The sequence below is a fragment of the Eumetopias jubatus genome, unplaced genomic scaffold (assembly GCF_037043125.1).
Source record: "Eumetopias jubatus isolate StellerSeaLion01/CBP00866 unplaced genomic scaffold, mEumJub1_p1.0 scaffold_1, whole genome shotgun sequence".
Classification (NCBI taxonomy): domain Eukaryota; kingdom Metazoa; phylum Chordata; class Mammalia; order Carnivora; family Otariidae; genus Eumetopias; species Eumetopias jubatus.
This window is the reverse complement of record NW_028274807.1, coordinates 216377562-216446455: the sequence shown is the minus strand read 5'-3', so window position 1 is coordinate 216446455 and position 68894 is coordinate 216377562. Positions and strand designations below refer to the sequence as shown.

The 68894-nt window shown below is 56.7% G+C and overlaps 2 protein-coding genes and 1 long non-coding RNA gene across 5 annotated transcripts; 1 reads left to right on the top strand and 2 right to left on the bottom strand.

Annotated features, from left to right (window-relative positions):
• Positions 1-9470: 9470 nt before the first annotated feature.
• LOC114226286 (uncharacterized) lies at positions 9471-13168 on the bottom strand. Its single transcript, XR_015768024.1, has 2 exons — positions 13116-13168; positions 9471-12142 (listed from the first exon to the last, which is right to left on the bottom strand). It is a non-coding gene; the product is annotated as an uncharacterized LOC114226286 (long non-coding RNA).
• Positions 13169-25487: 12319 nt separating this feature from the next.
• On the top strand, positions 25488-32564 carry TLE6 (TLE family member 6, subcortical maternal complex member). Its single transcript, XM_028126316.2, has 13 exons — positions 25488-25541; positions 28608-28670; positions 28747-29059; positions 29176-29198; positions 29441-29498; positions 29580-29686; positions 29783-29820; positions 30407-30659; positions 30749-30999; positions 31293-31434; positions 31828-31978; positions 32159-32235; positions 32395-32564. Exons 2-13 carry the CDS (start codon positions 28629-28631, stop codon positions 32497-32499), a joined length of 1560 nt encoding a protein of 519 aa, XP_027982117.1. The 5' UTR covers positions 25488-25541; positions 28608-28628; the 3' UTR covers positions 32500-32564.
• Positions 32565-34478: 1914 nt separating this feature from the next.
• TLE2 (TLE family member 2, transcriptional corepressor) lies at positions 34479-55735 on the bottom strand. 3 transcript variants are annotated; one of them, XM_088018256.1, is made up of 20 exons: positions 55657-55735; positions 55485-55582; positions 54969-55032; positions 54531-54575; positions 52093-52155; positions 49785-49859; positions 49363-49546; positions 48966-48985; positions 45791-45898; positions 44514-44558; positions 43810-43959; positions 42477-42615; positions 41461-41621; positions 40327-40403; positions 39271-39520; positions 38870-39117; positions 38618-38765; positions 36923-37073; positions 36272-36348; positions 34479-34792 (listed from the first exon to the last, which is right to left on the bottom strand). In XM_088018256.1, the coding sequence occupies exons 1-20, from the start codon at positions 55678-55680 to the stop codon at positions 34685-34687; spliced, it is 2235 nt and encodes a 744-aa protein (XP_087874382.1). In that variant the 5' UTR covers positions 55681-55735; the 3' UTR covers positions 34479-34684. The 3 variants fall into 3 exon arrangements, with proteins under 3 accessions (XP_087874382.1, XP_087874386.1, XP_087874390.1); XM_088018260.1 differs by having other exon boundaries at positions 49363-49543; XM_088018264.1 differs by lacking the exons at positions 34479-34792; positions 41461-41621.
• Between the last annotated feature and the right edge of the window lie 13159 nt (positions 55736-68894).

Genomic DNA, 68894 nt, shown 5'->3' with positions numbered 1-68894 from the left:
GCAACGATGCGGTCATGGGGGTGACAACCGGGCACGGGTGAGTTCATTAAATTTTCGTAATGAGCCAGTGCAATTAGTCGGCTCAGGCCACTAAAACAGAATACCACGGACAGAGCACCCTGAACAGCAGACACTTGCCGTCCTGGTTCTGGAGGCCAGGAGTCCGAGCCCAAGGGGTGGGCAGGGCTGGCTTTGTGGACGGCCCCTCCTGCGCCTCCGTGCACCTCTGCCCTGGGAGCCAGGGTGTCCCCTAACCTCTTTTTCTTCTAAGGACACCGGTCAGATTGGATGGGAGCCCACACTAACCTCATTTTACCATAATCACTCTTTAAAGACCCTTTCTCCAAATAAGGCCACACTCCGAGGTCCTGGGGGTCAGGGCTTCCACGCAGGAATTGTGCGGGACACAATTCAGCTCGTAAGCCATGCAAATGGGAGACTCTGATTTTGACTCAGGAATGAGAGGCGCTGGTCGGATGAGAAGCCGGCGTAGCCAGACGGGAGGCAAAAATCCAGGTCTGTCCAGACACAGGGCGCGGCTTTGCCTCCTGTGGCAGCTCCAGGTGCTCCTGGGGTGGGTGACTGGCACACAGACTTTCCCCATCTGAGAAGTGGGTCCTGTCTCAGCCCTCTCCAGCTGCCACCACAGAATACCACAGACCTGTCTCGTGGTTCTGGGGGCTGGAAGTCCAAGGTCAAGGCACTGGTGGACTCGGAGTCTGGTGAGGGCCCACTTCTGAGTTCCTAGACGCCCATCGCGGTGCGGGGGGAGGTGTGAGGGAGCTCTCCGGGATGGCTTAGGGGGTGTTAATCCCTCTTCTGGGGGCCCCACCCTCCTGACACCCCCACACTGGGGGGTCATCTTTCAACACAGGCATGTGGGAGGGACCCAAACCTTCAGACCACAGCAGATACTAAGCGTGGATGTGAAAGGATCAAAGCAATGAGAGTTTACAGCTGCACAAACTGCACTGAAAAGCCAGAGAGGAGAATAAATTTCATCCCGACCGCACGCGGGGTACAACGCAGCACAGCGAATCGGTGAGAATCCACACGGATGCACGCAATACGGGATTCGTAAGAAACGTGCCGTGGGGGCACCTGGGTGGCTCTGTCGGTGAAGCGTCTGCCTTTGGCTCAGGTCATGGTCCCCGGGTCCTGAGTTCAAGCCCCACGTCAGGTGTACAGAGGACTTAAATATATATTTAGGTGACCAAAACATATTCCTCATATATATGTGGTCTTGTCCGTGGCTTGTGGCCCACAGCTCCTAAAACCCTTGGAATTTCCTGGAAGGTTGATTATGTTGTCTTGTTATGCTAAGGAGGTGAGTTTTGGAAAGCCTTTATGTGACCTTAGGATGGGGATGGCTGCCAGGAGAACTTTCAGTCCCATCCCACCCCTGTCTCAACCTGGGGGGGCAGGGGCGGGGGTGGGAGTCGTGCTGGAGGCTGAGACAGCCAAAGCCTACCACTTAGTCAATCAGGGCGACGTCACGAAGCCTCCAAGAAAACCCGGGACAACAGGTTTTTGGCATTTTTATTGTGAGAGCTTTCTCCTGTGGGAGCCAGAACGTTCCCACGTGCTGCTGAGCAGGTCCCAAGCTGAGCTCCGCAGGGACAGAAGCTCCTTTGTTTGGGACCTCGCCCTATGCACCTCATCTCTTCACGTGGCTGATGATTCACAGCCTTGAGCAAATTGGGAAACATGCTTCTCTGAGTTCTGTGTAAATTAATGGAACCTGAGGAAGAGGCGGTGGACCCGGCTGGGGTCTGAGAGCTGCTCGGGGTTATGTGGGGACCACCCCTCCCCACGTGGGAATTGGGCCCAGGAACCCTAAATGAAATGTGGAAAAGTGTCCAGATGGGAAAACAAAGAGAGGAGACCTCTCTTTGGCCCCAGGAGGGCCTTCGACAGCCGCCCCCCGCCCTCCAGCCTCCATGCCGGAGACCCTTTCCTGCCTTAGGTCTTGGGCCGGTCTGCAAGGAGCACAAAGGCTGCCACCCCACACCCTCGGGGAGCAGGAGACCTGGTCCCAGCCGATCCCCGACGGCTCTCCCACCCTGCTTCTGCTGCTCTCCTCGGGGCAGCCTCTCCCAGCTGCTGTGAGCAACTTCCTGTCTGGCCTCCCCTCTCCCACTCCACTCCTCCCTCTGGCCCTGACCCCCAGCCTCAAACCTGCAACATCCAGGGTCCCACCGTCCCCGACAGGGAGGACCTGGCGCTCTGTCCTCCATGCCCACCCTGCCTCGTCATCACCTGCAAGGGTTTCCCCTCTGCTTTGTGAAACGGTAGGTTCAACAGCCAAGCCTCTGCTACCTGAGCCCACGACCTTCCTTGGAACCAGGGTCTCTGCAGAGGTCATTAGTTACAAGAACATCACACAGGAGAGCGCAAGCCTCTATCCAGTGCCTAGTGTCCTTGTCAGAGCCAGGATAGCCAGCGGCCAGGCGAAGTGAGGAAAGGCAGGAAGGACCCTCCCCAAGCCCAGAGCCTTCAGAGGGAGCGTGGCTCCGCGACACGTGGATCTGAGACCCACAGCCTCCAGAACTGGGACAGGCTGAGTTCCTTTGCTCCACACCATCCCGGTCAGTGGGCCTTCCCATGCCCAGACCATGCGTCTTCCTACCCAGAACCCCCAGCCGACACCCTTGTCCCCCAGCCATGCCCTCCCTTCCTGGCACACAGACCACCTGAAAGGCCCCGACTGCCAGCCGCCGGCTCACAAGTGGGATCCACACCCACCCCAGCAGCCTGGGCTCCACCACCTGCACCTGCCCCCATCCCCGGGGCCCCCAGGATCCAAGAGAGACAGACTTCACTCAAATCAAAACCTCTGGGTCTGTAGGACGGACGCTGAGAGAGGAAAGACAGGCTGGAGACTGGAGGATACGCTTGCGAACCATACGTATTGATAGAGGATGTGTACTGAAAACACACAAAGAATCCTTAAGGCTCAGCAACAAGAGAACAAGTGACTCCATCAACAACAGGCACAGGATCCGAACAGACTCCTCGCCAACGATGCATCGACGGCAAGGAGCACATGGAAAGATGCTCCCCCTCCCACGTCATCGGGGACACGGGAGTGAAAGCATCAGGGAGCCACCAGCCCCCGCCGGCCGGAATGCCCCACATCCGGACCCCGCCACCGTGCCCAAGGGCCAGCAAGGAGGTGGTACAGCAGCAAGGCTGGCCGGTCCCTCCTCAGTCACTCTGATGACTTCTGACACAACTGAACATGCTCTTACCCCACGATCCAGCCATCGTGCTCCTCGGCGTTTACCCGAAGGAGTTGAAAACACGTCTGCACAAAAACCTCGCACATGGATGCTTACAGCAGGTTTATGCATAATTGCCAAACTCTGGACCAGTCGAGATGTCCCTCGGTAGGTAAGTGGATGAATGAACTGTGGGACAGTTAGACGAGGGAATATTATTCAGCACTGAAAAGAAACAAACCACCAAGCCATGAAAAGACACGGCAGAATCTCAAATGCGTATGACTAAGTGAACGAAGCCAGTCTGGAAAGGTTAATACTATGACTCCAACTCTACGACATTCTGGAAAAGGCAAAACTGTGGAGACAGCACGGAACTTGGCGGTTGTGAGGGGTCAGCGGGAAGGAAGGGATGTGTGGGCAGGCAGAGGACGGGGACGTGGGGGGCACTGAAGCTGATACCTGTCAGTACACATCTGTCCAAACCCACGGAATACAGCGCTGTGGACCCTAACGTCCACAACGGACTTCAGTTAATAATCTATCAATATCGGCTCACCACCCATGGTAACAAATGTACCAGGAATGCAAGATGTTCATAACAGAGGAAAGGCAGGGTAGGGCCTATGAAGAAAACAGTACCTTCTGCTCAAATTTTCTCTAAATCTAAAACCACTCTAAAAATAAAGTCTACTGGGGCACCTGGGAGGCTCAGTTGTTAAGCGTCTGCCTTCGGCTCAGGTCATGATCCCGGGGCCCTGGGATCGAGCCCCGCATCGAACTCTCTGCTCAGCGGGGTGCCTGCTTCTCCCTCTGCCTCTGCCCCTCCCCCGGCTTGTGCTCTCTCTCACAAACAAATAAAATCTTTAAAAAAAAAAAAGTCTATTAATTTAAACAAAAATTTGAACACAATTAAGATGATATTAGAGGTGCCTAGGTCGCTCAGTTGGTTAAGCGTCCAACTTTTGAGTTCGGCTCAGGTCAGGATCTCAGGGTCGTGAGATCGAGCCCCGTGTCAGGCTCTGAGCTGAGTGTGGAGTTGGCTTGGGATTCTCTCTCTCCCTCTGCCCCTCCCCCCACCCACTTGCACTTGCACACTCTCTCTCTCTCAAAAAAAGAAAAAAACATTATACGTACTGCTCTGTAACATTTTTATTTAACAATACATTTTCGGGGCACCTGGGTGGCTCAGTCAGTGGAACATGAAACTCTTGATCTCGGAGTTATGAGTTCAAGCCCCATGTTGGGTGGAGATGACTTAAAAATAAAATCTTTAAACAATACATTTTCCTGTGTTGTCAGACAATCTACAATATAATTTTAATGACTAGTTCATAGTTTTAAAGGATAGCTGTATGAAGGACAATACCATTTGCCTTTAGGTAAGCTCTCCAAAACCACTCAAAAGCTCCATATGCGCGGTTCAAGGATGAGGGCACAAGGGGTAAAAGTAATGACATGAACTGGAAAAATACACTAGCATGATAAACCTGGGGAGCATACCCCTGGAGAGGAAGGAAGGGGTTCCAGAGAGAGCTTCAAACACAAACTTTACATTTCTATGCCTCAAAAATGCCCGGGTTACATTTTATTAAATCTGGGTGGCAAATATAGGAAATTTATTATACGAGCCTCTGAGCTGTCCTTTGTTTGAGCTACTTTACACAGAAACAAGAAATAACATGCAGATGGAAGGAAGTATTTTAAATGCCCTGAATACAAGATTCAAGAATTAAACTGGCATTTGCAAATGATTTTGTGATGAAAATTCACTACTGATAATGATGAGGATTTGCCATTTGTCAGGATTTGCTCTGTGCCCTTCTGCACGTGACAGATGACTGTAAACATCCCAGGGCACAGATAACAATGCCTGCCACAGGCGGAAACTGCCGGAAGTCCTTATGTATTAGCCACAATGCCTCCCGACAATGCCTCCCCGGGCAAAGCCCACCAGGAACACACCTGTGGCTCAGCACAGCGGTTTATCACCCCTGGCAGCCAGAGAAAACACACAACATTGCAAACCATGGGATGGTGCAGTAAGAGGGTGCTAGAAAGGACTTATCACAGGGTTTAGGCTTAGGTTTGGGAATACTGAGGCAGGCTTGAGAGCCAGGCTTTGCTTGGGATTTTGGGTGCTGCCTCGAAGCCTGAGTAATTCTGTGATGGCCTATCTCATCTACATGAATGGGAGGCTGTGAATGACAAAGCAGCAGCCCTCACTCCCAACCAGCCGGAGAGGGATGGGATGATCTTTGCTGTGATTCCAGGAGTCTGCCTTCTAATAAGGGGTTACAGAATGTTTTGTGTCCGTCCTGATCCATGGGGATCAAAGCGTGGCTTCTCCGGGTGTTGACAGCCTGTTAAGAGTGTTTATGCTCAAAAGGAGAACATTTCTGCCCAGCTGTGCCCAGGCGGGTTCCCCAATGTCAGAAGCTCCCTTTCTGCTTCTTACTCATTTAATCACCACCACGACCTAAGAGGCAGGTATTAGTTACCGTGAAGCCCATGGTACAGTTGAAACGCGGTCAGAGAGGTCAAGTCACTTGCCCAAAGTCACACGGCTAACAGGTGGCAGTGGTGGGGTTTGATTTCCATCAGCCTGGTTCCAAAATCCAGGTTCTCACCCACCCCGACAAGCTGCCCATCACTCAGCGTTTCAGGGTTTGGGTCTGAGCAGCACTCACCGCTGCCTGTCTCTTAGCCTCTGCTGGGTCTTGACCAAGACTTTAATCAGGCTTTTGTCATTCCCACAGGACCCTGAACTTGTCCCCAGCCCAGAGCAAGCACTAAAAAAGTGGACCCTAGGCCCGCTATCAGCTTCCCCTGGGCATCGGCGAACACAGCCAGACTTCACTGCCCACCGCCCCAGAAAAGGTTCTGCTCGTCTCTGCGTCCCCCGCCTTTTGAAGCTCTTTCTGTCTAATTCTGAGACGCCTGCAGATTTCTGAGATGTCTGCAATAACCTCTCTTCCGCATGAGGTCTCTCCCTGTGTCCGGACAGGTACACAACAGCAACAGGGATTCGCGAGGGCCAGCGCCTGCAGCACGCCGGCCCCGCAACGCCTCCGGGCCTCCCCGAGGGAGGGACAGCGACTCACCCGCCCTGGCGCAGGGCCCCCGGGGCCGGCGCGCCCGCGAAGCCCCGTCTGGAGGGAGCCTTGGGGGTCCCGGGCTCCTGGGACAGTCCCCGCGGCCCACTGGCCTCCGGAGCCTCCTCCGCGGGGTCGCACCGGGGCTCGCCGCCAAAAAGACCCGTCCTGCTGCCCCGAGAGCCCCGCCCCACCCTTCGATCGCCCTCTGCCCGTACCGCCGGGCCGAGCCCGCGGCCGCTGGACACCGGGACCACCAGCAGCCCCTGCCGCCCCGCGGACAGGAACTTCCGCTTCCGGCTCCGGGGCCGGAAGCGGTGAGGCTTTCCGGGATCGGGATAGGTGGAACCTCAGAGCTGGGAGGGGCGGGCCGCGTCTTCCAATCACCGGGCGGAAACACTCTAGTCCCCGCCTACCAGGGGGCACCTTTGGGCTCAAGCCCGAATCCGGACATCTAGGGCGTGTCTGGGGAGAAAAAACGGCCTACGGGCGTGGCTAGAACATGTTCTGTGGGCGTGGCTTGTGGCATGGCTCCTCCTCTGGGCGTGGTCTCTTGGTGTTATGTGATGGCCTTTAGAATTTTTTTTCTTTAAGATTTTATTTATTTATTTGACAGAGAGAGAGCACAAGCAGGGGGCGCAGCAGAGGGAGAGGGAGAAGCAGGCTCCCCGCTGAGCAGGGATCCCGACGTGGGGCTCGATCCCAAGACCCTGGGATCATGACCTGAGCTGCAGGCAGACGTTTAACCAACTGAGCCACCCAGGCGCCCCTTAGAATTTTTCCTATGGCCTTTTAATTTTCTTAAATGAAAGTGGGATCATTTCATACACACTATTTCTGCAATTAACTTTTCTTTTTTTTTTTAAGATTTTATTTATTTGAGAGAAAGAATGAGAGAGAGAGCACATGAGACGGGGGAAGGTTCAGAGGGAGAAGCAGACTCCCCGCCGAGCAGGGAGCCCGATGCGGGACTCGATCCCGGGACTCCGGGATCATGACCTGAGCCGAAGGCAGTTGCCCAACCAACTGAGCCACCCAGGCGCCCTGCAATTAACTTTTCTTAATAAAGAGTACAATATGATAATCTGTCCAAACCAACACAGAGGTATCCCTTTAGAGTTAATGGATTTTTTGTGGCAATCCATTGTCAATAAAAAGTCCCTCTCAGGGGCGCCTGGGTGGCTCAGTCCTTAAGCGTCTGCCTTCGGCTCAGGTTATGATCCCGGGGTCCTGGGATCGAGCCCCACATCGGGCTCCCTGCTCCGCGGGAAGCCTGCTTCTCCCTCTCCCACTCCCCCTGCTTGTGTTCCCTCTCTCACTGGGTCTCTCTCTGTCAAATAAATAAATAAAATCTTTAAAAAAAAAAAGTCCCTCTCAATGCAAATACCTGGTTCCCCAGAACCCTTCCTAAAGACACTATTACCAGCACTTCGTGTAACCTTCCAAAGATGTTCTGTGTATGAACAAGCAAAAATGAATATACTTATTCCCCTAAAAACACTTGGCCCTTGAGCAACATGGGGGTTAGGGGCTCTGATGTCCCACACAGTTGAAAATCTGTGTGTCACTTTTGACTCCCCCCAAATTTAACTAATAATCGCCCACTGTTGACCAGAAACCTTACTGTAACACAGAAGATTAACACGTATTTAGTATGCTATATGTATTATACACCATATTCTTACAATAAAGTAAGCTAGAGAAAAAATATTAAGAAATATCATAAGGAAAATACATTTACACTTTGGCACTGTGTTTATTTAAAAAATCTGCATATAAGTGGACCTGCACAGTTCAAGCCCATGTTGTTCAAGGGTCAACTGTGCTCATCAAGCATCTTCTATGACCCAGACTGTTCTCTGCACTGAAGGATAGAGTAAATGACCACAAAATCCCTGCCTTCATCCTTCTTAGACTCCCGTGGAGAGCAACAACAACAACAACAACAACAAAAAACCCATATTAATAAAAAGCATATGTAATAAATATAATAATATATCCAGGGGCGCCTGGGTGGCTCAGTCGTTAAGCGTCTGCCTTCGGCTCGGGTCATGATCCCGGGGTCCTGGGATCGAGCCCCGCATCGGGCTCCCTGCTCGGCGGGAAGCCTGCTTCTCCCTCTCCCTCTCCCACTCCCCCTTCTTGTGTTCCCTTTCTGTCTCTCTGTCAAATAAATAAATAAAATCTTTAAAAAAATAAATATAATAACATATCCCAATGTGAACGGGGAGTGACTGTGAGTGCCCGTCCCTTCTGCTGCCTCCCTCAAGCTCTGAACAGCTGTTAGAGTCCCATCACTCCCAGGGAAGCCCCTACCCTGTCCCCCTGCCCCTACACACTCCCAACACTCCCCACTTCCCCGTCTGGGGACCAGCCCCAGCCTCTTCCAGGTTCTAGGCAGGATGCTTCTGGTGCCAGGGGCTGGCCCAAGGTGCTGAAGGAGAGGCTGGGGCAGGCCTGGGGATATGCTTACATATTCAAGAAAGTGAAGACAATCCACAGCCTAGGAGAAAATATTTGCAAATTACATCCCTGACAAGGGAATTATATCTAGAATACATAAAGAACTCCCACAACTCAGTAAGAGGATAAGTCATCCAATAAAAACAGGCAAAGGATGTGAACATTTCTCCCAGGAAGATATCCAGAGGGCCAATTAGCACATGAAAAGATGCTGAACATCATCAGCCACCAGGAAAATGCAAATCAAAACCACAAGGAGGGGGCACCTGGGTGGCTCACTTGGTTGGGCCTCTGCCTTTGGCTCAGGTCATGATCTCTGGGTCCTGGGATCAAGCCCCGAGTCAGGTTCCCTGCTCAAAGGGGAGTTGGCTTCTCCCTCTCCCTCTGTGATCTCTCTCACTCTCTCAAATAAATAAAATATTAAAAACACACACACACACACACACACACACACACACAAGGAGATAACACTTTGCACTTGCTAGGATGGTTACAATCAAAAGGACAGACAGTAACAAGTGTCTACAATGATGTGGAAAATCAGAATCTTCATTCACTGCTATTGGGGATGTAAAATAGTATAGCTGCTGTGGGAAACAGTCTGGCGGCTCCTCACATGATGAAACATAGAGTTTCCATATGACCCAGCCATTCTACTCCCAGGATTGCTGGAAAACACAATTTATCTGAGTAAGTTTTAAAGATCTTATTGGCTTTATTTAATGACTCATGAATGGGGCAACATGTCATCTTAGCAAACAGAAAGGAGCTCCGGAGAGCTGTGCAAAATGGAAGGTTTTCATAGACAGAGGGAGAGAGACACAAGGAGGTCATTAGCAGAGTGGACTGGTTTCAGGCGAGGTCACCTTTCGGGGACACAAGGGGTCCATCAGCTGCCTGACGGAGCTTACATTCCTGGGAGAGGCTGAACTGCAGTTTGGTCAGCTGTTAATCCTCTGTTTGGTGACATGGGCTTGGCACAAGTGACTCCGTTTTAGTCCTACTGTCTCTTTAACAGCATCTAACAAAAGAACTGAAAAAGTTTCAAAAGGATACTTGTACACAAATGTTCACAGTAGCATTACTCACAATGGCCCAAATGTCCACTGGCAGCTGAATGTATGAACAAAATATGGCCCAACCACGCCCTGGAATATCCCCTGTCATTCAGTCTTAAAAAGATATAAAGCACTGGGCGCCTGGGTGGCTCAATTGGTTAAGCGACTGCCTTCGGCTCAGGTCATGATCCCGGAGTCCCGGGATGGAGTCCCACATCTGGCTCCCTGCTCAGCAGGGAGTCTGCTTCTCCCTCTGACCCTACCCACTCTTGTGCTCTCTCTCTCTCACTTTCTCTCAAATAAATAATTTTTTAAAAAAGAAAAAAAAAGATATAAAGCACTGATATACACTACTATGTGGATGAACCTTGAAAACTTCATGAAAAAAGCCCATCACAAGAGATCACATATTGTATGACTCTATTCATATGAAATCTCCCAAAGAGGGAAATCTCTAGACAGAAAATAGATGAGTGGTTGCTTAGGGCTGGGGGTGGGGGACAGGGAGACAGTATGGTGGTAGCTAAAGGGTACAGAGCTTCTTTTGGAAGTGATGAAAATATTCTAAAATTGTAGTCATGGTTGTACAATTCTGTGGATGCTAAAAGCCACCAAATTTTACACTTTATATTTCAGTAAAGCCATTAAAAAAAAACCACACAACACTGAACTCTAAAATACAATTTTTTGAAATGGCCTCATGTCGCTACCACGCGGGACAGCACACACTACTGAAAGAAACACCACAAAAATCACAGCTTGAGGGGAACAGAGAATTGCAAGAATGAATTCTGAGAAATAACTGGAAGAAAATAAATGTGCATAAAAATGACAGAAGAATCAAATCTTCTTGAGAAGGGAGTTCTGCAAAACCCAGCCAGGGAATCTTGCCATAGAAGGCAGCTTCAAAAGAGACAGGGGTTTCAGTGAATAATTTGAACAGCCACACGATTGACAACTGAGTCAACCCTTGCAGGTGACCATGAACTCCAGAGTTATGGTACTTCCACGTCTTGGCCAACATTGGGTAAAAACAGCTCTTCTCAGGCCCTGCAGGCTGCTCCAGGACAATCTTATTGCAATGAAATTTAAATTAAATTTCACTGCAATTTAAAATACCCACTAATTGTCTCCTTGGGCTTAAAGGACATAGGATTGTATGTGCGGAGCTCTGAAAATCCATACAAGCAATTGGAGGTTTTGGTGCCTTTTTAGGGGCTCGACTAAGTGACTAGGGACTGGTGTGGAAGGAGCCTTGCTTTTCACAGGCACCAACTGGGACCGTACTTTGCCCCGTTGTTCTCTAGGAGAATATGCTCACACAGCTGCACAAGTCATGTAAGTGTTCCAGAGAAATCGAGACTTGTAAACATGCAGCTCCCAAATACAGCAGCCAAACCGTGCAGTTCCTCCCCTGGACCCCTTCCACAGCTGCCCGCAGGATTCCGGAGCAAGGATGGGCGGTATGTGCAAAAGTAAAACACTGACAAAACAGACTAAACCACCACCACCAATAAAACTGTTAAATAAGTCACGGTATGTACAGGGCAGCGGTAAGGACGTAATCACACCTCCGTATAACGCTGGTACTCAACCAAGTGTGAGTTTGCCCCTCAGGGACATTGGCAACATCTGGAGACATTTCTGGTTGTCACCAGTGGGATGGCTCCTAGCATCTGGGCCAGGGAGGCAGTGAGTTTGACAAACCCTGATGTATAATCAACACTAAATCTGATGGACATTAAGGAGGGAGCCCGACGCAGGGCTCGATCCCAGGACCCTGGGACTAGCACCTGAGCCGAAGGCAGACGCCTAACGACTGAACCACCCCAGCGCCCCTATCAGTGCTGTTTTTAGTTTATTTTTTACGTACTGTTTTGTGTACTGTTTATCTGTACAAACATTTGTAGCAAATATGGGTACATGTTAAAATTATTTATCACCTCTGTACTTTTGTTTGAAAATTATTTCGTGAAAAAGAAACTAATAGTCTAGCTGCCTCGTTGAGATTAAGGAAATAACCTGGATCTGAGGAAATTAACCTGGATCTGGAAAACCATTTCTCCATGAAAATTCATCAGTAATAGAGTAATATTAGTAACAATGATATATGCCTGGTGAACGTCTGTCTACTCCATGCAAACGCAGCATCTCAGGGTGGGCACATTAAACACTGGGGGCGCCGTCCTGCTCACCGGAGGGTGCTGAGCTGCATCTCCAGCTTCCAACCACCCAAGGCGAGCAGCAATACCCCACTAACCCAGGTGTCACCACCACTGTATCTTCCAACATGGTCAAATGTTACCTGGGGATAAAAGCGTCCTCAGGGTGGGAATCCCTGGTCTCATTTTACCCATTATTTGGGTCAAAGCCCACGGTCATAGCCACTTGTCATTCTGCTACGTAGAGTCAGGGGTCTAAGACTTGAACGTGAGGATGCCCATGATGATGAGCTGACATTATTAACAATAACCAACACTCTACACAGCACTCGTTAACCTGCCCAGGGCAGGTACCGTTATGTACTTTCATTTCACAGATGTGGAATCTGAGGCTCTGAAGGGCTCGACAAATTGCGTAACATCATCGGCTTGGGGCCAGGACTGGAGCCCAAGGCTGGCGCCCAGCCGAGCACAACGTCTCAGTGCCATGGATACGAACGATAGGAAAAATCAGCTGAGAAAGGTTAAGTCCCTGCCCTGACATTCAGAGGCCGGAGAGGATAGAGGCAGTAAAGCCAGCTGCAAAATCAGCAGGAAACCTTTCTCCGGTTGGAGCCATCCCGCCCTTTCCAACTCGCCGGACACTCTGTCCGTTAAGAAGGAAGCGTCCGTCTCTTGCGGGGACGGTCTGATTCCCTTGGACACCGGGGAGCCGGGCTGCATTTCCCACCACGTGCGGAGGTCAGATCAGGGGTCTCCGGACACAACAACCCACATCTCTCCTGTCTTTGTGGTTCCCAAGGAAACGGGACCTGGGTCCACAGCGCAGCCCATTCGCGACGCTGCCCCTCTGCACGCGGCCCTGCTCTGCTCCGAGCCCACGGGCGCCAGGCTGCATTTACCCCGCAGCCACACCGGCCCTTCCTCCAGCCTGGGCTCGGCCGGGCCCCAGCGTCCCGGGGGTCGGGGGGCGCCCCGCCCCGCCCCAGGGGCCTCCACCCAGGCTGGACCCCGCCCTTTGACCCAGCCCCGGCGTCCAGCGGAGACGGGGCCGGGCCCCGCAGTAGACACTGAAACGCCCACCCCCAGGAAAGGCAAACGTCCGCAGAGACGTACCACCGCGCCGCCGCCGGCAGAAGCCGGATCGGCGCTTTCGCTTCCGGTTCCGGGGCTGCCGGGAGCGGAAAAGAAGGCAAGCCTGGGTCTCTGGATTGGTGGAGCCTCAACGATGGGAGGGGCGAGCCTCATTCTCCAATCGGCGAGCAGATAGATGCTAGTTCCCCCCGCCCTCTGGAGAGCGATTGGGTCCAGTCCCCGGATCCACCGCCTTGGGGCCTGTCTGAAGCCCGAATGGCACTATGGGCGTGGTTGAGACTGGAACCGCCCCTAGGGCGTGGCTAGAGGCCGAACGAGGCCCAGGGGTGCGGTTGGGGGCGTGGCCACTGAGCAAGCCCTGAGCCCCCCGTTACACTGGCAATAAGTGCTTATTTCCCCGACACTTTCCGCCTGCAAACACACTCCCGTGAAAACATATTCACATCATCGGAATGTTTCTCCCTGGAATGTCTTTTATTTCTTCCAGAAATGGGGTCATATTTTGTGCGGTTCTCTACATGCTGTTTTTCCTCCTCTAGTGGGTGTGGTATCCTGTCCTGGCCACTGGATGGCGACCTAGTTCACATTTTCACGTTCGTGCGTCTTCGGTTGCACCGGGTAGGTGAGGAAAAATGCCTGTGGATTCCTCCAATACATACTCAGGAGGCATCTTATATCCCAGGCTCGGTTCTCTGCCCTGGGGTATATGGCAGTAAATGAACACAGTAATTGCCCTCATCCCTCTTAGATTGCAGTTGGGAGGGACAAAAACATTAGCCATGTTAATAAATGGCTTATATAATAAATATAATATATCCCAGTGTGGACGGGGGAGTGACTGCTCCCTACCCCAGGCCCTGCACAGCTGTTTGAGTCCCATCACTCCCAGGGAAGCCCCCTCCCTACCCCACACACTCCCCACACCCCCCACTTCCCTGTCTGCGGACCGGCCCCACCCTTTGCAGGTTCCAGGCTGGATGCTTCTGCTGGGGGTGGGGGGCTGGCCCAGGGTGCCTGGGGACTCTGTGGGAAGCTCCTGGTTATGAGCTGACATCTCCGGCACCTGCAGAAGCTCAGATGTGCTACGAATGGGGGCTGGGATGTGCTGGGACAGCTGGTTACAATTACATTAAATCAACAGGCTCAATTTAAGGCTAATTGAAAATTCTTACAGATCTTTCTTTTAAGAACATGCCTGTCTATTCACAATCAGTGAGTTCATCATAATATAGTGTACGCAAATCAGTTTTGAGCCAATCGTAGACCTGAGAGTAGGAGCTGAAACTCTAAACATCTCGAAGAAAACCCAGGAGAAATATCTTTGTGACCTTGGGCCAGGCAAATATTTCTTAGTACGCAAAATGTGACAAATACAAAGAAACGATCAAGTGGGTCATTAAATATTATTTAAATATTATTTAAATATTTGCTCTTTGAAAGCTACTTTGACGCAAACAAGGAGGCAAGCGACAACAAGGAGAAAATATTTGCGAATATTGCGAAACATATCCTGACAAAGTGTTTCTAGAATATATAATTATTTCAAGGGAGAAAAAGCATGACCACAAGAGGGCGGCCCCTCATTCTCAAAAACCAGTTCGCTGAAGTATTTCAGGATAAAGGGGCACAGAATGCAATTTACTCTGAGTTAAGAGAAGGAATACACAATTTGTATGTGTGTATACACACACACATGCACACATGCACACATACACACGCGCGCACAGACGTGCGCATGCGCACACATGCGCACATGCACAGACACGTGCACATGCGCACACAGACACGTACACATATGCACACATACGCGCGCGCACACAGACACGTGCATATATGCACACATACGCACATGCACAGACACGTGCACATGCGCACACAGACACGTGCACATATGCACACATACGCGCCTGCAGACACGTGCACATGCGCACACATACGCACATGCACACAGACACGTGCACATGCGCACAGACACGTGCACATATGCACACATACGCACATGCACACACAGACACGTGCACATGAGCAGACACGTGCACATATGCACACATATGGGCGCGCACAGACACGTGCACATGCGCACACAGGCATGTACACATATGCACACATACGCGTGCGCACAGACACGTGCACTAATGCATACATACGCGCGCGCGCACAAACACGTGCACATGCGCACACATACGCACATGCACACAGACACGTGCACATGCGCACACAGACACGTGCACACATGCACACATACACGCGCGCACAGACACGTAAATATATGCACACATACGCACATGCGCAGACACATGCACATGCGCACACAGACACGTGCACGTGCACACACAGACATGTACACACACACACCACACACATACATGAGTTCTTAGTACTATTCTTGCATAAGTTTGAAATGATATCAAAATAAAAAGCTACCCAAAACTAGTCCCCTTGCTTGTACTATCAAATATGTAGATAGCCAGGGAATGATCAAAGAACAACGGGTGAGCGATTCTAATAGTCTGCAACCATTTCCTTTCATTCTTTTGCCTGTATCTTTGGCTTTATTGCTGTTTTTCAAGAACGTACCAGGTAAGATCATTCCTTCCAAGAATTTTATAATGGCTTCTTTGCAGTTGAAAACAGTGGGTCCCAAACGAAGCCATTTCCCTGAATCACCTGGACCCATTCCTTTTTGTTTTTCATCCCGAATTTTATCCTCACCTTTATTTCTGTAAAGCTGATTGGACAATAACAAGATCACTGCTTGGAAGCTGCAGCCCAAGGATTCTTCCATTTAGCCTCTCATATGTGTATTGGCACATCCACTGTGACGCTATTTTCCCATGTTCCTGTTAGTTTGCCTTTTTTTTTAATTGAAATTTTTACTGGGAGAATGGCGATTCACCTGCAGTTGTAAGAAAGTGCAGAGAGATCCCGGCTATATTTTGCTCACATTTTGCTAGTGGTAACATTTTGCAAAAGTAAAGTTCAATATCACAACCACAAGGATCTCCCATAATACCTTTTTATACTCACGCCCATCTCCCTCCTGGCTCTCAGGCCACCCTATCCCACCAGGAAGCTTTCTTAAAAGATGCTCACTCTCCGAAGAATCCCTAATTTCTGCTCCCCCACCTGCTGGGCTGGGGCTCAGAAATCTGCATGTTTACAAAGAAGATCCCAGGGCTGGGACAGGAGAGGAACAGGAGCCTGGACCATCCAGTTCTGCCTGCAAGCCAGGAGGCACTCGGAAGAATGCTGCAGCGTGTCAGAAAAGCAGAGAAGTCAGCTTGAAATCTGGCCAAATCTTAGACAATAGGACCATCCAAATAATGAAGGAGAATGATGAATTATAAGCCATTAAAAAAAATGGGACTCTATGTGTCCACACCAATAATAACTAGATTCACAGGAGAAAAGGGAAGGCTCTCATGTACAGCCAAATACCAAGGGCCCAGTGGCAAATGTGGGGGCGTGCTCGGGGTATAAAGACTGCTTCAGGCAAGAAACATCCACCATAATAGCTTCTGGAATGGTTTCCAATGATTCTTGCCTCCAAGTGTCTAAATTAATCTACTGTTGTCCAACAGTGAAATTGGTGTGAAAACAAGATAAGGGGACTATAAGGTGCCTCCTCAGGCAGAGGTAGGGTGCAGTTTCATGTGGGTGGGGGTCAGGGAAGGCCACTCTGAGGAGGTGACATTGAGCTAAAATAGGAAGTACTTGAGGGAGTGAGTCACAATGCAGTCAAGGAGAAGAGAGTTCTAGATGGGCAGACAGCCCATGCAAAGGTCCTGTGGTAGCCTGTGAGGAACAGCAGAAGGTCCATGTGAATGGAGTGAAGGGACTGTAACCCGGGATTAATCAGAAGGGTGGTAAAGACCCTGCAGGGCTTTCAAAAGCCCTCTGAAGACTTTGGTTCTGAGTCCAAGGCAGAGCTGTGGGAGGAGACTGGGCAGGGCAGGGGCAGGATTCCACTCAATGTTTAAAAGATTGTCCGGTGCTTTATTAGGAATATATTGTAAGGAGGGGCGCCTGGGTGGCTCAGTCAGTTAAGCGTCTGCCTTCAGCTCAGGTCATGGTCCCGGGGTCCTGGGATCGAGCCCCACATCGGGCTCCCTGCTCCGCGGGAAGCCTGCTTCTCCCTCTCCCACGCCCCCTGCTTGTGTTCCCTCTCTCGCTGTGTCTCTCTCCATCAAATAAACAAATAAAATATTTTTAAACTGTCAATAGAGAGTAATAATGGAAAGATGGATAAACAGAGAGACCCCCGAAGGGAGAGGTCCTCACCCACCACAAGGACCCACAGGGCTGGGGCATCCCAGACCCATCAGACTCTGAGCCTGGCGTCCAATCTGAGGATGGGCAGAAATGAAGCTCAAACTCAGGCTTGGAGCAGGAGAGGCTGGAGCCGGATGAGGGCCAGCTGGCCACCAGAAGACCCTTCTGAGAAGGAAGACGTTCCTGCCACAGGGAATCCCCTCATTTAGAGGTTTTCCCACTGAGCATGTGGAGCAACTCCGGACCTCAGACACAGCCGGTGGGAATGCAGGACGGTGTCCCCACTTTGGGAAAAAGCCTGGAACCTCCAGAAAAAGGTAGACAGGTTCTCATATCTCCCCAAGAGGAACGAGAGCACATGCCAACACACACACTTGTTCGTGGACGTTCACCGCAGCTGTGTTCACAACCACCCAAACTGCAAACAGCCAAACCTTCACCAAGGGCCCAGGAGAAACAAAGTGGGGTCCACCCACCCAAATGAAATACTCGCCTGCAGCAAACAGGAACCGAGCACCCATACACGCAAAAAACACAGATGAACCTCAAAAGATGACGTTCGGTGAAAGAAGCCAGACGCAAAAGACATGTATTTATTATAAGCCCATGTATATGACGTTTCTAGAAAAGGAGATACTCCCAGGGAGAGAAAGCTAGGGATGGGAGGGAGGGGTCGATTCACAACGGACCAGAGGGACACTTCCCGGTGATGCAAATGTTCCAAGATTCGGCTGTGGCGATGGTTGTGCAACTGGACAAATTTACCAAAGATCCTGGAACTGCGTAGGGTTTTGAAACGGGTTGACCTCACCGTAGGGAAAGGACACCGCGACGGCGCTGTAATAAATCATTTCGCCAGCAGAGGGCGCCAGAGACCACAAGTTCAACTCTGAACGGGCCTCGGGGTCAGGTCTAGCGGGGACCCACCTTCCCCTCTTCCCACTTCCTGGGGGCGAAGAACCGGACCCTCAGCCGGGCGTCCGTGGCCTCGCCCTGCCTTCGGGGTCTCATTAGGATGACTTCACTGGAAATAAGAATGGACCACCTGGGGGTGTGCTGGGAAGCCCGCGGCAGCCCGATGCGCCCAATGAACCAACCTTGGTCACTCTCGGTCCTACATGTACAGGAGCTGGCTGGTTGGGCAAGTCTCTTAACCCCGTGTCGGGAGGCGTTGATGCTGGGACCTCATCCAGGTCACATCTCCTCCCCAAGTCCCAGAGGAAGGCTCCTTTTGAGGCGAAGTGTAAATTGGGACAAAGGTGTACTTTGGGATGGACGTGACAAAGGGCTACTTTGGACCCCGCAACTAAGACACAGACATCTGGGGAAAATAAGCACGAAAAAGGCCCATGGATGGATGCATGTGTTACCCACTGAGCCATCCTATCATCCACGCCTGCACACATACACACACACACACACACACACACACACACACACACGACAAAGAAGAATTAAGTGAAACAACAACAAAGCACCAGGTGACGAGTAGGATTAGGGTCAACGGAGACAGAGTGACAAGACGGGGACTTGCTGAGGTTTTCAAATCGACTTCTGCATGGCACAACACATTCGCTGGGAAGGGAGACAGAGAAGCTGAAAGCTGGACAGCTGCTCATCAGCCCCCCTAAAAGTGATCCAGCAAAGCTACCTCCAGATTCCTGACCACCAGAACCTGTGTGAGATGATAAATGCTTATCGTCTAAGCCACTAACTTTGGGGACAATTTGTTACACAGCAGTAGCTAACTAATACGTCTGGGTTTCTTTAGAAGTGAGAGCCAGGTCCAGGAGCTCCAAAAGGCCACTTCTGGAATGGATGCATGTTCCTCCAAGCTCGGGTCCACAGAGGGTCCCACCTAATGCTGTGACATGGGCAGCTCAATGGCAGGAACCTAATTTAGATCTGGGCATTATGGTGTCAGGGTTACAAGGGTATATCCCACAGCAAGATGACCAGAGTTCAAATATCAGCTTAGCCACTCAGTCACTCTGTGACCCTGGGGACGTGAGTTAACCTCTCTGGATTCATGGCAGATTGAGTTGAGGTCATACTGGAGCAGAGTGGCCCTAAATCCAATGACTGGCGTCCTATAAGAAGAGGGGAATTTGGACACAGACACACACCAGGAGAAGCCCATGTAAGGACCAATACAAAGATTGGAGGGATGTGTCTAGAGGCCAAGGGACACCAAGGAATGGTGGCCCCCGCCCCGAAACAGGAAGGACGGGAGGGATCCTCCCCTGGAGCCTCCAGAGGGAGCACAGCCCTGCCGACACCTGGGTTTTGGACTTCCGGCCTCCAGAACACGATGGAATAAATTTCTGTTGTTTGAAGCCACTGGGCATGGGGTCATTTGTGACAGTAGCCCCGGAAATGAATACGAGCCTCTCTCCACCAGATGGCAGAAGGCAGACTTCGATCAATTCTGGGTAATTCAATAAATTCACTTTTCCTGGGGCTAGGTCTAAGTTCAAGGGCATTCCAGTGGCCTCTGAGGCAGGGCAGCTGAGGGGCATCCTACCCTTCAGCGTCTATCACCCAGCGCAGCCACAGTCTTTGGAAGGTCCCTGTCCTTTCGCCTCATCCACTGACTGGACACCAGTGTCCTTCTACCTACAGGCTTTCTGCAGCTGTTCCTTCCCCTCCTTCACCCTGCCACAGGGCCACTGGCATGTCCTGGGGCCGGGGGAGAGAATGGGGGCAGGGGACTGAAAGCGGTCACCCCCTCCCTGCTGCCACTTCCCCGTGGTCACGCCACAGCCCCCTCTGCACCCCAGGCTTTCCCTTGAGCCTTCTGCCTGGCCTACACCCAAACCAAGTAACCCTGGGCCTGGGGGGGGGGGGGCGGCCTGGGTCTGAGGTCACCAGGGCCTGCCAGGGAATTCCAAATCTTTGGAAATGCAAACCCCTTCTTCCAGACCTGGGGCTTCCAAAGTCAACCGCAACAACTCAAAAGCCAAGAAGGAAATCTTTGCTGCCTCCCCTCCGCTCTGCTGTGCGCTCAGCCCTCCCAGAGGGCTCAGGGACAGCTGCGTCCCTGCCAGCCAGACTGGGGGACATGGGGGACATTGAAAGGAAGGGCAGGGCCCGCCACCCGGGCTCCTACCCCACCCGCCTGCGGGCTTCCGAAGGAGAGAGTAGAATGGCTCCTTGTGAAATGCTTCTGACCTCTGCGTGGACCTAGACCTCAGACCTGTCCTGTCCACTGGAACTTCCCGCCAGGATGGGAATGTTCTCGATTTGCACTGTCCCATGGGGATGGTCATCCCCAGCCACGTGTGGCTGCTGAGCGATTGACATGCGGACAGTGAGCTGAGGAACTGAGTTTTTAATTCTATTTCATTTTCATGTGTTTTAATTTAAATAGCCACAGGTACCCAGTGGGTACCATGTGAGACAGACAGCCTTGGATAAACTGGTGTGCCCAGCAACCACGAGAGGAAGAGAGCCAAGCGCACAGACGGAGGCAAATTAGCAGGCTGGCCCATAAATAAAATACGCTTCAATTAAAGGCCAGTGGAGGGATCATGGGTGAAAACCTGGGTTTTTTTTTGCGGTGCACACGTGGCAGCCCTCACTTTCCCCTCCATACACCAGCCACAAAGCCCAAGTTGTGTGTTTACATTATAACCTCGGGGGACAGTGCATCCCAAGATCTGAACCCCCAAGTGTGCCCCTTCCCATACAAAGCACAGCAAGGGCCAGCAGAGTGTCCTCTCCCTTCTGTGGATGCCAAGCCGGCATACCTACCGGGGTAGGCCCTGTGGCCGGTACAAGAATGTCTGAGAACCCCATCAGCAGTACGTGAATTTTAAACACAGCAGAACTTACAGTCACTGAGGTTACAACAAGATTAGTGCCAATTCAAACCACGTTTGGAGAAAAATTAAATAAGGAAGGGAGAAGGGGGTGGTGGTGCTGGAAGTTCATTTTTAAAAGGGATGAGGGGAGGCCTGCGGAGGTGGGGAGCTCTGAGCAGACCGCGGAAGGAGGGAGCAAGCCAGTGGCTGTCAGGGGAGACTATTCCTGGTAGAGGAGGGAATGGTTAGTGCAAATGTCCTGGGGTGGGCAGGACCAGAGCACACCTCCAGTAGGCCTTGCAAACTGGGCCGGAGCACAGCTCTAGAATCCTACAACTCCTACAACCCCCACCCTTTATTCTTCTACCATCCCAGGCCTGGAATACCCACCACCCCTTCCTATCCTGGCCTCGAACCTGGACAAATTGTACCAGCTTCAAGGCCTCTGCAGTCCCTGCTTTTGGTTCTCAGATCCTGGGCTTGGGGGACAGTTGGGAAAATTCATCGACATAAATACAGAGCCCAGGGCTTGGTGCGGGATGAAAGGGAGCTGTTAAGTTTTCCCCGTTAAAGGGGCTTGAAGCTTAGTTTGAACTGCGTTATTAATATTGAGGAAAATGTTATTAGCCCCTATCTAAGGATTGGAATGAGTCTGCCCTCATTCCCAGCCCCACCCCTAGCCCTAAGCCACTCTGGGGCACGGCTTAAAATGATCAGGCTTTTCACTAAACAATGCAGCTACACGCCATCCAGCCCCTTCCCAGGTTGCACCCTCTGACCCCAAGCCCTTCTAAATATCCTTCCCCCACTTTGGACCCCAAACTGCCTGCGGCTCTGCACGCTGCCTTTCCTCACAGCGGTACCGCAAGGGTTAAGCGAAGGCGCCGGGCGTGCTGATTGACAGCCCGGCCGGCGGCTGTGGCGAGCTGGCCAATCAGCGATAGCGGCCGCGGCCCACGTGGGCAAGCGGCCTCACGATTGGCCAGTGCCTGCAGCGGCCGCCCGCGGAGTCCGAGCCCACGTGCAGCTGCTGCTCTTTCATTGATCGTCCTCGTGGTGCAGGTGGCGGCGGGGCGGGGCGGGGCCGGGGCGGGCAGGGGCGGGGCCGGGGCGGGCAGGGGCGGGGCCCGACGGGTCAAAGGGCCCCGGGAGGAGGGGAGATGAGGAGGGGTGTTCATTCAGGGCCTGAACTTGGTTGACCCTCCGCAGTTTCCTCCTTGCTGTCCTGGGACGCCATCCTAAGGGAGGTGAGTAGGCAGGCGGGTCTCCTGGAGGACCCCGGCGTCCCCCCGGGCTGGGGAGGAGGCTGGAAGGCCGTTGAGGGGCAGAAGCGAAGCAAAGAAGGGGCTTCGTGCCGCCGGAGGGACTGGGGTGGAGAGAGGTCCCTTTCCTCCCGTCTGAGACATTCCTGCTAATTCACCTGGCCAACTCTTACTCATCCTTCAAAACCCCTTCCCAATGATCTTCACCCATGCTTTAGGAAATTATCTCAAAACTAAGGTTGAATTTTAGCGTCCTTCCCTGGGGTCCCCCAGCGGTGACAGCTCCTGGCAGGGAGTGTGTAAGTGTTGGCACCATCTCCCCTCTACCTCCTGGAATGATGTCCCTGGGTGGAGCCCACTATTAGTTGGGGCAGCCGGAGGCACCAGAGTTTGACAAATGAACAGAGGATATAGGGAGTGCAGTAGGGGTGCTGGAAGTCAGGGAGGGGCCTGGGGATCCGGGACTGGGTCCTGGAGGGGAGGCCGGGGGTGGGGTGGGGTTGGCTCTGTCCCTGGTTGCTGGGCCTTCTGCCCTCAGGACCTGCCATCTCTCCTTATTATTTTAGCATCTCTGGATAAAGCCCTTGGGCCTCCTGCCTGAAAGGTGACCTCTTGGGGCCATCTCAGCCCCCAGAAGCGCCCTCCAAGGATGAGGAGGGCCCCAGAAACTTTGGTGAGGAGGGCATTAACGCCTGTGGGTAGAGGGAAGAGCCCGGAAGCTGGGCTCAGACCTCGCTGTGCTGCTCCTGTTGGAGGGACACGGGCAGGTGGCCAGGCCTTTTGGCTGGGGGCTCCAACCCATCAAACCTACCGACAGGTGCCAAGGCACTTTCTTTTTAAATTAAACTTGCTTCTCATCACCCAGGTGATAAAACACATGACTACATCATCCCTGGTTAACATTTTACAGGCAGAAGCCCCCGTCCTCCAGAGTTGACCCTTTCCAATAGTCGAGGCCGGGGTGGGCAAACTTTCTCTCTCAAGGGCTCTCCAGAGAGTCCGTATTTGAGACCTTAGGCCAGGAGGCAAATTGGAAGATACTCTGTGGGGACTTAAGTAATCAGAGAGAGCAAATTCCCTTCAGGTTTCAGGAGGTCCCAGCCCACCCCCTGGGGGGCTGATTGGAGACAGGGCCTGAGGGTGGGAGAGCGGGAGGCTGGGGTTATCTACAGTCTCCTGTGACTTTCCCAGGCTCCTTCTGAACTGAACTATCGGGGTGTCCTGGATCAGCTCCGGCAAGAGTTCCCCAGGTGAGGGCAACTCTCAGGGGCTGGAGGTCCCGCTGTGGCCCACGGAGGGAGGGAGAGCGTTCCCTCTGGTCTCTTGGGGGGCCCAGGAACCCCTGGCCCAGAAGATAGAACTAGGAATGAGGGAGCCTGAAGCAAAAGGAAAACCACTGGTACCAATCCTGGCCTTCATTTAAAATTTTCGAGTTGCCCTTGTTTAGCGTGAATTTACTTGCATCGATTATATGTTTAAAAACACTGCACTAAAATGGCATCTCTGACGCTGCCTTGGGGTGGCTCCTTGGAGTGGGGGGCCCTGGCCAGGTGGGGAGGGGGCTGGTTCTGGGGAGGGGTTTTGAGGGCTCTGTGCGGTTTCCTTCCCCTCAGGTTCCCCCCTCACCTGACGGCGCAGGTGGAGAGCGTGTACTCGGCGGTGAGCCACACCAGGCAGCCCTGGGCAGCCCCCAGACAGCCTGCAGGGGCTGTTGCCTTTGGCCTCAGGAGCTGGGTTTGGGGACACTTTCTCCTCCACTTGTTTCTGCTTCCTTTGGGCGAGCGAGGTCACCCGTGCAGGCCAGCTTCTTCAAGAGCATTCTTCCTCATGAGTACTAACCTTGCTGCAAAAGTTAGAAATTCCGTATTTACAGGAAGCGTTTCTGTGGCTGACAGCTCATTGTTGAGGGATGGGTAACAGGAGTCCCTGCTCGTGAGGAGCGTAGGTGCTAGTGCGGTGCTGTCTTCTAGAACTTTCTGCAGTGATGGGAATGTTCTATAGCAACAGTGCCCGATATGGTACCCGCCAGCCACATGTGGCTATTGAGAGCTTGTGAGGAAATGAATTTTTAACTTAATTAAATTTAAATAGCCACAGCTGACTAGTGGCTAGCTCCATGGACAGGGCACCCCTAGGGGGAAGAGAATGACGAGTAAGTAGAGAAATGGGATTCACAAAATGTGAACACTGTAAAGAAGACAGAAGATGGTGGGGTTGACATGAGTGAAGATTTTGCACTAAGATAGTCAGGAAAAGCTTCTTGGAAGAAGTGATGTTCACGGGGAGAAAGGGAAGATACGGAGGTTCTACCTTCCCTGAGAGAGCAAGGAAGGGCATTCTGGGCAGAGGGCACAGCCTGTGCAAAGGCCCTGGGGCAGGACTGGGCTTGGTGTGTTGGAGGAATGAGTGAGGAAGCCCTTGTGGTTGGAGCAGAGGGAGGAGAGGAGGGAATGGATGGGGGCGGGTGTGCAGGGCCTTGTGATGATGGGGAGGCTTTGAACTCCACATCAAGAATGAAATCCAAGGGCCTCCCTAATTAGCTTCCACTCTGTGTGGTAGGTGGTATCCCCTTTGAATGTAGTGACCAGAGAGGTCGAGCAGCTCGTCTGGGGCCACACAGCTGGGGAGAAGCATGCACAGCACTTGACTCCTCACTCTTGTCCACCTCGGTCAGCCACCTCCTAGTGTGACCCCTGCTGTTCTCTTGCAGCTCCAGAAGATCCGGCAGGGTCTCCAGGAACATCACAAGCGGGTGAGTGAGTAACCAGGAGCTGGGGTATGGCCGCCCCTCCTTGAAAGGCAGGAAAATACAGGGAGAGAGGCCATGACAGGGCCAGGTGGTGGTGGCCCTGTGGGGATGGGGCGGGGAGGGCTTTTATCTGAAGGAGGTGGGAGCCCTGGAGGGCTGTGGGCAGAGGGGGGCAGGACCTGACCTGGGATCTCCCAGCGATCAGTGGATCCGCCCCCCCCAACACACGCACACGCACACACGCACACGCACACCCCTTCCGGGTGCGTCTCCCACCCTCTCGGAGGCTCTTCCTTCCTGGCCCGCTCCCAGGTCCCTGCATGGCTCACATGAGGCCAGGGGCCTTTCCAGCACGTTGCAGGTCAGTTGCTTCCGCTGTGAAGGGCCTGTTATGTGCCAGGCGCACCCGGATTCCGGCCTTCCATGTGTCTGAGCGTTCTCGGGGGCCTGGATCACACGTGAGCGGGGGGGGGGGGCGGGGGGGCAGGTCTGCACAGGGGGCCCAGGCTCCCAGCACAGGGCGCCTTGCCCACGCTGAAGCATGTCTTCCACTCCCGCCACCTGGCCCCTTTCTCCTGGGTGCTGGCAGGATTCTCTGCCTGTACCAGATGTGAGTGGCAGAAGGCCAGGGCCGTGTCTGCAACTCAGCAGGGCCCAGGGTGGGCAGTGCGGGGAACTGGGAGAGACGGATCCAGAGTGAGGGGGGCCAGGAAGCAGCCAGAACACGGTTATTCATTCAACAGATATTTATCCATCACCTTCTTGCCAAGTGCTGTTGTAGGTGCCAGGGAAATCGCAAAGAAGGACACAGACAAATCTCTGCCCTTGGTGTGATGGGAGCTTAGTCAACAGAAGTGTCCAATGGTGAGGGCTGGGCAAGGTGCAGGGATGGATTAGAGCAGCCCAAGGGGACACGCGGGAAGGGGTGGGAGTGGCAAGGCTTGCTGAGAAGGTGACATTTGAGCAAACTCTTGAAGGAGATCGGAGAGGGAGTGCAGCTGTTCGGGGTGGGAGGAACAGAGGGCACAGCCCATGCAAAGGTCCTGGGGCAAGACCGTGCCTGGTGTGTTGGAGGGACAGAGAGGAGACCCCTGTGGTTGGAGCAGTGAGGAGGGGAGGGCAAGGAGGGGACATGGCAGGTCCTGTGGCATCTTGGGGGCCCTGGAGAGGACTTGGGCTGAAGTGGGAGCCCTGGAGGGCTGTGGGCAGAGGGAGGCGGAACCTGAGTTGTGCTCACGGGCGCCCTCTGGAGGAGAGACTCTGGGCGCAGGGCAGGAGAACAGGACCATCTGGGTGAGGTGTGGTGGGGAGAACTGATCAGATTGTGGATTCAGGGGTGATCCCAACATAAGGATGTGAGGGGGGGGTCTTGCCCCAGAGAGTTGCTGTTCACTCCAGGGGCCTTGCTGGCCCTGGAGTCCTGCCGAGACTCCCCGCTGTCCTCTCCCCTCTGGGCTCCCGGTTTTCCCAGCCTCCCTGCTGTGCATTGAAAATCCCCCGCAGTGGCCGCCGCCCCGCCAGCGCTGCGCTCTCCCCAGGGAGGGCCAGCTAGCAGGCGGGAGGGAGCAGCGCTTTTCATGCTGAGTGCATTCAAGTGCCAGTAAATTGCGCATTAACGAGCCGGGGCGAATTGGGGAAGGCTCCCCTGGGTCTGTGCTGCTGGGAGGCCCAGCTGGGGAACCCATCACCGGCTGCTGCAGGAGGTGTGGGCTCAGAGAGGGGGTCCCTGCTGCCCGACCCCTCCCTCGCCATTCTGCCTGCCTGACCCGGCGGCCTGCGGATGGAAGCAGGTAAACACTGCCTGGCCCCTGTTCCTCCTGATTTGGGGAAATTGGCTTTGCTTCTCTGGGCCTCTGTTTTCTCATCTGCAAAATGGAAATGCCAGGAGCTCCTGGGAGCTAGGACCGGCTGCAGTTGGCACGGACGCTACATTGCTTTATTCCTTCTTTCTTTGTGAGTCAGGATGTTTTTCCCAGGATTGGGGAGTTTGCGTTGGGCCAGAGCACTCTGGGGAGCTTCTTGGGGTCCACCACGGAGGGGCGTGCATCGATTACTGCTTGGGTCGCGCAGACCAAAGACCAGACCTGGGCTGTCTTCTCTGGTGGCTATGGGACACGTGTGGTTATTTAAACTGAAGTTGACCTTAAAACAAGTGGCACTAGCCACGTTTCAAGTGCTCAACAGCCACGTGAAGCTAGCAGCTACTGCATTATACAGGCAGGCCTAGAACATTCCTGCTGTCACTAAATATAGCTGCACATATGCACGTTCCCATAGAGCTCCTCATCAGCCCCAGAAGCTGGGTCTCCCCATTCTGAATTTCTGGGGACACTGGCCAGGAGGCTCCCGTCTCGCCGGGTCTACCCTCAGCCTGGACGCCGGGCACGCACTAGGGACCCCTGTTATTGGCACCTGTGCCATCCACGTTGGCGGCCACTAGCCCAATGTGGCTGTTGAGCACTTGAGTGGGACTGGAGAAATTGCATTTTTCACTGGACTTCGCTTTATATTTAATAGCCATCTGTGGCTGGTCGCTGTGTCTCGAGGAAGGGGTATGTGTCCTAAAAAGACAGGCAGACGCCTGTTGGTTAGGTAGAAGAAGGGAACTTCGATCTCTCAGGCCCTTCCAGGCCCATAGAAACTGTTCGCTTCGATTTGGAATTGCTGGTAGTCACGTGGCCTGGTTTTTAAGTATAAAATAAAGGATTGTGACCTTCCCACGGGGGTCCCGTGCTGTCCTGCTGCCTGCCCTCCTTCCTAAGAGGTGATCACTGGTTTCTGAGCACCCTCCCAACACTTAAGCAAACTCAGATGCCCCCACCCAGAGGAACAGAGGTACCCATGAATTTCCTTCTTGAAGCCGTTTTAAGCAGAGTGGTGTTGAGGCTTTAGTTTTCTTTCTTTTTTTTTAATTTTTTAAAAGATTTTATTTATTTGAGAGACAACACGAGCAGAGGGGAGGGGCAGAAGGAGAGGGAGAAGCAGACTCCCCGCTAAGCAGGGAGCCAGATGGGGGCTTGATCCCAGGACCCTGAGATCATGACCTGAGCCGAAGGCAGATGCTTAACGAACTGAGCCCCCCCAGGCGCCTGTGGCTCTAGTTTTCAAACCTCCTGAGAAAAGCAACTGGGAGGGGAACCCAGATTGGACCCTCCTTTCTACCACTTGATGCTGATGATCCGCCTTCAGGGTTGGGCTGCGGAGTTCTGGGTACGGAGAACTTGCTTTATGCTCTGTGTAGTGGGGAGGGCTCTGCATTATCACGAATCTACCCCCAAACCTTCAAAGCAGGCTGTGTATCCCCATTTCACACACTGGGAAGCCGGCTTGCGGGAGGAGGTCTGCACCCAGGCTGTCTGATGACAAAGGCTGAGCGGGGATGTGTCCTCTCCCCCCCCCCGCCCCCGCCCCCGCCCTCCCCGTCTAGGCAGAGAACTTCCTGCGGACCATGGAGACCTGGAGCCGACCGCTGGGCTTCCAGCCTGGGGAGGTGGGTGCCTGGGCCCTGGAGGAGGGAGGGGACCAGCTCAGAGCTGCCCCTCACACCCCTGGGCTTTGCAGTACAGATGAGCCTGGGCACCTCTGGGGAGCAGGCCGACCCGGACTCCTGGGGGCCGACCAGTCCCGAGGCTTCCCCGCACCCGGTGGCCGAGACCCCACAGCCCCCCGGGTTCCAGGGGCCACCCTTCGAAGATGTCCTGGCTGCAAGGTCCTCCGACTGGCTCCGGCAGCCCTGCAGAACCGACGCCGCCCCCATCTCCCAGCCGGACACACAGCCCACCTGGGACTCTGAGCCCCGGTTTTGGCAGGATGTTCTGACCGAGCAACTCTGGCAGATCTTTGCGGGGACCCACAAGAAGGACCAGCTGCAACGCAGGAGTGAGTCCCCCTGGGGGTGGGGGATGGGGGTGGCCTGGGGCTGTGTCCAGCGACAGCGCCCAGGAACAACACTGTTGAATCCTGTTGTTCTACTGGTTCCCCCTCGGTTGTACCAGTGACGGAGCGGGCGCCAGGCCTGGTGAGTCACTCCGCGGCACCTGGAGGGGTGGGCCCTCAGGCCCGGTTGTCCGGCTTCCTGTGGAGTCAGTCCATGGCTTCCGTCCTCAGCCCCAGATTCCCTTAGAGGACTCGGGCCTGGGGACTTGGGGCTGTTGACGAGTTTGTCTACACTGCCTGGGCCTCCCCAACATTTTCTGGGTCTAAGACCGACCCTGGGCAGGTCCTTTGGTCTGACCTGATCGCCCCGATTCCCGTGGGCAGGAGAGCCAGGACCCAGGACCACATGACTTGGGACTGGAACCAAGCAAAAACACTTCGGGTAATCCCGGTGAGGGGGCGGGGGGGGGAGCCCGCCCCGAGGAGCCCACACCTGCCACTCATCTGTCTCACCTCCAACCAGTGCCCAGCCCACCCGCGCCCTCCCCCAGCTCCCCCGAGGGCTCCCAAGAAGGGAGCGCAGAGCCAGGCCCGGACGCAGAGGGGATGCTCTCCCCCGATGTGGCCCAGGTGAGGCCCCATCCTCAGTGTCCGCCTCCATGAAGGCTGAGAGGGCTGGGGCAAAGGGAGCTGACATGGCTTCGCGTGGTCCCGGTCCCATCACAGGAACCTGCTGGGAGAGCCTATCCGTTCCTGAAGCCCATGTAAGTCTCTATGTTGTCCCTCTTGTCTGTACTTCTGTCCCTGGCAGAGAGGGGACTGGAGGTGCAGCTGTGTCTTCCCCTCCCCCACAACCCTGCTACTGTGCTCAATGCCCCCAGCTGAGGGGACTGGGTAGTTACCATCAGGCTAGCATCACTGTCCCTCCCCACATAACTAGCTCTGGGTTCCAGGGATTTGGGGAAAGAACTCCCATGGAGAGGTGTTAGAGCTAGATACAGACAGTCCCAAGCTTGTGGTCGGAGGCTGGGGGAGCCCAGAGGGGGACGAGAAGGCTTTCCCGGAGGGAAGGGGCATAATGGTTAGGATTTTGATGGATGAGTAGGAGTTTGCTAGGATGGGGCAAAGCATTCTAGGGGGAGGGGAGTGATGTTTGGTTCTAGGAGAGGGAGAATGTACTGGAAAGGGCATGGGCAGCCCCTCGGGGGGAGCCCGTGTAGTGGGGAAACCACGCCTGAGCGAGAACCCCCACATCTGAAGAAGAATGAAACTCCTCAGGCTTGAGGGGGGCCCCCTGCGGGCAGAGAGGCTCCCAGGTAGGCCGGTAACCCTGAGGCCTCCCCTCCCAAGAGGCTGGGACCCTGAGGACTTTGAAGACATGTGCAAGAGACCAGATGCCTTGCCCTGGCAATCCAAGAAGGCGGCCATCCCCCATGGAGCGGAGAAGGTGCGGACGCTAAAGCATGGGGAGCCGGTGCTGGCCACGGCCGTCAGCAGCTTCACGCGACACGCGTTCACCTGTGGCCGGGGCGGCGTCAAAGTGTGGAGCCTGGTGGGCCAGGGGCTAGAGGACCAGTATCCTGAGAGCCACCTGCGTGTACAGGTCGGGGAGGGGCTGGCTCTGGGGGCGGGGCTCGTGGGAGCAGAGCTCCTGCAGCGGAGGACGTTCAGCTGCATCTGCGCCCGCCCCAGACCCACCAGGCCTACCTGCGCACCTGCCTGCTGGCCCCGACCAGCACGACCCTGCTGACGGGCGGCCATAACCTGGCCAGTGTGAGCGTGTGGGACCTGACTGCGCCCTCCCTACGTGTGAGCGACGAGCTGCCCTGTGCAGGCCTCACCTGCCAGGCCCTGGCCTTCGGCCCCGAGGACACCCTGGCCTTCGCTGGCTTCACGGACGGCACAGTCAGGATCTGGGACCTGCGGGACCAGAGCGTTGTCAGGTGAGGCCCAGGGCTGGGTGGGCTCATCCTGAAAGCCCCTTCCCACCTCAGGCCCTGAGCAGGGATCCAGCAGTCCCAAGGCTAAGAGCCTCTTGGCTGCTTAAATTTGCATTTGAGAGTGTTGGGGGCCCGAGTTCAGATTCTGACTGGGTTTCTTCAAAGCCCAGTCATGGTACTTGTTGTCAGCCTCAGTTTCCCCATCTGTCACCTGGGTGTGATTGCATGGGTGGTATTCCTGGGGCTTGGGCTCAGAGTCTCAGCCCCAACCCCTTCCGCATACCCCTTCTGGTCAGGGACCTGCAGGGTGCCCCAAATGGAGCCAAGAGCATTGCTATCAAAGACCAGAACATCTGGGCGGGAGGCCTGGATACCTGCCTGCGGTGCTGGGACCTGAGGACCCCCGGGGAGCCCCTGGAATACCAATTCGAGTCTCAGGTGTGTGGGCTGGGATGGGCCTTGGGCTAGAGAAGGAGGTGGATGTTGCAGTGGTGGGGGAGGGGGTAGTAGGACCCCACATCTGATCAGTGCTGGCAGGAATAGGGTCATGAGAAATGTCCTCTCCCCCCACCCCACTGGGGCCCGGTAACATTGGACCCTCTCGTATTCTGTATCGGGTGCCCATGCCCCATTTAGTCCCTTAAGGTAAAGAGGACCAACCCACTTGACAGATGAGCAGACTGAGGTCCAGAGGTGTGAGGTTGCTTGTCAGGGCCTCGAAGCCAGGAAGCCGGAAGGAGGTCAGCCCCCAGGGTGGGTCCCTGTGCCGGTGACCACCTCTCAGGCCCGGCTGGGACCTGACTGGCCTCTCCCCTGCCACCCACTCCCCAGATAATGGGCCTATCCCCCAGTCCCCAGGAGGATTGGGTGCTGGTGGGCACAGCCAATGGCCAACAGTGGCTGCAGCCCACCCGAGGGGGCCAGAAGCACCCGGTGGGGTGTAAGGACAGCACCATCCTGGGTCTCAAGTTCTCCCCGCTCGGTGAGTGGCCAGGAGGGGGTGGGGCAGTCCCCTGTGGCCCCCAGCCTCCCCCATCGCCCTTCATCAGCAGAAACCTCTCAGTGATGGTGTCCGTGGGGGGCTACCTCTGTGCCCCAGGTCCCCACGGGCCCTGCCCTCAGCCGCCAGATTTCCCACCACCCGGTCTCCTCCCCATCCCAGGCCAGTGGTGGGTGAGTGTTGGGATGGACGACCTGGTCAGCATCTACGGCATGCCCGCGGGGACCATGGTGTTCCAGGTACCACTGCGGGCCAGGCGCGGGGTGGCGGGGGCAGTGCTCGGCCCCGGGTGCTGAGTGCAGGGGTCCTGAGAGGGACCAGGCTTGAACTGACAGGCAGAGGGCAGGGGTAGGGGTGGGTGAGCCCCCTCGGCTCATGCTGGCCTTCCACCTTCCCAGGTGCCTGAGACCTCCCCCATCCTGTGCTGTGATGTGTCCCCCAACAACCGCCTGGTCATCACAGGGTCCAAGGACCACGCCTCCGTGTACCAGATCACCTACTGAGGGGCTTGGCGTGGTCGTGCTGACTCAGGATCATTTTTTTCTTCTTCTTTGCCCTTTTCCCTCAACCAGGTGGAGGCTTTGTGGTGGGTGGGCCGGGTTTCTTTGCCATTGCACATGTAGTAAAGCAATTGGAAAAAAGCAGAGTGGGTGTGTCCTTTGCTGTCCGCCGCCTGTCTCGTAGAACTTGGACCAGCTGGGTCTCCCAGCCTGGAGTCCACAAGCCCTGAGAATCTCCTCAAAGCCACTGACCCCCTGTTGGGAGTGGGGGTGGATAGGGACGCCTTCCTCCTGTCCCTTCACCTCCCAGAGAGGGGGTTTCCCAGCCAGGGATGGGTTCCCCCACCCTTCCCAAGACACCCTGGTGCATCTCACCTGAGGATGAGCCCAACCCCCAGCGGGGCACATGACAACATCTGTGGACATTAGTGGTCATCATGACCTTGGGGGGGTATGCCTGGCGTCACGCGAGTGGGGCCAGGGATGTCACTCGGCCCCCCCCCCCCCCACTGCCCGGGACGCCCCCACAGAGAGTGATGGGTCCCAGTGCCTGGAGGGGAAAGGGTAGTCGACAGCAATCCCTCGTTGGCTGGCTTCTCATCCGCCCTCTTCGTGCCTGGGGGCTCTCACGACAGCTTCGCTCACCCTGTCCCTCCAGCATAAGCGTCCCAGAAGGTGCCGACCTGTCTGCTTTCCTTACCCAAAGAATTATCCTCGCCCCAAAAAGTGCCTCCAAAACTCCAGCTGGGTCTGACTTGTTTCCCCGAGGGGCCCCGCCATCTCCATCCAAGAGGTTCCCAGCAGCACCCCGGCTTCACCCCCAGCCCCTCCACAGCGGCCCCCGGGAGCTTACAGAACGCCGACCTGATTATACGGCCCCGCCCCCGGGCTGCCCCCCCCCCCCAGGCTGACTCCCCTCCCACCCCGCCCCCGGGTTTGCTCCACTCCCACCCCGTCCCCAGGCTGGCCCCGCCCCCGGGCTGGCCCACTTCCCGTAGGCTCTCTGCCGGCCTGGTTTCCACCTGGCCTCGCCCCTCACCTCCGAGTCTCTGCACATGCTGTTCCCTCTGTACCCACAGTCTTGCATCACACACGCGCGCGCGCGCGCGCTGTTTCTCCTTGTCAGCTCACACACACACACACACACACACACACACACACACACACGCTGTTTCTCCTTGTCAGCTCTCAGTTTACCGGCCTGGTTTCCACCCGGCCTCGCCCCTCACCTCCGAGTCTCTGCACATGCTGTTCCCTCTGTACCCACAGTCTTGCATCACACACACACACACACACACACACACACACACACACACACACACACACACACACACAGGCTGTTTCTCCTTGTCAGCTCTCAGTTTACCGTCCCCTCCTCTGGGACTGTGGTGTTTGCTCAGCACCTTAGGGTGGGCAATGTGTCGTCATGCACCAGGAATTATCCGTGGGTCAAAGGCAAGCACCCCAAAGAGCTATGTGCGCCACTATATTCCCCAACCCATTGTACGTGGGCAGCGTCTTGGGATGATTCTGTCCAAAGGGCTGGCAGTAAAAGAGACCCAGGCAGCTCTGGGGCCAGAGCACCAAGGGCCTGTGTGACTTCCTCGCCCCTGCGATGTTGGACCCTGAAGGTACATGTTGTGATGGCAGAAACTCCACCATCCTGGAGCCCCGAGTGTCTGCCGGGAGCCGAGCCCCACCAGGCAGGTGGACACAGGTGAGGGATCAGTGTCTGGTGTGTTCAGCCACTGAGGTCCGCGGGCGGCTGGTGACGTGGGTCACTTAAGCCATGCTGCCCTGTACCACACCTGCCGCTTGCGGCCAACCCGGCGCTAGTTCATGCAGGACGAACTCCGTCGTCGTCCAGAAAAGGCACAGGAGGCTGACAGAAGGAAAGCCACTTACCCACAGCTACACAGCCCTCCCGCAGTAACGGTGCCCAAGAAAAGCAACAGTCCTGGTTCTCCAGCCCAGGACAGAAAGGCAGTTGCAATAAATACATTTATTTCCCCAAAGTCCACCTGCCCGTCCAGCCCCATGTCCAGCAAGGGAAGATGGGAGGGAGTCAGCCAGAGGGCAGACGAGACTGAGCACTCACAGGTATGAACGGAGAGGGGGGTGTCGGGGTCTCTGTCCGGGATGCCCCTCCCCTAGGAGCCGGGCCAAGGGTGCAGGAAGATGGGGGTTCTCAGTAGACCACCTCGTACACGGTGGCCTTCTTGTCCCCTGAGCCTGTCACAATGTACTTATTATTTCCGGAGATGTCACAGCTCAGCACGGAGGATGATTCCTTGGACTATGGACGGGGATGGGGGGAGGGAGAGAAGGGGGAGGTGAGACAGGGCCTTGCACAACGTTCAGAGGGAAGAGGCAGGGCGACTGGGGGAGTGCCTGCCCCCAAGGATGAGCCTGTGATCAAGGCTGGGGCCGAGACAGGACTCGGGATAGGGGAGCACGCAGTGGGGGGCCAGGACTCTCCCAGTCGGGGGGCACATGATGGGGGGAAGGACGGTGACACACTTTTCCAGAGGAAGGTCTGCTGGAATCAAGCCTCTGGACAGTGACAGTGCCCCTGGGAAGGGCAGGACCTCTGTGCTCCTGACACCAAGAGGAACGGAACTGAAGCCCTGCCCTTTCGTAAGCAGCTCAGAGTGTGCCACAGGCATGAGGCCACACAGCACAGCGGAGGGCTGACTAAGGCTACCGCACAACGACCTACAGCAGCAAATCTTTCCTGTAAAGGGCCCAGCGAGAAGTTCTCCGGCTTTGCCAAAGGCCCAGATAAGTCTCGAGCCAACAAGTCCAGAGGCCAAATAAATCTATGTCACATGATTCTCCTTTTGTTTTCCTGCCCTTAAAAAACGTAGACATCCCCCCATGCCCACTAGGATGCCTATGACCAAAAAACACACAGTAAGAAGTGTCGGTGAGGATGGGGAGACTTTTGAACCCGCGTGCGCTGCTGGTGGGGTGGAGAATTGGGAAAACAGTCTGGTAGTTTGTCCCAAGGTTACACAGTTATCAGCAATTCCACTCCGAGACATCTGCCCAAGAGAGATGAACACGTGCCCACAGCAGCAGGATTCACAGCGGCCAAAACGTGGAAGCAACCCACGTTTCCATCGACAGGTAGATGGGTCAGCACAATGCAGCCCATCTACACTAGAGGACATGATCCAGCCTTAGAAAGGAAGGGACCCTGACACCCGCCACGACTCGGAGGGACCCCCGAGGACACCGGGCTCAGCGAGAGGAGCCAGACCCGGAAGGACACATCCTGCAGGAGGACCCCACTCCCAGGAGGTCCCCAGAGGAGTCCCGTCCACAGAAACAGAGAGGAGAGGGTGGGAGCCGGGGCTGGGGCAGGGGGTGGGGAGTCCTTGCTTCATGGGGACAGAGTCTCCATGTGGGGAGATGGGACGTTCTGGAGGCGGAGGGTGGGGGTGGTCGCAGGACAGGGTGAGTATGCCTCATGCCACTGAATGATATACTTAAAAATGGCTAAGATGGTAAATTTTATATGTCTTTAAAAAGTGAAATACACACACACACACACACACACACACACACACACACACACACACACACACACACAGAACCCAGGCTGCAGGCAGATACAGCCTTCGGGCCACAGTGTGCAGACCCTGCTTTTGTAGCTTGCTGGCTGGGGTGGGGGGGGCACTTGGAGGACCCCGGGGAAGTTCCACGATTTACCCACCAGTGCAGCCACCCTGGGGCCCCTGGACGCACGGCGTCCCGCCCTGCCCCGCCGTACCTGGAAAATGCTGGCTCCATACGGTGTCCTCCAGGCATTGAGCAGGTTGTCTTTCCCGGTGCTCACAAACCAGCGCCCTGGGGAAGGGGGGCGGGGGAGTTCTAGGAGGGAGGAACTGAAGATGGGGTGGGGGGGTGGCCTCTCCCTTCCTGGCACCTCTGCTCTCACAAGGGAAACACTGGGCCCGAGGGGGCTCCATCTGGACTTCGAGAAGGGGGAGTCCCCAGGAGAGGGCTGCCAGATAAAATCTGGGATGTCCGGTTACCTTTGAATCTCAGAAAAACCACAAGTCACTTTTAGTACAGATGCACCATGACTGTTTCATGATTTATTATTAATTTTTAGTATATGGGTGTGTCCCGTGCAATACTTGGGACATACTTATATTAAAAATTGTTGGGGTCTTTTTTTTTTTAAGTGTTAGTATATCTCATGCACTATTTGGGATATATTTGCATGAACAAATGAGTGGCTTTTAGTGTAAGTATGTCCCAATGCGATACTTGGGAAAAACTTACACTAACAAAGGATCTGCTAAGATTCAAATTCCACCGGGCATGCCGTATTCTGTCGTGTGGGTTGTTTGTGGTGTGCTGTGTTTTGGCAGCCCCATCCCAGCGCCCTGGAGCCCTGCCCAGCCCGAAGACCCACCGCAGGAGGCGAATTTGAGGGCGAGCACACAGCTCTCATGAAGGTGCAGCTGGTATTTCTCGGGCTTGCGGACGTGCAGAACCTCCACATTGCTGCTCTCCATGCCGACCGCCAGCCAGTCCTGGTTGGGGCAGTGGCCCAGGGAGAAGATCTGGGGGGTGCAGAGGGAAGAGGGGAGATCAGAACCCCGTTCAGAGGATGCTTGGCGGGGGGGGGGGTGGAGGGGAGAGGCCCAGCGTTCTCCCCGCGGCAGCCCCGCACGAAGAGGCAGCTGGCCCAGGGCCTGGAACACAGCAGGCAACTGCATGTCGAATCATTAATATTAATCAGAATTACACGGAACCCTGGGGCCTCACATCCATTATCCGCTCTGAACGCACAACAGCTCTGGGAGGGAGGGAAGCAGGGAGAGCGTGAAGCTGGGTGAGGACAGTCACACACACACACACACACACACACACACACACACACACACACACCCCGTGAGCAGATGGTGGAAGGCAAGCTGAGACCCTGGCTCACTCAAGGTCACGGATCCGTGAAGGATCGGGCCTTCGGACTCCCAGCGTGGAGCTCTCCCCGCTTGCCAACGCCTCCTCTGACTTTGATCTGAAAGGGCTCAGTGGCCTCAGCGTGCCGTGCCCCAGCCCGAGGGAGGCACAGTTCCACCCGAAACTTCCCAAAGTCTTACTGCCAGGACACGTGTGGAAAGAACCGTAAATTGAGAGCAGAGAGAAGACTGGGAGGTTTTACATGTTCTCCCCTTGGCCATACAGAAGTGTTCCCGTATAAAGACAGGGGGCCCAGCGGGATGGGAGATACTCACCATGGGATCCCCAGAGAAAAACCCATCTAAGTCTCAGGGACAAGGGACCGACAACTATATCCACCTGCACCCCTGACTTCCTTATCAAAGAAATTTTTAAGCTAAAGAGAAGGTAGAATAGAAAGAGCTTGGGAGTTAGCTACCCCCGGCTTCAAGGAAGGGGGCAAAATGGAGATGGGTTTTGAAGGATGAGTAGGTAGGAATTCGGCAATTTGGCAAAAGGAAGGGAAAAGCATGTCAGCTGGAGGGAACCATCAGTGGAGAGGTCTAGGGGTGTGGCAGGGCATGGTGTGTGTGAGAATAGAACACGGAGGCCTTAAATGTCAGGCCACAGAGCTCACACCCTGCCCCCAAAGCAGGGGGAAAGAGGATGTAGGTGACGCTGCTCAGCCCCAAGGAGCCCTCTGGTTCTGTACAGCCCCTTCACTACATCCTTCAGTCTGGACTCACACAGTGCCCTCAACAGAGACCTCTGTCCAACTCCCATGTCAACCTCTACCTGTCCCCCGAGATCACTGGCTCCCCTACGGTGGGTCCCAGGGGGTGGTCCGGAACTCTCAGTAGGGTCAAGAGATTGAAGGCCCGGAGGAGAAACGAAGGAACGGGGGAGTGGCTCAGCACAAGAATCTGGAAAAGCGATCCGAGGGTCTTAGTAGGCCACAGCTTACTATGAATCCGTTCCTTTGTGCTTCCCTATATCTGTCCCTGGAGAATTAAGGGGGGAAGGCCTGCGGACGGGTCCGAAGGACAGAAACGACCGGCAGACAGCAGGTACTTGGTCCCACTCAGCCCATGGAAGTGAGTGCCTTGGGTAGAGATTCCGGATTCCGGAACCTTCTATGGCTCTCCCAGCCGATCCACTGCCGCACCTGGGAGCTGAAGTCGTGCTGCTGCAGCTGGCGGCCCTCCCGCAGGTCCCAGCAGCGCACCGTGTTGTCCAGGCCCCCGGTCCAGAGCCGAGTGCCGTAGTCGGAAATGTCGATGCAGCTGGCACCGTCCGTGTGGCCCTGGAACTGCCTGCGGGGAGGAGGGCCCAGGCGACCGTCGCGGGGCGGGACTCTCCCACACACCACTCCTCCGCCCCCCGCAGCCTACGAGCCGAGGGGGCGGCGGCCGCCCACCTGACCATGGTCTGGTTCTGCAGGTCCCAGACCACGATGTTGCCGTCGCTGCAGCAGGAAAAGCAGACCTTGGCGTCGGGGCTGACGGCCAGGGCGTAGCAGGCGGGGGCCGAGGAGGTCAGCTCCGCCTTGATGCGCGGGGTGGGCGCCGCCAGGTCCCAGATGGACAAGGTGCTGGCCTCGCCGCCCACGATCAGACTCCGGCCGTCGGGCAGCAGCTTGCAGGAACGAATGTAGTTGTCGCGGTTCTGGGACGGAAGAGAAGCGAGGGCGTAGGGCCGGCCCTCCGGACCCGGCCCCCCAGCACCCGGCACCAGGTCGGGTCTCCGCGGCTGCGAGCCCCGCCCCCCGTCGGACAAGCCCCGCCCCCACCGGCCTCCAAGCCCCGCCCCCGCCCTCACCAGGCAGTCGAGCTGCGCCACCGGCGTCTTGGCGCCCGGCTGCCCCACGTCCCACACTTTCACGCAGCCCTTGCCGCCCGTGTACACATGCTGCGTGGAGCCGCTGATGGTGACCGCGCAGACCACCTCGCCGTGCGCCAGCGTGTGCAGCTGCCGCGCGTGCCGCGGGATGCCGGCGCCCACCAGCGCGTCCGAGGGGAAGGGCACCGGCTGCATCTGCCCGTCGGCAGACACGTGGAAGGAGTAGGCCCTGCGCCGGAGGAGCAGGAGGAGGGCCGTGACGCGCGGGGAGGGGACCGCCCTGGAGGTGGCGGCCCGCCCGCCGCGCCCTCGCCCCCTCTTCCCGGGGGGCAGGGAGGTGCCTTCCCCGGCCCGGTGCCCCCATGCGTTTGGGGAAGGAACCCCATGATCACAGGTGACCGGGCAGTCAGCGTGGTACAAAAGAGGAGGGGGGTCCTAGCCCTAGCGCGGCGCCCCGCCCGCTCCCTGGTAAGCAAGCCCTGAGTAAATGCTGAGTAGAGAGGATGCATCCAGGGAGATGCCATGCCGGGAGAGCTCCGGAGAATGGGACCCAGTAGTAACAGCAGCCACATGTGGCCGATTAAATTTAAACACATTTACAACTTCAGTTCCTCAGTGGCAAAAGCCACAGGCGGCCGATGGCGATGGCAATCCCTGGACAGCTGTAGGTCCAGAACATTCCCCATCGTGGCAGAAAATTCCTGGGTACTTGAGGCTGGGTCCATCTCTGGGTCCCTTGCACTGTAGGGTGTGCAGCAGTATCCCTGGCCCCCACCCACTAGGGGCCAGATGTGGGTGTGACAACCAAAAATATCACCAGACATGCCAAATGTCCTGGGGTGGGGGTGGGGAAGGCAAAATACCCCTCCTCCCCCCTCGTTGAGAAAGCAGTGGTCTACATTTTTGCTTGTTACACACCTCTCTCTCCAGAGAGCTCCTCAAAGAGACCTTCTGGAAAGGCAGCAGGGAACCCCAGCCCCCACCCCACAACGTAAGCACCTGACAGGAGGCAGGGAGCCCCGAGCCAATACTCACGGCTTTCCGCCAGGGATAGTGGGCAGGGAGGAGGAGATGGATGACCCTCGGAGATGAGGATGACACTCGAATGCCATCTGTCAAAAATGCCAGAGGGGGTGTCACAGGGCAGGTGACTCAAGCCCACCTGCGCCTTCCCCCAGGCACATCTGCCATATTTCTCTGTTTCTCAGAGGATCCCCGGTCTGTCCATCAGCCCCTCCCCAAGAGCCCGGAGATGCCCGGTCCTCCACCCACACTGCAGGTAGGAGAGCAGAGGTTTTCACTTGGGGGACCCCGAAGTCTCTGCCCAGGGAATCCTAGAATCCCAGAGTCGGAAGGACCCTGAACAGCCTTTCTGACTTGGTCTAGAGCAAGAGTTGGCAAACTATGGCCCCCTGCTCGTTTTTGTAAATAAAGTTTTATTAGTACCCAGCCACACCGGTTCATTTATATGTTGTCTATGCTGGCTTGGAGCTATGAAGGCAGAGGTCCAACTGGTCCAAAGCCAAAAGTAGTTACTGCCTGGCCTCCTGCAGAAAATATTTGCTGACCTCTTTTCTACAACGTCACTCACCAGTGCCCACCCAGCCTGGGGTCTGGCATGTCCCCAGTGACAGCATTTTCTTCCCTCTGGAGGCACCCTGGTCCACTTCAGGGCAGCTCACTCTATCAGCCATCTGTCCCCGCACTGCCCCTCTGGGGCCCACACAGCCCCTGTCTGCTCCCTCTGGCCCAGCTCAGGGGTCTCATGCCCCACTCCTTCACCTCCTTCTCATGAGACCTCACTTCCAGTCCTCTCCCTAGGCTAGTCCTTCGTCTGCAGTCTACTACAATCGTTGCAGTCCCTTAAAACTCAGGGCTACCAACTGGACGCCCTCTGCCGGGAGGCTGAATGGGACTCTCAGCCCCATGGCTGGGGCTCTCTGCTCCTTACAATGCAACAGACTCACTGTGTATGGCTTCTTCCAGTTATAGGTGCTTATTTGCATTATGCTTGTGGGCTACTGAGACCTTCAGATCATCTTCCCACAGGCACATGCACTTGCCGAGCCGGGTTCCCATCCCTTTCCCTTGTCTTTCCTTCTGTAAGTGGTTTCTCTTCCCGGCCCCCAGCCCCTGTGCCCTGCTGGTGCCCCCACGCCGAGGACTCACCATGGGGGACCGTCCATACACTACAGAGCCGCTGACCTGGGGGGACAGGTGGAGGCTAACGTAGGAGCTGGGCACAGAGAGGTCCCCATTAAGGGCGCTGTGGGAGCTCAGGCTGAAGGATGTGGTGAAGGGACTGGACAGTGTCAGGGGGCTCCTCAGGGCTGAGTGAGAAGAGACAAAGATAGGTCTTCAGACACCTTGGACCCAGATCCAGCCTTCCACGGCCTTGGCTGGTCATTGGTGCTGCTGTGGTCTGGTCCAGCATCCGCCACACCCTTTCAAGTTTCCAGATGTTTGAGAATAGTTCCCTCTGGCTGACACGGGTTCCCTTTCCTTCCTCAGCTGCTAAACTCCTACTCACCCTTCAAAACCTAGACCCAGTGTCCAGTAATATCTCAGGAACATCCCTGAGCCTCCTCACCACACCCCGAGCCTCTAACCTTACCCATTTTGGTTCCCTCCCTCTACCCTAGCCACGATCACACAGGGCTAGGAGTTTTGGGGTCTGGGTCTCCTTCCCCACCATCTGGGACCTCCTCAAGGGCAGGTTCCAAGGGCTGATTTCTTCTTGGGACCCCAGGACCAGCACAGGGGCCATAAGACAGAAAAGGAGAACATGTCATCTCCACATTAATGATGGGGAACCTGAAGCTCAGAAAGGTTGAGTCACTTGCCCAAGGTCACACAGCTGATGAGTATCCAAGGCTGGCCTCAACCCCAAGGCTGTCTGACTCCAAAGCCTGTCTGCTTCAGTGCCTGTCCCAGTGCACTAGGCTAAAGCTCTTGAGTAAATCATTTCTTCTCTGGGCCTCAGTTTCCCCACCTGTCAAGCCAAGACGGTGAGGAGACCAAAGCCCAGAGTGAGTCAGCACTGGGCTCAGAGTCATGGACAGGGCCAAGGCCATGACAGACCTGGATTCAAACCTCCTGCTTTCCCCACTCCCTACCATTTTCTAGCACCCACCCCCCCACCCCCACCAAGAGACCTGTTCTGACAGGCCCCAGCAGACACTCACCAACACTGTCCGTGCAAGGTGCTGGCTTGGCAGCAAGCTGGCGGAGGTGACCGGCTGAGCTGGGCCCAGGGGTGGACGCCTCCTGGGGCGGGGAGGAGTCGCAGGACTTGGGGGCAGGAGTGCTGGCGGGAAGGTCGCTCTGGGGAGAAACGTCAGGACTGATCACCCCCTGGCACCTGGCACCTGGCAGCCCATGAACTGGTGAGAAACTAGGTGGGAGAAGGGAGCAGGTACATCCATGCTAGGCCAGGGCTCGGGGGAGGTGCCCGCACACCAAGCAGCGCCCCTCTGCCGTTTCGGGGGCGTGCCCTCCCCCCCCCCCCCCGTGATCCCCTGAGCATGGGGACAGGCGAGGATCTGCACACGGGGAGGGCCAGGCGGGTGCCTGAGCAGGAGGGAGCACAGCAGGGCAGGACCGTGCGTGAGTACAGTAAGGCGCGCGGTGCCACGGGCCGGTAGACGGGCCTCGCGCAGGAGCACGCCTGCAGGGAGTGGGCTTGCAAGAGACCTGTCGGAAGTCGGGGGGTCGAGGAATGGGAAACTCGTGGGGGGGCAGAGCACGCGGTGCCCGCCACACGCGCACGCCCACGAGGGGGAGTGGGAGGCGACCACGTGGGACAGGGAGGCCTTGGGGGCGCTTCCCTGGGAGAACAGAGCTGCCCCTCCCCCTCTGGTCTCCTGAAGCGGTGGAGGTCACCAAGATGCCGCGGGAGCCCCAGCCTCTGCGGTTGCCATGGCAACCTGCTGGGAGGGGAGGCCTGGAAACCGACGCACTCTCCGAGTAAGTGCAGGGCAGGGGTCTGGGGAAGGTTTCGGGGAGGGAGGGGCGAGACCAACGGAGCTCAACTGTGAACGCCCCGGGGGGGGGGGGGGGCGGGACAAGCCCTTTGGGGGTCCCTACACCTGGCACTGAGAAAGTTGTTCCCATAGTAATCCTCTTGCCTTTCGGGGACAGGGATGACAGCACAGGTGGGGCTGGTGCATCCCCAGCGCCTCTCAAAGGCTTTAACACTTGCGGGGCTGGAGTGGGCCTGGCCTCGAGAGAGCCTGCATCCTACAGCTCCCTGTGTTCATCTCCAAGGGGCTTCCTGTTTCTTGCAAGAGATGCTTGGTTTCTCCACCAGATGGTGAGTGGTCTTTTCTTATGTATTTAGGTTCCCCAGAGCCAGTCCACTTGGGAAAAATGCTTGGATAGAGTAGAGGCGGTGTTTAGGAAGGTGGCAAAGAATCAGAGCCCGGCTGGTTTCCCCCACTCCACCCCTAATGTGGTTGCACCTGTTTCCGGGTCCCCAGGATGAATAAAGTGAGTTTCAAGGCCTCCCCTACTCCTTACCAGGACAAGCTCCTTGGCTCTGGGGAGTGGGGAGCCGAGGCTGGAGGCCAAGGAGGCCGGACTGTCCACAAGGTCCCGACGGGCAGGGACGCAGATGGGTGCCTTTCCACATGGCGTGGTAGCTGGGCTGGGGGGCTCTGAGGGTTGGTCCTGGGTTTGAGGAGGTGACATTAAGTGGAGATGAAGTGGGCGAAGAAGGAGAGCCTCTCTCTATACCCCTCCCAAACCCCATCCCACACTCCAGACCGGGCACCTACGATCCACCTTGGAAGGATTATGAACCCCCTGCCTCCATGCCTTACTTTACTTATCTATACAATGGGATTGACAGTACCTACCCCATAAGCACACATAGCAACAACTATGTAAGGGCTTGCTTTTGTTGTCCCCCATTGAAGAGATGGGGAAAAGTGAGACCAGGGAAGGCGGCATAGTCCCCCAGTCACACAGTGAGCCAGGGCTTGAAGCCACTTCTGCTGCCCATCCCGTGTCCTCTGGGTCTCAGTTTCCCCACCTGCGCTACAGAGAGGAGGTCGGCTTGAGGTGTCCCCCTATCCCCTACTCCCATGCCACCCTCATCCCAGCCATCAGTGGAGAGGGGGCCAGGACCCCCTTCCCTCTGGGCCCCCCAACACTCTGGAAAACCTACCGCTCACTGCGCCCAGACCTGAGTCCCGGAAGTCAGAGGCCGGACCCCGACTCACCTCGTCCACCACCAGGTTGTAATCGCTCTTGTCTTCGTCACTCTCCTGGGGGGACACGGGGGGGAGAGCTTACCCTGGCCATGCCCCTGCCTCCACGTCCCCTTATTCATCCTCAGGAGGTGGGGCATATACGGGGCCAGCCCCAGTCTGATCAGGATTCTGGGGCTCCAGAGGCCCCTTTGCTTAGTTCAGAAAGAAGGCTGCCATTCGCTCAGGTGCAAAGGGGGGTTTGGGAGGGTGGGGGGGGTCCCTCATGGAGGAAAATGAGGGGGATGGGGCTGAGTACCCAAGACTTGCTGTGGGGCCGGCCCTGAGTGCCTCCCAGCCCTCCCTGGGTCTCAGTTTCCTGCTCTGTGCAGTGAGAGGACAGCCAGAGACCAGGAGTCATCCAGACCTCCCTCCTGGCTCTGACTCCACAATCAACCTCTCAGGATTGTCCGTCTCATCTACCCGCCTGCCCACCCCCATCCCCATGGCCTAGCAGAGACCTCATCCCTGCCTTAGCCTCCTGGCCTTCAGCCTTGCCCCCTCCAAGTAGTCCTCCAAGCTTGCCCCAGAGGGATTTTCTTAACACCTGTCCCCACATCTGTTCTGCCTCCTTCTGTGGCTCCCCACCACCCTTGGGAGAAACAATGTTGTCTGGGGCTGCCCTCTGGTCTAGCTGAAAAGCAAGGGAAGACCAAAGCCTGCAGCCCAAAGGCCACATCTTCCCAGCAGGGGGGCGTTTCTTTGACCCCCCCCATCCCCAATTTTCCTCTTTAAAACAAAATGAGTTGCTGACACGTATAGAACAGCTGTTATGATTGTTGAAGACTGAAAGCATCTCTGAGAAACAGAAGGATTGGCCGATACTGGGCCTGCCAGGAGGCTGGGACCAGGTTAAGGCTGTTCCTGTGGATGAGACAGGTGCTTCCCCACCAGCCACAGTCCCAGCCCCCCCTTTCAGCCTGGCCCCTGGGGTGCCAGAGGCAGAAACTACAGGTACAGTGCTCCTCCAGTGAGGGAAGGGGTCCCGGCCCTGGAGGAGGGGAAATTCTAGACGGCTGAGCCACAGCCAGGAGGTGGGAAAATGAATGCTTGGTCCAGAAGCTACAGAAACAGAGCAACTAGAGCTGGGCCTGGCCCCACAGGGGCTCTTCTGGTTGCTCAGTACTCCCTGGGCAATGGGGAGCTATGGAAGGCTGTAGAGTGAGAGTCACGGCCAGAGCTGGGCTCTGGAAGGCTCTGAGGAGCAGGGCTGGGGGCCCACCCCAGTCTTCTGCTTGCCCCCCACTTACATAAGGTCCTGACAGATCCTTGTCCTCAGCTCGCTGCTTCCCACTGCCCCCCAGGCCACCCGGTCGCTCCTCTTCCACCACACTCTCAGGGGGTGAGGGGGATGCGCTCTGCAGAGAGACAGGGGCCAGGTGGCACAAAGGGTCAGGGTCCTGGGGCCCCAGACTCCATCCTGGCCCAGCCAAGACTGAGGGTGCCCAACATGGTTATAGGATCTGTGCCTCAAGCTTCCCATATGGGAAATGGGACCTTCCAAAGGCCGACTCGATGCTAAGTCCTTGGCCTCACAGCAAGCTTGTGGGCAAGTGATGGTTAATCCCATTGTACAGACAGGGAAACTGAGCCTAAGGGAAGACAGGGCTGTACAGTGAATTAGGGGCCGAGAGAGGACCCAAAACCAGCCCACATGTGCCAACCATATGACCTTTGAAGGTCAAAGACTGGGTGAGCAGGCCCAAAGACCCCCCCGCCCCCCAGCATCAACCTGCCTATGGGCCCTGAAGCAGTTTGCTCCTTCCCTGGGACTCAGTCTCCCCATCTGTACACAGGAGCTGCCCCACACAGTGATTTCTCAAACACTTCTGTTGTGGGATCAATTCTTCAACTGAGATTTTATCTCGAAGCCCAATGTGATGGGCAGATAAGAAATCCAGCCTGGAGAGCTGCCTGGCTATATGCAAACACACAAAGGAGGAAGCAAAGTCCCGTTGGGCATGATGGGGCAGCTGGGAAAGAAAGCATGCTGCAGAAAGCGCAACCACAGAAGCAAAAACTTAAAAAAGAAAGTAGAAATCTTTAAAAAAAAAAAAAACCTGGGAGGTGGGGCGGGGCTCCTGGCTGGCTCAGTCAGCAGAGCGTGTGACTCCTGACCTCAGGGTGCTAAGTTCAAGCCCCACGTTCGGTGTAGAGATTCCTTAAAAATAAAATCTTAAAAAAAAAAAAAAGATGGGGCGCCTGGGTGGCTCAGATGGTTGAGCGTCTGCCTTCAGCTCAGGTCATGATCTCAGGGTCCTGGGATCGAGCCCCGCGTCAGGCTCCCTGCTGGCCGGGAGCCCTGCTTCGCCCTCTCCCTCTACTGTTCCCCCTGCTTATGCTCTCTTGCTCTCTCTGTCAAATAAATAAATAAGATCTTAAAAAAAAGAAAAAAAGAAAAGAAAGTTGAGATGTGACAGCATGGGAAGCTGGCCACAGTGTATCACCAAAGTAAAAAAGCAAGCAGGGAGAGGGGCAGTTGCCTTGGCATTTCTCTGAGACCTTGGGCAAGTCGCCTCACCCGTCTGCATCCGTGTTCTCACCCGTAAAATGGGGATGGGAACAGCACCCACCTCAGTGGCTGCTGGGAAGACCCAGAGAGCCATGGAACGCTTGGCCTAAGCCAGCGCCCGGGCCGCGGTGAGTGTTCACTGTTCTCTCTGGAGTCATCAGCCCATGTGTGTGCAGATACAGAAACCCAGGTGATATACCAGGGTCTCTCCCCTCAGCACTGCGGGCCCAGCACGGGGATGCTGGGGGGCTGAGCATCATCCCGGCCCCCACTCCCTCGATGCCAGGTGCTCGCGCAGCCACAGATGTCCCCACACATGGCCTGGTGTCCCCCTGGGGGCAGAATCTCTCATTTGACCACCACTCTTTCCTCGTATCAAGTGCGTCTGCACCACGGGGCAGCTCCTGTGTAGAATCTGTCTCTGTGTGTGGGGCATGCCAGACACCGGGGAGAAGTCTGGAAGGAGGCACTTCAAACTGACAACAGGAGTCATTTTAGGAAAGGGACTTGGATGGGGGGTGGGCAGTGGCTCAGGGCAAGAGCCAGGAGAGCCATGGTCCCTTTACTGGGTCGAACAGCGTCCCCCAAAGTTACGTGTCCAGCCAGAAGCTCAGAATAGGACCTTATCTGAAAATAGGGTCTTTGCAGAAGTAATTTGTTTCGATGAGGGCATACTGGATCGGGGTGGGACCTAGTGCAATAGGACTGGTGTCCTTAAAAGGGGAGGGACACACAAGACACACAGGGGAGAAGCCACGTGAGGATGGAGGTAGAGACGGAGTGATGCAGCCACGAGCCAAGGAGCCCCAAGGATGGCCAGATGCCACTAGAAGCTGAAAGAGCCAAGGAAGCATCCTTCCCTAGAAATGCTGGAGGGAGCCGCCCCGCTCACACCTCCATTTCAGATTTCTAGCCTCCAGAACCGGGAGACAATAAATTTGTGTTGTTATAAGCCATGCAGGGCGCACTAATTTGTTCTAGCAACCCCAGGAAACAAACACGGTCCCTTTTTTACAGGAAAAAGATCTACAGGGATCATTCTCGGTAGGAATTGTCTCATATTAAACAAGTAAACAAACAGGGCCAGTCGGCAACTGGCAACATTTATCAAAAATGTAATCTCTGCCCTAAAAGAGGCATTTACAGGAGCGTATGCTGTGGACATTCTCTTATCCGACCCAAAGGTGTTCCTGGGAAGATGTCCACCAGGGCGTTGTTTATCGCAGTGAGAAAGGGAGAAATGGTCTCCGACACATACTGTTAAACGAGCAAGACACAGAGCGGGGACAGAAACTGCTACCACTGGTCCACTTGTCCTTGAACGTATGCGAACATACCCACGTGCACGCGCACGCGCACGCGCACGCACCCAGAACAAAGCCGGCCGGTAGAACGCAGGGAAGCTGAGTCAACTCTGCGGGTTGCACCGTGTCGGGTTTCCTGCATTCGATACTCTATTTTATACAAGACTTTACCGTTGGGGGAGTCTGGTATAAGGGTGCCCGGGGCTTCTCTGTACTTTTCTTTGCAACCTCCAGTGCATTTATAATTGTCCCAAAACTAAACAATTTTTTAAAGAAATTACACGCAGGCCTCACAGACCATTTCTGTCGGGCAGCACTCTGATAGATAATATTGGATGGATGATGGATAGATACATTAATGAATGGAGGGCTGGGTAGAATGCATTCATTTATTCAACTGCAAAAAAAAAGCTCAAGCTGGAAAACTTTCGACAAATAAAACTCTAGCCTGATGGGCATCTCCCACAACCAAAAGGCTCCAGGCGACCCAGCTGAAAAACCGGATGTGGGTCTTGTTCTGAGGACCCAATCAGCTCAGAACCACCAGCTTCAGCCACATGCGAATAGCAAGCAAATATCACACAAGTTCCTGGATGCCCTTCAACTTACCCTGCTCAGGGCTCTCTCCACTGGAGGTTGGGGGTGAGGCAAAGGGAGAGAGAAGAAAAGATGAGGGTTTCATAGCCCATGGTGCCAGAGGGCGCACCCCTCCAGAGTTTCTAGAGCCCTCCCCCCAGCTCAGAACCTCCCTTCTCCTTCCAACACCCTTGCAAAGGAATGGGTTGTTCCTCCCCTGAACCATTCAGACAGATGCCCAGAGACGGGCAGTAAGTCGCCCAAGAACACACAGCCAGTGGGGAGTAAAGCTGACCCCCAGGGCCCTGCAGGCCCCATCATTCACGCCCTCACACTTCAGTGAGTTTGGTGCTCTGGACAGGGTGGCCTGCCAGTCCCCCCTCCCCACCCTCGTCCCCCTGGCCAGTGCCACCCTGTGCTGCCCGCTCACCTCTGGGTCCCTCGGCCTCCCCACCTGCCCGGTCTTCCTTGGTGGCCACAGCCAGCTGAGCCTGGGCGGCCAGTGCTCCAGACAGGGCCAGCAGCCCCGTGGTGCCGCTGCTCACCAGGCCAGCAGGGCGAGGGGTGAGGGGCACAGGGGGGGCATGGTGGGACAGTGGCTGGAGCTGCTGCTGCTGGAGAGAGGAGAGGTGGGCCAGGGCCAGGCTGCAGCCCAGCGGGGCCCCCGGCCCACGAGGCCGCCCAGAGCCAGCACAGGCTCTGGGCAGAGGGGGCACCCCAGAGTCTGCGGGGAGGCCAGAACCCAGGCCAGCTGCCCACCCGGCACCCCCAGCCAGCTTTAGCACCTACTGGGTGCCAGGGCCCTGGGGGCGGGGTTTCCCCAGGGCAGTGGAGTGGCAGGGGGGGACTCACCCCGATGAGGCTGTTCAGCTCCCCCACGGTCACCTGCTTGGCCCGCTCCACGGCCTGCAGCACCTGCTGTTGATGCTGGGAGGTGGGGGTACGGGGAAGGGGGTGCTCGGGCTCCCCGTCTGCTGGCTGTCCCCATCCGCCCAGGCAGGGCCCTCTGAGGCCCCAGCCCCCCCTCCCCCCTCATCCTTGTCCCCAGCACTTGCTATTTCTCTTCTCTCTGTCCCTTTCCATTTTAAATCGTGAGACAAACACAAAGACAAAGAAACAAAGCATATACGGGGCAGTGAAAACTAGTAATTATAAATCAGGGTTCGATCGATCAGGATCTCCCTGGGCACTGTGGACATCGGGGCGGGTCGTTCTCTGGGGGCCGTCCTGGGGGCTGCGGGGGGCTGGGCAGCATCCCTGGCCCCCACCCACTCCATGCCAGGAGCACCGCCAGGCCTGATGACCACAGACATCCCAAACATTGCCCAGCGTGCCCTGGGGACACCATCGCCCCCAGCAAAGAACCACGGTCTAAATCAGCACCCAGCTAAACACCCCCGGGGTCAAAAAGTAGAAATTGGCAGCTTGGAGAAGCCTCAGTGCCTCTGCCCATCTATGGTCCTTCTTCCTGCCTCTCTCTGCCTCAGCAATGACAAAAGCTCCTCTACGCACGTTGTTGGATAGGGAAGCCACCGGCCACACGTGGCCACTGAGCACTTGAAATGTGGCCGGTGCAAGTGAAGAACGAAGGGTTTCATTTAATTTAAGACAAATGTCAGTAGAAACTTAATGTAATATATTTACATAGAAATACAGATGAATGTATATTTAAGGGACCACAAGTGGCTGGTGGCTCCCGTGGGAACGGACGACGTGCGGCTGTTATCCACACCCCTTGGGAGTTTGGGCTTGGGAATCCACACAGCTTGGGAATTGGGGCTGCATTCCCGCCGAGGACGTGTCAGATGCCACTGGGAAGCGCTGTGTGTGGCACACGCGTGTGTAAGTGTGTCAAGGCCGAGCGTTGGTAAATGTTCTCTGTAAAGGGTCACAGAGCGAATATTCTCGGCGTGGCAGGCCTGAAGTTCCCTGTGGCAGCTTTTCTACCTGCCATTTGACCGGGAATGCTGTCATAGAGGTCCGTACATGAATGGGCACGACGGCATACCCATAAAGCTTTATTTACAGAACAGGCAGAGGGTGGGATTTGGCCCTCGGGCTGTGGTTTGCTGACCCCTGGCCTCGAATGGAGTCGCTGGGCCACATGTGTGTGTCTTTATTTACTTCCTAGTCTTTTCATTCTCCTTTCTTCCCATGTTGCCCTTCTCGCCGCGGCCACCTTGTCCCCACCCTCGGCTTCAGACACCATCTCTACAGTCTCAGTCCGGCCAGGACATCCCTCCGTCCCAAGCTTCCAGAAGATCTCAGCTTCAGTGGGGTCCAATGCAAGATGAGCATCTCTCCTGGTTTTGTTCCCCAACACAACTAGGGCCCCCCATTTAAACACCCTGCAATGGAACCTGCTCTCATGTCTCTTACGGACAGAATGCTCCAGACAGAAGCAGGGACAGCTGATGTCAAGGTCCTGAGGCTGGCCAGGTCCTTGGAGAATTCTTAACAAGAGCTAACTCTTTTTTTTTTAAGATTCAGGGAGGTGTTCATACTGCTTTATTATGTCATCTGCCCTGGTTCTACCTTTTTAAAATTATTATTGTGCTTACAGATACATAAGAGTTGCCATCATAACCATTTCTAAGTGCACAGCTCAGCGGCATGAGGCACACTCACCCTGTCATGTGACCACCCCCATCATCCGTCTCCAGAACTTTCCATCTCCCCAAACTGAGACCCGGTCCCCACAAAACACTGACTCCCCATCTCCTCCCTCAGCTCCTGGCTCCCACCCTCTCCTCTCTGTTTGTGCGGATGACGGGTCTCCTCTAGGGACCTCCTGCGAGAGGAACGGACAGCATTTGTCCTTTGGTGACTAGCTTACTTCACTAAGCACACAGAAGGGCTAACTTTTACTGGGTGCTTACTGAGCACCCAGTATCACCCCGGCGTGTATCCGCTTGTCTAAACATCACCGCAAAGGCACAGACAAGGCAAAGCAGCCAAGGGCACGTGGCCAGGACTCGGACCCAGGCTACCTGGTGGAGCCCCCACTCCTCACCGTCAGCCACCTCCTCCTTCCATCCCTGAAGCCCCTGCTCCAGCCCGGTGCCCCTCAGGCCACCCAGCGGAACCAGTGCCCGCCACACTGAGCCAGCCCACCTCCCCCAACCCTCCAGCTCCCCTCTGCCCCAGCAGGCCCACTCACCTCCTGGGTCAGGAAGGGGATAATCTGAGCACAGATACCACTGAGGCGCTTCACAATCTCGGCCTGGCAGGAAACAATGGGGAGGAAGCTCGGAGGGGGGACCCTCCGTCCAGATCCTCAACTCCAGACACAATAAGCCTTGGCAAAGCCCGGGAGGTAGGGGGCTGTCACCAGCAGGTGCAAACGGGGGATGCTGCAGCCAGAGAGGCAGAGGCTCGGGGCAGACCGATGGGCTGCTGAGGAAGCGGTCTGCTGAGCGGATGCCCAGGGCAGCCGTGAGCCGGAAGGCAAGGACGGATCCACCAGCCGCCAGACACAATCAACAGATTCCCAGGAAGCAGCCACACAGACGCCCCACTCAGATGGGCTACTCAGAAGCTTGGGGGTCATCACAAACAAAGGAGTGGCCCTCACAGGCCATCTCTCCTGGGCACAGGTTCTCTCTGGCTCTCCTCTGCAACCTGGGCCACTGCCAGGCAGAGACCCCAGTGCACCACACTCTGGGGAAGGGCTTTGTGGTGGTGGACTCAAAAAGAAATAATATTTTGCTCTTTGTCCCCAGTTCCTGCCACAAGCCCCAAAAAATCGAGGGATTTCTCAGTGATGGCTAAGGGATGGGAGGGGGTGGCTTTTGCTGCTCTCAGTAAGCCCCTGCGTTTATTAGAGGGATGGAGGTCGAGTTAATCACCAGTGGCCGATGATTTTGATGATTTAATCAAGCAGGCCTATGCAATGAAACCTCCATAAAAACCCCTTAGAGAGTTGGTGGAGAGCTTTGGGTGGGTCAAAGTATGGAGGTGCTGGGAGAGTGGCACACCCAGGGAGGCCACGGATGCTCGGCGCCCCCACCCATGCCTCCCCCTCCACCCCTCTTCCGTCTGGCTGTTCCCGAGCTCCATTCTTTCGAATAAGGAGGTAACCTAGTAAGTCAACTGTTCTCCTGAGTTTTGGGGACTGTTAAGGCAAATTATCAAACCCGAGGTGGGGATTATGGGAACCCTCAATTTATATACAGTTGGATGGTCAGAAGTTTGGGCCGGAGACCCAGACTTTTGTTTGGTATCTGAAACAGGGGCAGTCCAGTGGGGCTGAGCCCTGAAGCTGGGGTCTGCACTGACTCCAGGAAGACAAGTGTCAGAATCAGGCTGAACTGCAGAACATCTGCTGGTGTCGGAGTTGGAGAATCGGTCAGTGTTCAGAAACCCACATGTTTGGTGTCAGAAGAATGGAGAGTGGAGTGGAGACAATGTGGTTTTACTTGCAGGTTTCATTGGGGACAGGGTCTGGGCCAGGGGTGCCCCACAGAGGCCGAACAGAGGGAAGTGGGGTAGGGAAGGGGGCAGGTGTGGCATATCCAGCTTTGTGCGGGGTCAGCCTATGCTTTGCTTCTACCTGGGTTAGAGGGGTGCTAGGAGACTGGGCCCTAGCACCTGCCTGCCACCCTGTTCGACGGTCTATTTCATGCACCCACGGGACCACGCCCTACTCCAGGCAGATCAGCCCCCTGCAGCCCACACCAGAGCCAGCAGAGCCCACACATACCCAGAAAGGCAACCCCAGGCCACCCACACTCTCAGCCCACCCCCCTCCTCTTCTCACCCACCAGGAAGCCCCACTGCCTTGTTTTAGGCTCCACCCATTGTGCTGATATTCTGAGGGACAGAATCTAAGAGTCCATCAACCTCACAATCTCACAATCTTTCAGGGCCCTTCTTATCTATCAGAGAACCTTGAGGTCAGTGTCAGGTTCTCGGGGTTAATCTTTTCTTTTAAGGAGGTTCTGTGCCCAGCGCGGAGCCCAACGTGGGGTTGAACTCATGACCCTGAGATCAAGACCTGAGCTGAGAATCAAGAGTCAGATGCTTAACCGACTGAGCCACCGGGGAGCCCCATCTCGGGGTTGCTCTTGAACAACTGGAGTCAATTTCAGAACCTTCTGGTCTAACTTAGAACCTTGAATCCCACCCAGAAGCTGACAAGAGTCTCAGAACCTCAGAGCATTGGGGCCCATCTCACATCCTTCAAAGCATCAAGAGAAGCTTGAGGTCCATCTCAGACCATCAGGATCCATCTCCAAACATCAGACTCTCTGGGCTGAAAGGGACCTCCAGGACTGTCTGGCCGGCCCCTCCCGGGGACAGGAGTCGCCTCCACTGCCTTCCTGCCCTGGCTGCCAGCCTCTGGGACAAGCCCTCCTTGACAGAGACACCTGGCTCCTGCCTACTTCTTGCCTCTCTGCTGGACCATGTCTCTGGAAGTGCAGAATTGTTTTCCTGTTGTGAGGCTGAAATCTGGCCCCCTGGTCCCAGAGATTTCGGGATGAGACCCCTGCTCCCTGGGTCTGCTTTGACCCAGACTGCTTGAGTGCTGGGTCTCTCTCACAGCCTCCAGACCCTCACCCTTCCTCCTGGACACTCTGACCCCCAACACACAGTTACCTGCTTGTGCATTTCAATGTTGAGCCCGTAGGACATCTCATAGTACTGCAAAGGAAAAGCCAATTGGGAACGTCTACTGGGCCAGTGGATGCTGGGTCTTCCAGGAGCCCCCAGGCTGGGGGAGTCACAGCAGGGCACAGAGCCTCACGGCCCCAGGGAAGCCCAGAGGAGGAAGCAGGGAGGGGGGCAGGAGGAGGTGCCCAGAGACCACGGCCCCTCAAACATGCCCATGGGAAGAGGGGACATTCTTGTCTCATTGTTTGCAAGAGTTGGGAGGGCCCTCATAAAGGCAGCCTGGAATCCCAACCAGCCCAGTTTACAGATAGGGAAAATGAGGCCCAGAGTGGCAGGGTGAGTGGGCTTTCACACCACTAGGCCTCTACTCACAGCTGAGTCCTCCTTCCCACTGCCCAGTCCTGGCAATAATGAGCCCCTCACCATGACATAATGTCGTTGCATTTCTGTCTTCTCACTGGCCAGCTTCTCACATTCCAGCTTGAGGCTGGGAAGGAGAGGGGGCACGCGGATCCCACTCAGCCCTGCCTCTACCGCCGCCCCACCCCCACCGCACCCCCCCACACCCCGAAAGACGAAAGACGCAGGGACACCCCATCTGGGCCACTTTCCAAAGTGACGGGTTTGGCTCCTTCCCCTCTCCCCACTTCCTTATCCTCGCCCCACCTCCTGGTCCCAGACCCTTCCTACCCCCTCTCAGACTCAAAGTGCCCCAGGACTGGGTGGTCCCCATGCACCTCACCTGCCTTCCACCTGGAAGCCCTTCCTCCCCCCCGGAGTGGGGGGCAGGCTCCCTCCTCCCGGCACCCTGGAGGCCCCGCCCCCGCCTGGCTGCGCCCCGGGGCCCCCAGCGGCCGGCCTCTCTCCCCGGGGCTCCCAGGTGAGCTCCCCGGCGAGCTCCCGGGTCCCCCGGGGCTGAGCGCCCCCGCCCCCCCTCACCTGTGGTACTGAGCCTGAAGAAACTGGAATTCCTCTTTGATGCGGTCGCAGATCTCCAAGATCGAGAACTTGAAGGGCTGGCCGGACTGAAGCGGGGTCTGGGGGGGACGGCGGGGTCTGAGCTCCCGGACGCCCGCGCCCCCACCCCGCGCAGCCTGGGCCCCCCACTCACCGGGTGCCTCCCCTGGGGGTACATCCTGCCGATCCGGAAGCCCCCCGGGCCGCCGGAGCCCGACGATCCCGATGGGGGGCGGTGGGGGGTGGCGAGGCGGCGGCGGGGCTGGGGGTGGGGGGAGAGGCCGGGGGTGGGGGCCGCCCGCAGAAAGGAGGTGGGGGCGCGGCGGCGCGGGGCCGGGACCCCGGAGCGCACGCGCCCCCCCCCGAGCGCGCGCGGGGGGCGGGGACGCGAGGGGCGCGGGCCTGGCGGGGGCCGCGCGGGGCCGGCGCGGAAGGTCGCGCGAGCCGCGGCCGGGTGTCGGCGGAGGCGCGGGCGGCGGGCCCCGCGCGGAGCCGCCTCCCTCCGGCGGGGCTCGCCCGGGAGCCGCGGGCAGAGCCGCCTTAAGGTGGCGCCGCCGCCCCCGGCCCGCCCACCCGGCCCGCCCGCTGCGCCCCCGCCGCCTCGGGCTGGCGCCCCCCCCCCCCCCGGGAACCCATCCCGCTCCCCGGGCCGGCGACCGGTGGGGAAACTGAGGCTCGCTCCCGGTTCACCCCCCACCCCCGCCTCGAACGTCGCCCCCTCCGTCCCGGAGGGCCCAAGAGAGAGAAGCAAGGAAGCTGAGAAATACCCAGGGGCCCACTGTGGGGAGCAGCGTGGTGGGGAGTGGGCAGTTCGGGGTCAGAAATGGCCTTTCTGAGGGAGCGCGCTAAGACTTAAGGATCTGGAGGAGGCCTTGGAAACCTGCCTCCCGGGGGACCGGGGAATAGCCCAGTGCGGACACCGGAGGAGGGAGGGACGGAGCCCTAGCCCTCTCGGGGTCTCAATATTCTCATCTGTAAAAAGGCAGAGGCAGGGGCCCTTTGTAAATGAGATGGTACCTGGACAGCCCTCAGCCTGGCCCGGCACAGAGCAAACTCCCAGAGACTGGACTTGATGCTCCCCTTGCAGACTGAGCTGTCTCCCCTCTCAGACTGTGAGCTCCTAGAAGGCTGAGTTCCCACTGAGAATGGCCAACTGAGTCCCTGCCTTCAGACTGAGGTCTCTGAAGACACGGACTCCACTCCCTCCATAGACCACAGACATCCAGTGAGCATTTCTTACACTCCCCTGGGAGGTGGGACGTTCTCATTCCAATCTTGCCTATGAAAAACCTCAGGTCCTTTGCTAAGTCAATCAACAAGCGTGTACTGAGCACCTCCCGTGGACCAGATACAGCTCTAGGCACTGGGGCGCAGCAGAGAACAAAATAGAGAGAGAGACCCTTGCCTTGTATTATTAATGCCTGCGTCTGTGTCAGGAGGTCAGGGAGCACAGTGTACGAAACCCTACTGAACTGAACAGTATCGCCTCCCAGCCAACAGATGCTTACTGAACATCTATTACACGCCAGGCATCCTTCCACGTTCCAGGAATACAAGGGTGAGTGAAGGAGAACCGGATTCCTGCCTTCTCGGCACTCTGGGGACAAGACAAAATTACAGCTTGGTAATTATGCAACCATTTGCGTGTACAAAGGAGGAGTTTGGGGAGCAGTGATAGAGATCAATGAGAGGAACCTACTTATCTGGGGTGTCTGGGAGAGGCCTCTTTGTAGAGGTTTACCTAGGAGATGAGACCTGAAGGATGGGAGGGCAGGGAGAGAAAGAGAGATCCTGGGGACAAAGATATGAATGTGTGTGTGTACTGGAGCATTCAGTGGCTCCCCGTGGTCATCAAAATAAAATACAAACGCTTCCCTCTTCCCACAAGGCCCTGCACAAACCTCCCTCCCTGCCCTGCCCTCCCTGCTCCCAACTGCCTTTATCTTCACCCTCATCCCCTCTGCTTGGACACCCTGGCCTCTTAACTGTTTTCCCAACAGCCCAGATAGGGGTCTGCCTCAGGGCTTTTGCATTTACCGTTCCCTCCGTCTGGAATACTGTTCCATTGCTTCGCTTCCTCAAGTCTCAGCTCAGACGTCACCTCCTAAGAAAGGCCCCTCCTGGCCACCAGTTTAAGCAGGGCTCGCTAGTCCCACCTGCTTATTCTCAAAACGCTGTACCCTGTTCTCTCTCCTTCTAGCTTCCACCACTTTGTTTCCTTTTGTTTTGACACGATCATGTTCCTCTGTGGGTTGTTCTATTTGGTATCTGTCTCCCTCACTAGGCTGTGTGGGGACAGAGTCTGTCTCTTGCAGAGCCTGGCATACAGTAGGTGTTCAATAAATGAATAGGCAGTGCGTGCAGGAGAGGAGAAGAAACAGCTGATCCAGCTGAAGCCAGAAATCACTGGCCACACTCCTGCTGGGAACTTCTAAGAAACCAAGTTCCACCCGGTCTACAATGCCAGGAATTCCAAGCTGGGGGGGGGGTGTCTGTGAAGTCCTAATTCCGAAACCTTTCCAGGAAGTGCCATGCCTCCCCTGGATGTCCCCCAGGTTGCTAGATGGAGCACCTTTTCCCAGACCTGTTCCTCACCCTGCCAGGCCCCACAGTCCATCCCTCTCCCCCAAGACAGAGCATCAACCTAGCCTCTTCTCTCCCCTACACCTGCCAAGCAATCTTGCTTCCTATCCCCAGTGCCACCCCCCGCCAGGCCTGTGCCAGCTCTTCATCCTCTCCCCCCTGAGCTCAAGCCACCTGCCTCCCCCCATCCGAGCAGCTTTTACTCTTGTCACCGTCTGGGAGTCTGGCCCTCCCTCACTTAAAACCTTCCCATGGCTCCCTATGGCCCTGGGAACAAACCCCCAGATCCTCAGGCTAGCATCAGACCCCCGCACCACCTGGCCTGGCCTGACTTCACCTCCTTCCACCCGGTCCCACACTCTCGCTGCTCCAGCCGCACCAGTCACTGTTGTCACCTACTCTGCGTCCTCTCCCACCTCTGGGCTTTCGCTTGTGTGGTTATTACCTCTTCTTGGAATTCCCTCCTGCTCCTTTTCTGCCTGGAGAAAATCCATTTCTTCAAGGCCCAGCCCCAAAGCATCTCCCGCAGGCATCTCCTCCAAAAGGTATCTCCCTCTACACACAGTGAGCACAGGCTGTTCAGGTAGGTATTTATTCTATAAGCCATCCTCATGCTGGAAGGCTGGGCTCCTAGACCGGGCCCAGCCCCAGGATGGGGGAGTGGGGGGCAGAATTAAGCACTCGCCCCCAGGTCCTGGGCCCAGGTAGTCAGCGCGTGGAGGGGGACAGGGACTCTGCCTGGTGAGTCCAGAGGAGGCTTCCTGGAGGAGGGGACCTTTACCCAACAGGCTTTAGATGTTTCCACCAGGCATATTCCATGGGGCCCGGTGGGGGGGGGGCGGAGATACAGATTTGTGGATTGCCTGAGAAGCCACGAGATCCCCCCCCCGCCCCCCCCCCCCCCCCCGCCCCACACACGATGGCGTATGTGAGTTATGCCAGGAAGGAGAAGACGGTTTGCTCTGAGCACCGGCTTTGGGAGCAGCTTTGAGAGTTTGGGGAGACTCAGTTGAGAGCAGGCTTGAGATGAGAGACCTGTCGGGCAGCCTATGACTCCATACCTCATACCTCGCTGAAATGCCACATGCCGCAGGGGTGGGGGGTGGGGGGGTGGGGGGCGGGTGAGTTACAGTCTGGGCAGTCTAGCACAAACTTCCCATTACCACCGAGAAGGCTTCACCCAGCCAACTCATCTGCCTGCCAGGGCTTCACGCCCCACGTGTCTAGGCCTCAGTTTCCCCACCTGCAGAATCCAGGAAGAAGCTGCAAAATGGGGGAAGGAGCTTAGCTTCTGATCTTTCTCCTCCCACTGTACAGAAAGGCTCAGCCCCGGTTCCTGGCTGGGTTTTTATGATGTGGGTTTTTTGTTTTTTTTTTTTTTTAAAGGAAAAAGCTGAGAAGCAGCGCTGGGACCCCGGATTGCTCAGACCACCTTAAATCAGCCTCGCCGCCTCAGCTACTGTGGAAATTCCTTTCTCCGCGGTGGTTGGCTGGGTGCGCCAGCCAATCCTCTCGCGGCGCTCCCACATGGGTCCGTGACATCACAGTGGGCGCTGGCCAATGGAGATGCAGAAACCCGCATCCAATGGCAGGAGGCACTAGGATGGGCTGGGCCAATCAGAAGGCTGCCATGGGGGTATGGCGAGTGGGGGCCCCCCTCCCCGAGAGACGCTGAGAGCCTCGTGGACGCCAGAACTCAGTCTTGTTGAGGGGGTGCGGGGGGGGGGTGGTCCAGTTCGATTAGTATCCGAAAACCCGGAGTAGCGAGCCTGGCAGGTCTCTCCTTAAAAGCAGGAGTCCCTTGTCCCACATACTACCTTGCAAAAGCTCGGCCAGCTGGCGGGCCGACTAGGCGCCTTTCGCCCTATTTCACAGATAGGTAAACCGAGGTAGACTTTACATCACGCTGGACACTTCCCACCCCCGGGAATCCCCGGGAAGAGCTGAGACTCTCACCCGGGACTGGAGGCCCCTAGCACGCGTCAGTTTTTGTCCCTCAGGTCAGATGGGGGAGGGATAAAACGACGTGTAGGCGGAGGGGAGGGAGTTGCGCTTTCCCGTGCCTCAGTTTCTCCGAACGCAAACGCGAGAGGAGAGGGAGCGGGCTTCTCGGAAAGACTACGATCCCCAGAAGCTCTCGCGCGGCGCCCGGCACGGCTGTCAATCAAAGTAACGTGGGTCCCTCTCCGGGCCCGCGCTCCCCCGCCCGCCGCCTCTCTCCCGCCCGCTCCCGCTCCCTCCCCGCCGGCTCCGGGCCCGGCGCGGTATAATTACAGCCCATTGATCCGACCCGGGCCGGGAAAGCGGCTCCCTCGGGGAGGCCAAGCCTTTGGCTTCCGACTTCGCCAACCTCTGCCTACGGCCCCCCCCCGCCCCCAGCCGAGCTGCTGGGCCACCAGCCAGGCCTGTCCCCTCCTGCCGGCCAGGGCTCTCCGGTGACCTCTGAGCCTCTGTTCCTGCCAAGGTTGGCGGCGAGCCCCCGTCAGAAGAGTCACACACGTTTTCTTCCACCTGGGAACATGGGGAGCCCTCCCGGGGTTCTAGCGCGCCCCCCCCCCCCGTGACCTTAAGACTCTTGCGGGCTTCTCTCTGGGCCTCAGTTTACTCACCTGTGTGGTGAGATGGTTTGGACAAGACTTGTTCGTGAAACCAATGCTCTCGGCTGTCCCGTCTGTGAGCAGCCAGGCTAGGCCATGCCGGGGATTCAAGGAGGGGTTCCCAAGTTTGGAAAAGCAGGGGAGACCAAGCAGAACCCTCTCAGCCCCCTGTACTTAGGGCGGGAGGGACCAGGACTGTTGGCGGGGTGGCAGAGACAGAGCAGGAGTGAGGTTCCCGCTTGGAAAGTTGGGAAGGCTTCCTAGATGTCGTATAGAGGTGTTGAGGCTGGGGTTCTGCAGAATGCATGGGAGTTGCCTCATTTGAGCAGTGCATTTATACCACCCTAACCCAAAGGAGACTCAGAGCAAAGCTGGGGCAATGTTAAATCTTCCCCCGGGATGGAGGAGTCCTGGGCTCTGACTCCTCCCCTTGCGGAGTGGACCTCTGACCATGCCCATGCCGTGAAGTGGGGGGAGGGAGAGTCAGAAGAGAAAAGAAGGGGCCGCAGTGAGTCCACGATGGCCCCCGCTCTGCTCAGGGGGTTCCCTCATCTGGAAACTGGGGTCGATGACAGAATCTTCCAATAAGTGAAGGCTGATCGAGTATTTAAAACAACTCCTAGAAAATGCTCGGGGTGGGGGGGCACTGTAGGGCCACTGCGGCCCAAAGACCCTCTCTCCCACCCTGGCTTCACACTTCACAGGGGGACTCTGCATGCACTCTCCCTTCCTCCCCATCTTTGATCACTCATTGAAATGGCTCAGTCAGTAGAGCCTGTGACTCTTCTTCATCTTGGGGTCCTGAGTTCAAGACCCATGTTGGGCATAGAGATTTACTTTAAAATAAACTATATATACATATGATCGGGTCCCATCCTTCCTCTGCTCAAGAATCTTCCAGAGCTCCCCATCACCCTCAGAATAAAATCCAAACTCCTCCCTCTGTCTACACGATCTGACTACCCCGTCCCCTCCCTGTCCTCAGGTCGCTCCTTCCCCCTCACCCACTTCCCTCCAGCCTCTCACGCCCACTTCCCTCCAGCCTCTCATGCCTCTTGATTGTTCCGCTAGGAGACCAGGCAAGGTCCTGCCCCAGGACTTCAGTATGGGCTATTTCCTTTGCCTGGCCCATGGCGACTCTTCTCCCTCTTCCAGTCTTGGCCCCGAACATCACATCCTAGTGAGGCCCGGTCTCGCTAGCCTTACAGCAGCCCTCAACCCTCCTACTTGGTCAGCCCCCCTCATTTCATTTCCTTCAGTAAAGCGTCATCCCCCTCGGAACACTTAACTGATTATTTCAGTGCCTGCTCCATATATTGGTTGGGAGGATAAAGAGGCAAGCCTAGGGAGGGGCTCCATTTGTAACCTAGCTTGCAGGGATCCATGGCCACCTGAGGTCACACTTTCCTTGGAGGCCTGGGTTCGAATCCTACCTTGCGGCTGTGTCACACCGTGATTCTGTAAAAAAGGGGAATGATAGAAACTTCATGCTGTGGTCATAGGATCAAACGGCTGGACGGGTGAACTGGCCTTGCCTGTTATGATCCCCTGCGCGTGCGCAGGGGGAAGCAAGCAGGGGCCGGGACAAAAAGGCAACCTGTATTTGGGGAGCTCCAGGTCATTCCCCCTATCCCAGACCCCACACCCCCCACACCCGCTCCATCCCAAGTCTCACCCTCTCCACGGCCCCCACCTCTCCGCTCGCCCAGCGGCGGCATCCTGGCGAGCCCCACCTCCTGGTGAGCCCTGCCCCCATCCCTGCTCTTGGGGGGCTCCTCCCTGGACCCCAGATTCGCCCCAGTCCCCAGTAGGCATCGCACAGATGTATGTGGAACAGACTGCGTGGGCATTTTGGATCTTGCTTTTCCAGCCTCTGGTTTGCTTGTGAGACCTTTCATTCCTGTCTGGGCCTCGGTCTTCTCATCTTGCCAAGGGGCTGACAACCCTACCTCCCGCGGCCATGATTGCTGGGCCGCCTGGATTATTCCCTTGACCTGGTGTCTGATGCTCACAACAGGCCTGCAAAGTAGGGGATGCGAGCCTGGCAGCTGCCTCTGGGCTCTTGCCCTCACCCTTCTCTCGGCCTGAAGCCCCCCACCCTCCCTCTCCCTACCCGTCTTCCTGTCATCCAGGTCTCAGCTCAGACGTCACCTCCATGGAGAGAGGCCCCCTGTCATTCTCTGTCTCCTGCCCCTGTTGGATTTTTCTTTGTAGCATTTGACTGTTGTCTGAAATTATCTTATTTGCTGGTTTATTTGTTATCTGTCTTCCCTAGACACTGTGGGTTCCATGAGGGTCAAGAGGAGCTCCGTCCTGGGTCCCTGGGCACCCACCACAGAGCCTAGTACACAGCAGGCAGCCAATAAATGCCCGTGGCCAGTCGGTCTGGCTTGGGAGCCGGTGGAGCGGAGGCGGCCCAGCCTAGAGACGCCTAGGGACCTGCCCAAGGTCACACAGCACCGGCGCTTGGGGTAAGGCTCCCAGCCGCAATGTTCAGGGGCCCCGGGGCCACCCCCCTCCCCGCCGCCCAGGTCGGCCAGACCTAGTGCCCGGTTACCCGCCGCCGCCGAGGCCGGGAAACCCACCATAGACCGCGCGGGCCGGGTCAGCGCGTTACCCAACAGGCCCGGTCAGGCCCAGCAGGGCACCGGGAGCGCGGGCCCCGCCCCTCCCCGGGGCCGGGATCGGGAGGCGGGGAGGGGAGGAGGAGAGAGTGGGGTGCGGGGAGGAGGCAACACTGGGGACAGGCGGAGGAGGGGGAGGAGGCGGAGGGTGGGCGGGAGGGGAAGGGTGAAGGGGGCGGAGAAGGAAGGGGCGGAGGGGCGGGGGAGAAGGGGTGGGGGGACGGAGGGTCAAGGGCGGGGGGAGGGGCGGGCTTCCAGGCCTGGCCGGCGCCCAGCAACGTGGCCCAGCGGCTGGGGTAGGTGGGAGAGGGCTGTGCGGGGGGGCGGGGGGGCATCGAGGGCGGGGGCGGCTGCGAGGCGGAGATGGCGGGGAGGGGACGCAGAGCGGGGGGGGGCACACGGGGAGAGTAGGAGGGAGAGATAGAGAGGGAGGAGAGAGAGATCCAGACAGACCTCGAAGGACGGTGGGGGGCGGGGCGGGGGAGAGAGAGAGACGGGGAGACAGAGACTCTGGGACACCCAGAGCCAAGGGCGGAGACACAGCGAAGGGCAAAGGTAGTGGGGGGGACCCTGAGGGGGAGTCCCTGGCGGGCAGGGTGTTTTGCGTGCATGGGTTCCCTCCTGCAGCTCCTAATGTCAGAAAGCATCTGTAGAGGACACGGCCTCCTCCGGAGCCCCTGCCTCTGTCTTCCCTCCAGCCTGGCCCCTCCGTGTCCCTGGGTGTGCCCCTCCTCTGCTCAAACACCTGCCGTGGCTCCCAGGCTGGCAGGCAGGCCCCGGAGGAGGCGGCTGGCTTCTCTGCCATCTTCTCTCTTGCTCCCTAAATCTTCACTGAACACCTACTGCGTGCCAGGCGCAATGCTAAGCCCCGAGATTTCAGTAATGACCAAATCGGACCAAATCCCTTTTGTCACGGAACTCAGAGTTGGGGGGGAAAGGGAGAACAAGGGAATATCTGTTGACTTAGGTTGTGTGCAGTGATTGATGCTGTGAAGATAAAGCAAGCAGGAGAGGGGGTGTTGGTGGTGGCGATGGCAGCGGGTGCCCGGCTCTGGGGACAGTGTGTTCCAGGCAGAGGGAAAGGCCCTGAGGTGCTCTCAGGCTTGGTCACCCCCAGGCACGGAAAAGAGGCCAAGAATGGTTAGGCTGAAGGCCTCCACAAGGGAGGGGGGCAGTGCCTCAAGGAGCACCCCTCCTCTCACACCCTCCTCAGCCCAGCCCCCTCCCTCTGTACCCTGACCTGCCTGCACCCCCATCCTCTGGAAGCCCTCCTCTCCAGCACTGGCTCCAGAAGCTTTCTCTTTCTCGTCAACAAAATGGCTCTAAGATCCTGGACCCTGTCCTTTGGGCCTTCCTACATCGGGATCCAGGTTCCTGGCTGTGTGCTCTTGGGCAAGTCACTACCTGTCTCGAGCCTCAGTTTCTTTATCTGCAAACTGGTCCTTCCTTCACAGGTCTTTTCATGAAGTACCTGAGAGATGGGGCGCCTGGCTGGCTCAGTCGGAAAAGCATGTGACCCTTGATCTCTGGGCTGGTAGGTGTGAACCCCACGTTGAGTGTAGAGATGAATAACAATAAATAAATAAATGTCAAAAAATGAAGAAGAAGGAATTAACAGAGACTAGTCCAAACCCTTAGCCAAGGCTGGGACCATAACAGAAGTTCAAGTCGTAGCTGTTTATGATTTCTGTTATCCTTATGACTCGCTTGGCCTTCCTGATTATTTCTGGTTGCTCCTAGTGGGGCCAAGAGCTCCTTTAGCTGCGGCCGGGTGACCTGCCATGGCATGGCGCTGCCTTGTTTTGTGGCCTTGACAATTTGCTGCAGTTTTGCTGTCTGTCTGCAAAATGGGCAGAGTGACATCATTTCCAGGTTCCCGACTCCACCATCGGCCGGGCTTCTTTCTCCTTCTCCCCCAAGACTGTGCCCAAGCTGCCAACACCCGGAGGACTCAGGGAGGAGGAAGGCAGCAGGTGTACCTGGCCGGCCTGGATTGTGGCCATTTCGTGCGCCATGCGGGGAGTTCCAGCTCAAACCAGAAGGAGGAGGGAGAGGGCTAGCTCTCGGGGGCTGGGGTGCTCTCAGACCCAGGAGTCAGTGGAGGTACAGAGGGTTATATGGGGACAGGGGCTGAGTCCCGCTCAGGCGCCTGGGGCCTGTGGGATTCTCCCACACTGAGGACATTAGGAGCAGTGTATGGACAGGAAATGGAGGCACAGGGGTGGGGGGGCTCACACCCCTGATGCACACGGATTCCCCCTGCTAAAAAGGCTCTTCTCTTCTCAAAAGGAGAGTGGTGGGAGAAGGGGAGGAGCTTTGGAGAAGGAGCAGGGACCCCCTGAAGGGATGGTGTCCGAGGGGGGGGTGAGGTAGTCAGAAATGGGTGGGTTCATCGCATCCCCACTGCTCCCCCCTCCTGTGCCCAAGGAGCTGGGCGCATGGCCCTCCTCCCTCTCCTCCCTGGGCCCCCTCCCCGAGTTTCTCCGCCCCTCCCTCTCAGCTCCTTTCCCCCTCCCTGCTGCTTCTCTCGCGCTCCACCTTCCCTCCCCCGCACTCTCACGTCCCCCTCTTATCTCCTCCCCCCTCCCCTCCCTTCTTCCCCTAACCTCCTCCCCTCCCTTCCCTCCATTCTCTCCTCCTCTCCCCCCGCTTCTGCCCAAACTCCTCCACCCCTCCATTCTCTCCTCCTCCCCACCCCTTCACCCCCTCCCTTGTCTTCCTCCTCCCTCTCCCCCCTCCCTAGCCCCCCCTCCTCTCCCCACTCCCCCTGCACTCTCCCCACCGCCCCCTCCGCCCCCTCCTCCCGCCTCATTAGGCGCGGCCGCGGCGCGGGGCCCATTAGCGGATCAATTAGCCGAGGTCGCCGGCGGCGCGGTCGTTAAGCGCAGGAGGCCGCGGCGGGGAGGGGGCTCGGGAGGCGGCCCTTCTGCCCGCCCCGGCTCCGCGGCCGCGATCGCGCACCCTCAGGACTTTCTCGTCACCCTGCCCCACAGGGGGCTCCCGGACCCTCCGCAAACCCTCGGGGGACCCAGCCCCGCCGGCGGGATTGGGGGGAGGGGCTCCGAGCCCCGGAGGAAGACCCCCGAGGTCACAGGCCCTCCGTGGCTGGGCAGGGCGCCCCTTCTCCGGAGAAGACCCCTGGTTTGGGGGTGCCGGGTTTGTGACCACCCCCCCACCCCCCACGGCTCCCTTCATCTGCCAGCAACATCAGTAATAATAACATCAGCTGACAGCTTGTGAGCCCTTGCAGGCTTCCTGCTAATTCTCGGGAACAATTTCCCAGAAACTGAGGTCAGACAAGTGACTTCACTTGCCTCAAATCACTAGTTAGGGTCTGAGACAGGTACAAACTCAGGTCTGCCCTCAATAAATTTGCTAGCATTTATTGAGTTGCTTCTATGAGCAAATTAAAAAAAAAAATGCAGCCAACACTCCCCATCCCTCGTTCTCTATCAACACATTCTGGATTTTCCCGGTTATCTGTCTGTTCCAGCCAGAGGGCAGGAATTTATGTCTTCTGTGTCCCTGGGGCTCCGAGTAGGTCCCACTAAATGAATGAATGAATGTGCGAGTCCCTGCTAGAAGCCTTTCCGCGGATTAAATAATATGATTTTCATAACTAGGGCTTGTTCTGAGACCATACCCATTTTACAGATAGGGAATCCAAGATCCGGAGGGGTGAAGCCACTTGTCTAGACTCTCCAGCCATGAGAGCGAGAGCCAGGATTTAAATCGAGGCTGGAGGCCGCCATCATGCCTGTCTGGGCCTCAGTCTTCTCATCTTGCCAAGGGGCTGACAACCCTACCTCCCACGACCATGATTGCTGGGCCGCCTGGATTATTCCCTGCAACCATCATGTGACATATTAGTATGTTGCTTGTGCGGGACCTGGGTGGAGGGGCCACAGACCCCTGCTTTGGGGTAGGGTCGGGGGAGGACTTGAGAAAACTGATATCTGGAAGTCTTGGAGGATTACTACCCTGGGAAAGGGGGGGGGGAAGAGGGAGAACACTGTTCCAGACAGACAGAACAGCATGTGCAAAAGGCCTCTAGGCAAGGAACAGCAAGATGGTTCCAGCCTGCTGGAGTCATTGGAGGGGTGGGCAGCAGGACCAGCTGCCATGGAGGCCCCCCAAATCTTTTTTATGATTTTTTTAAAAATTGTGAAATGTAACACACAAAAGAGGGCACAGATTGTAAGTGAACAATTTGATGATTACAGAGTGAACACACTCATGTCATCAGCCCCCAAGTTAAGAAATGGAACATGAGCCCCCTCTGCCCCTCCCCCACCCTCTCGCAAGGGTGACCCCATGACACCTGACACTGTAGGTCACTTGGGCTTGATTTTGTTCCTTATATAAATGGAATCACTCTGTATTTACGCTTTTGTCCCCAGCTGCTTTTGTTCAGCGTGCCATGAGCGAGAAGCGGGGTGTTGAGTAGAGCGGTGGCTCGTACTTTTTTTTCGTGGTCTGTCGTGTTTCCCAGGCATGATGATGTCACAGCTCAGCCATTCGGTCGATGGGCAGCGGGTAGCTTCCGGTTGGGGGAAGTGGGGAGGAAGGACAGCAACTCTGGACACCCTTGTCCGTGCCTTTGTGGAGGTTGGGTGCGGCACGGCTCTGGGGGTGGGGACCCAGGAGGGGACTTGCTGGGTGCCAGATTGCCTTCCAGGTGGGTGCGACACTTGGCATTGCAACAGTTTTCGCTCCCCAAGTGTCCTGGGTGAGTTTGGGTTTTCAGCACAAGGATAAAATGCTAGGCAGGGAGCGACCCCCATCACATGGGCGTTTCGAGAGGTGCTATCATGGGGGGAGGGCCGGGACCCAGGGGGAGGCTGGTGGGACCACCCAATCATGCTCCCCCCTCCTCTCCTCTTTCCTCAGGGACATGAGCCGTTTCCCCAGAGGGTAAGCCGCCCACCCCCCCCACCCCCGTGCCCTTGGTTCACCTTGGGAACCTGCTAGATTGGGGGGCAGGTGAGAATTTCTTGGACTTCAAAGGTGCCCCCAGCTGCCCAGGTCCCTGAGGGTAAGGAATTCTATGCCGCCCCGCCCTGCCTCATCCTCAGCTTCGCCCCATATCCTGGGTGGGCAGCCTGAGGCCTCTTGGCCCAGGTGCCAGGTTCACTCCGGGAATCTCCCTTCCTTCTGGCTCCCCGGGTGGTCCAGCTGGGGCGTGGCAGGGAGACCTTCCAGAGGTCCTCCGGGGGTCAGGTTCAGCTGGGGGGTGGTCCTGTGTGCTCAGATCTGGAGAAAGGGTCTCTGTGGGTATGCAGCGGGGATGGATTCTGCAGTCTCAAAATCTTCTGTCTCTAAGAGAAAAGAACGCCACTTAGGAGCCCTCTGGCCTGGGGATCAGAAGTCAGCTCTGCTCAACTTCAAGCACGTGGGCCTGGCTGTGTGACCTAGAGCCTCCAGCTGACCCTCTCTGGTCTATGCATCAAGTTGGGGAGACAGCCCACGCTGGCAAGCCGGACTCCGCCCCCACCCCGCCCCCACCCCACCCTCACTCTCCCATCCTGGAAGGAGGCGGGAGCTCAGATGTGAGGGAAGCCCCCTCCTCCCATGGGAAGGGGGGCACC

What these genes read in the sequence shown, in the direction of transcription:
- TLE2 (XM_088018256.1), bottom strand. Translation starts at nt 55,680, where the DNA reads ATGTACCCCCAGGGGAGGCACCCG. An exon ending in AGCTGAACAGCCTCATCGGG is followed by an intron (nt 49,547 to 49,784) that starts GTGAGTCCCCCC and finishes TCCTCTCTCCAG; the next exon opens with CAGCAGCAGCTCCAGCCACT. An exon ending in AGCACGACTTCAGCTCCCAG is followed by an intron (nt 37,074 to 38,617) that starts GTGCGGCAGTGG and finishes TGCACCCCCCAG; the next exon opens with ATCTTCTCCCTGGGCCACTG.
- TLE6 (XM_028126316.2), top strand. Translation starts at nt 28,629, where the DNA reads ATGGAGACCTGGAGCCGACCGCTGGGCTTCCAGCCTGGGGAG. An exon ending in GGACCAGCTGCAACGCAGGA is followed by an intron (nt 29,060 to 29,175) that starts GTGAGTCCCCCT and finishes CGGTTGTACCAG; the next exon opens with TGACGGAGCGGGCGCCAGGC. An exon ending in ACCAAGCAAAAACACTTCGG is followed by an intron (nt 29,499 to 29,579) that starts GTAATCCCGGTG and finishes ACCTCCAACCAG; the next exon opens with TGCCCAGCCCACCCGCGCCC.